At 45.5% G+C, this 63,564-nt stretch overlaps 2 protein-coding genes across 3 annotated transcripts in view; both read right to left on the bottom strand.

The window, feature by feature from the left end:
- Positions 1-9,047: 9,047 nt before the first annotated feature.
- LOC139410585 (atos homolog b) lies at positions 9,048-49,101 on the bottom strand. Of its 2 annotated transcripts, none has more exons than XM_071155880.1 (10): positions 48,705-49,101; positions 24,411-24,597; positions 24,121-24,171; positions 22,066-23,451; positions 17,399-17,439; positions 16,998-17,100; positions 15,058-15,216; positions 14,883-14,951; positions 14,345-14,559; positions 9,048-11,272 (listed from the first exon to the last, which is right to left on the bottom strand). In XM_071155880.1, the coding sequence occupies exons 4-10, from the start codon at positions 23,242-23,244 to the stop codon at positions 11,119-11,121; spliced, it is 1,920 nt and encodes a 639-aa protein (XP_071011981.1). In that variant the 5' UTR covers positions 23,245-23,451; positions 24,121-24,171; positions 24,411-24,597; positions 48,705-49,101; the 3' UTR covers positions 9,048-11,118. The 2 variants fall into 2 exon arrangements, with proteins under 2 accessions (XP_071011981.1, XP_071011982.1); XM_071155881.1 differs by having other exon boundaries at positions 24,111-24,171; positions 48,705-48,994.
- Positions 49,102-60,528: 11,427 nt separating this feature from the next.
- LOC139411892 (probable phospholipid-transporting ATPase IM) overlaps positions 60,529-63,564 on the bottom strand; it is a 67,726-nt gene continuing 64,690 nt past the window's right edge. Inside the window, exons 27-28 of the mRNA XM_071158640.1 lie at positions 61,530-61,660; positions 60,529-61,230 (exon numbers count right to left, since the gene is read on the bottom strand). Coding sequence (XP_071014741.1) covers positions 60,904-61,230; positions 61,530-61,660 — 458 coding nt within the window. The 3' untranslated portion in view covers positions 60,529-60,903. The remainder of the gene's footprint in view (positions 61,231-61,529; positions 61,661-63,564) is intronic.

The following is a 63,564-nucleotide window of genomic DNA, read 5'->3' as shown; positions in this document are numbered from 1 at the left end:
CTGCAATGCCGACAGTTTTTACCCCCGTAAAAACTAAGGCAGGGGAAAACGAAATTGTGCCCCAATTACATGACATTATTTTGTCTGTCACCCCTGAGAAGGTGATTGAATGTCAAAAAGAAGACACCAGTCTTCGCAAGTGTTTTGCTTCGGTAATTTCCATTGAGGAAGCTAAAACTAGAGAAACCGCCTACTTTATGGAAGCAGGAGTTTTGATGCGTAAATGGGCATCTCATGACACCATTAATGACTGGAGTGAAGTGTGTCAAGTGGTTGTTCCTACACCGTTCCGACAGCAGGTGCTGTCACTCGCCCATGACCAGGCATGGTCTGGACACTTGGGGATCACAAAGACTTATAACCGGGTCCTTCGTCATTTCTTCTGGCCAGGTTTGAAGTCTGACGTGGTCCAATTTTGTAAAACATGTCACATATGTCAACTCACTGGGAAAGTGAATCAAACAGTTCCACGAGCGCCACTCTGCCCGATTCCTGTGGTGGGGGAACTACTAACAATAATGTGCAGTGCTACTCGATACCCAGAGGCTATTCCTCTCCGTACTATAACGGCTAAGACTGTGGTGAAGGCACTAGTGAAGTTCTTCTCTACGTTTGGACTCCCTAAAGTAATCCAAACTGATCAGGGATCCAACTTCATGTCTAAACTGTTTTCAAATGTGTTAAAGACATTGTGTATTTCCCATCAGGTCTCTAGTCCGTATCATCCAGAGAGTCAAGGGGCTCTAGAACGCTGGCATCAGACGCTGAAGGCAATGCTACGCAAGTATTGTATGGATACCAGTACTGATTGGGATGAGGGGGTGCCCTTGGTCCTATTTGCTATAAGGGAAACAAATGTACAACCAGAACCGCCGCCTTATGCGGTGGGCTCTGATTGTACAAGGATATAAAGTACAGATAGCTTATGTGAAGGGCTCGGCGAATGTGGTTGCTGACGCTCTATCACGGGTTTACTAACTGGGGAAGCGATGGCTTTTGTTATTGCAAAACTAGGTTTGCAATTTTTGTGGTGGGCGTGTTACGTTCCCCAGTTTGTGTTGTAGGTTGTGTATTTGCATGTGTTTTATTTCAGGAAATGGCTTCCTGAAATCCCTCAAGCAGCTGATTGGTCGACTCCAGGGCTAATTGGAGAGCTGACCCCGCCCCCTCGTCAAGACACAGCTGTCTCCAATTATACATTCATTCAGAAGCTATATAAAAGCCAGTGTTCTGTTCAGGAGAGAGAGATTTTTGGAGGTAGGGATTACTGAGAGAGATTTTTGGAGGTAGGGATTACTGAGAGAGATTTTTGGAGGTAGGGATTACTGAGAAAGAGATTTTGGAGGTCATTGCATAGAGATTTGCTAGAGATATTTTGCTGGGAGGTCATTGCAGAGCGATTGTTTGTGATAGAGAGTTTTTGCTAGAGGTTGATTTTGCTGGGAGTTCATTGCTGGGAGTGGGTATGTTCTGTGAGTTTGTTGCTCAGAGCTCACAGCTCATGATGAGGGGCGAACTTCATCAACATTAGATATGATGGTTATTTGATGTCCTCTGTTTCCACCACTACACCACCAGCCCCTGATCACCGCTACACCACCAGCCCCTGATCACCACCGCTACACCACCATCCCCTGATCACCACTACACCACCAGCCCCGGATCACCACCACACCACCAGCCCCTGATCACCACCACACCACCAGCCCACCACACCACCAGCCCCTGATCACCACCACACCACCAGCCCACCACACCACCAGCCCCTGATCACCACCACACCACCAGCCCACCACACCACCAGCCCCTGATCACCACCACACCACCAGCCCTGGACTCCCACTACACCACCAGCCCTGGACTCCCACTACACCACCAGCCCCGGATCACCACCACACCACCAGCCCACCACACCACCAGCCCCTGATCACCACCACACCACCAGCCCTGGACCCCCACTACACCACCAGCCCCTGATCACCACCACACCACCAGCCCGCCCACCACACCACCAGCCCCTGATCACCACTACACCACCAGCCCCTGATCACCACTACACCACCAGCCCACCACACCACCAGCCCCTGATCACCACCACACCACCAGCCCACCACCTTAACACTACATCTGAACCTAAACAGGCAAAAACAGACTAGCAACCCATCTATAGGGTTAAACACTAACGAGAGAGAGAATAGGAAAGACTGTCAGTGTTTTTAGGGTGGGAGGAACCTGGTTTGCTGTTTTAAAAAATAAATAAAGGACCATTTTAGAATGTTAACTTCCTCTTCCTCTCCATGTCATCATCAGTGTTGGACTGATGTACACAAATAGAAAACGCAACATGTAAAGTGTTCCCATGTTTCATGAGCTGAAATAAAAAGAGCTCTATAATTTTCCATATTCACAAAAGCTTATTTCTCTCAAATTTCTGGCACCAATTTGTTTACATCCCTGTTAAGTGAGCATTTCTCCTTTACAAAGATAATCCTTCCACCTGACAGGAGTGGCATATCAAGAAGCTGACTAAACCGGATGATCATTACACCTTGTGATGGGGACAATCAAAGCCACTCTAAAATGTGCAGTTTTGTCACAAAATACAATGCCACAGAGGTCTCAAGTAGAGGGACTGTCAATTGGCATGCTGACTGCAGGAATGTCCACCAGAGCTGTTGCCAGAGAATTTCATGTTAATTTATTTATTTATTTTTATTCACAAAAGCTCTGAGGAAGGACATTATTAAAGATCAGTGATACTATCAAGAGCAGCGTGCAGTTTCCTTTTTCCTCCATCTTGTTAACGTCAATACCGTAAGCCACCTTCAACGTTGATGAAACTGTGAGTCTGCACGACCAAAGAATTTCTGCACCATCTGTCAGAAACCGTCTCAGGGAAACTCATCTGCTCGTCGTCCGTCAGCAGGGTCTTCAGCTGACTGCCGTTCGGCATCGTGTCCGACTTCGGTGGGATAATGCTCACCTTCAATGACCTCTGTCACGCTGGCGTGTGCTCTGCACGAATGAATCCCGGTTTCATCAGTAAAGGGAAGATGGTGTCGTGTGGGCGAGCAGTTTGCTGACGTCAACGTTGTGAACAGAGAGCCCCATGGTGGTGGTGGGGTTATGGTACGGTGTTTGCTGATGTCCACGTTGTGAACAGAGAGCCCCACGTTGTGAACAGAGAGCCCCATGGTGGCGGTGGGGTCACGGTATGGGCAGGCATAAGCTACGAACAACGAACACATCTGCATTTTAACGCTGGCAATGTGAATGCACAGAGATACCGTGATGAGATCCTGAGGCCCATTTGTCAGGCCATTCATCCGCCGCCATCACCTCATGTCGCACCCTGATCAACTCTGTGCGAAGGAGATGTCGCTGCGTGAGGTGGTCACACCAGATACTGACTGGTTTTGTGATCAACGCCCCTCCCTTTTTAAAAAAAAGGTATCAGTGACCAACAGATGCATATCTGTATTCCCAGTCATGTGAAACCCATAGATTAGGGCCTAATTAATTCATTTAAATTGACTGATTTCCTCATATGAACTGTAACTCAGTAAGATCGTAGACATTGTTGCATGTTGTGTTTATATTGTTGTTCAGTGTAGGTGCCGGTGCTCATTTTGGGTGATGTTACGGCTCATCACACATGTACACATTGCTTGACATTTTAATTATTCTGGTCACTGCGTGTCTGTTTTGGAGTGAACTAATAAAGTAGGATCTCTCTGCGTTTCCCTGTGTCATGAGGAAGGATCTCTCTGCGTTTCCCTGTGTCATGAGGCAGGATCTCTCTGCGTTTCCCTGTGTCATGAGGCAGGATCTCTCTGCGTTTCCCTGTGTCATGAGGAAGGATCTCTCTGCATTTCCCTGTGTCATGAGGCAGGATCTCTCTGCGTTTCCCTGTGTCATGAGGCAGGATCTCTCTGCGTTTCCCTGTGTCATGAGGCAGGGTGTCATGAGGCAGGATCTCTCTGCGTTTCCCTGTGTCATGAGGCAGGATCTTTCTGCGTTTCCCTGTGTCATGAGGAAGGATCTCTCTGCGTTTCCCTGTGTCATGAGGCAGGATCTCTCTGTTTCCCTGTGTCATGAGGCAGGATCTCTTTGCGTTTCCCTGTGTCATGAGGAAGGATCTCTCTGCGTTTCCCTGTGTCATGAGGAAGGATCTCTCTGTGTTTCCCTGTGTCATGAGGAAGGATCTCTCTGTGTTTCCCTGTGTCATGAGGCAGGATCTCTCTGCGTTTTCCTGTGTCATGAGGAAGGATCTCTCTGCGTTTCCCTGTGTCATGAGGCAGGATCTCTCTGCGTTTCCCTGTGTCATGAGGCAGGATCTCTCTGCGTTTCCCTGTGTCATGAGGAAGGATCTCTCTGCATTTCCCTGTGTCATGAGGCAGGATCTCTCTGCGTTTCCCTGTGTCATGAGGCAGGATCTCTCTGCGTTTCCCTGTGTCATGAGGCAGGGTGTCATGAGGCAGGATCTCTCTGCGTTTCCCTGTGTCATGAGGCAGGATCTTTCTGCGTTTCCCTGTGTCATGAGGAAGGATCTCTCTGCGTTTCCCTGTGTCATGAGGCAGGATCTCTCTGTTTCCCTGTGTCATGAGGCAGGATCTCTTTGCGTTTCCCTGTGTCATGAGGAAGGATCTCTGCGTTTCCCTGTGTCATGAGGAAGGATCTCTCTGTGTTTCCCTGTGTCATGAGGAAGGATCTCTCTGTGTTTCCCTGTGTCATGAGGCAGGATCTCTCTGCGTTTCCCTGTGTCACGAGGAAGGATCTCTCTGCGTTTCCCTGTGTCATGAGGAAGGATCTCTCTGTGTTTCCCTGTGTCATGAGGCAGGATCTCTCTGCGTTTCCCTGTGTCATGAGGAAGGATCTCTCTGTGTTTCCCTGTGTCATGAGGCAGGATCTCTCTGCGTTTCCCTGTGTCATGAGGCAGGATCTCTCTGCGTTTCCCTGTGTCATGAGGCAGGATCTCACTGTGTTTCCCTGTGTCATGAGGCAGGATCTCTCTGCGTTTCCCTGTGTCATTAGGCAGAATCTCTGTGTTTCCCTGTGTCATTAGACTGGATCTATGTGTTTCCCTGTGTCATTAGACTGGATCTATGTGTTTCCCTGTGTCATTAGACTGGATCTATGTGTTTCCCTGTGTCATTAGACAGGATCTCTGTGTTTCCCTGTGTCATTAGACTGGATCTATGTGTTTCCTTGTGTCATTAGACAAGTAAAACTGCCCATTTTTTTTTTTTACAGCATATTATTCAAACCACTGGGCCATTCTAGTCAAGAACACATTTACTTGAACTTAGCAGACTCACATTATCCTGTCTTTAGAAGACCAAAGTCTCTTATTGACCAGATGAAGTGTCCTCTCTTTTCAAGTCGGCTAAATATTGAGATATTTGAAGCAGTGATCTGATTGGTGTACAGAATGATGTGTCTATTCGAATGGAGAAGGCGGCTGCTCTGGCTGTTTCTCAATACAGCCGGACAGTCCTGTAGGAATACAGCTGGACAGTCCTGTAGGAACACAGGCGGACAGTCCTGTAGGAATACAGGCGGACAGTCCTGTAGGAATACAGCCGGACAGTCCTGAAGGAACACAGCCGGACAGTCCTGTAGGAACACAGCCGGACAGTCCTGTAGGAACACAGCCGGACAGTCCTGAAGGAACACAGCCGGACAGTCCTGAAGGAACACAGCCGGACAGTCCTGTAGGAACACAGCCGGACAGTCCTGTAGGAACACAGCCGTACAGTCCTGAAGGAACACAGCCGGACAGTCCTGAAGGAACACAGCCGGACAGTCCTGAAGGAACACAGCCGGACAGTCCTTTAGGAATACAGCCGGACACGCCTGAAGGAACACAGCCGGACAGTCCTGAAGGAACACAGGCGGACAGTCCTGTAGGAACACAGGCGGACAGTCCTGTAGGAACACAGGCGGACAGTCCTGTAGGAATACAGGCGGACAGTCCTGTAGGAACACAGCCGGACAGTCCTGTATGAACACAGCCGGACAGTCCTGTATGAACACAGCCGGACAGTCCTGAAGGAACACAGCCGGACAGTCCTGTAGAAACACAGCCGGACAGTCCTGTAGGAACACAGCCGGACAGTCCTGTAGGAACACAGCCGGACAGTCCTGTAGGAACACAGCCGGACAGTCCTGTAGGAACACAGCCGGACAGTCCTGTAGGAACACAGCCGGACAGTCCTGTAGGAACACAGCCGGACAGTCCTGTAGGAACACAGCCGGACAGTCCTGTAGGAACACAGCCGGACAGTCCTGTAGGAACACAGCCGGACAGTCCTGTAGGAACACAGCCGGACAGTCCTGTAGGAACACAGCCGGACAGTCCTGTAGGAATACAGCCGGACACGCCTGTAGGAAGAACTACCATATCTGGCAGTGCTCTGGTCACTTCCAATAGACAGTAAACGTAATACCTTAACCGATGTCCTGTAGTCCACCACTCCAACGGTACACACACACAATCCATCTCAATTAACCCCGTCTCCTCCCCTTCATCTACACGGATTGAAGTGGATTTAACAAGTGACATCAATAAGGGATCATATCTTTCAACTGGATTCACCTGGTCAGTCTGTGTCATGGAAAGAGCAGGTGTTCTTAATGTTTTGTATACTCAGTGTGTGTGTGTGTGACTCTGGATGGACACTACATTTACTGAACCCACGAGTCTCAGATTTATTTGACAATTCTACATGTGAAACTGTTGTCAGGGTGAGAAGTTGGTTGGACAGCGATAAAAAGCTATTAACACATTCAATACAAACACATGTTAATAACAACAAAATCAAGACCCAGGTTTTACTCGCCAGTCGCTGAGTTTAATTTAAATACACATACTTTACCCCTCCCTCCCTCCCATCCCACCTCTATTTTTACCCTCCCCCCTCCCCTCCCACCTCTATTTTTACCCTCCCTCCCTCACAGAGAAAGATGGTGTCTCAAATGGCACCCTATTCCCCATATAGTGCACTACATTAGACCAGAGCACTACATTAGACCAGGGCCTATAGGGATCTTTAGAGCACTACATTAGACCAGGGCTTATAGAGCACTACATTAGACCAGGGCCTATAGGGCTCTATAGTGCACTACATTAGACCAGGGCCTATAGGGCTCTATAGAGCACTACATTAGACCAGGGCCTATAGGGCTCTATAGAGCACTACATTAGACCAGGGCCTATAGGGCACTATAGAGCACTACATTAGACCAGGGCTTATAGGGCTCTATAGAGCACTACATTAGACCAGGGCCTATAGGGCTCTATAGAGCACTACATTATACCAGGGCCTATAGGGCTCTATAGAGCACTACATTAGACCAGGGCCTATAGGGCTCTATAGAGCACTACATTAGACCAGGGCCTATAGGGCACTACATTAGACCAGGGCCTATAGGGCTCTATAGAGCACTACATTAGACCAGGGCCTATTGGGCTCTATAGAGCACTACATTAGACCAGGGCCTATAGGGCTCTATAGAGCACTACATTAGACCAGGGCCTATAGGGCTCTATAGAGCACTACATTAGACCAGGGCCTATAGGGCTCTATAGAGCACTACATTAGACCAGGGCTTATAGGGCTCTATAGAGCACTACATTAGACCAGGGCTTATAGGGCTCTATAGAGCACTACATTAGACCAGGGCCTATAGGGCTCTATAGAGCACTACATTAGACCAGGGCTTATAGGGCTCTATAGAGCACTACATTAGACCAGGGCCTATAGGGCTCTATAGAGCACTACATTAGACCAGGGCTTATAGGGCTCTATAGAGCACTACATTAGACCAGGGCCTATAGGGCTCTATAGAGCACTACATTAGACCAGGGCCTATAGGGCTCTATAGAGCACTACATTAGACCAGGGCCTATAGGGCTCTATAGAGCACTACATTAGACCAGGGCCTATAGGGCTCTATAGAGCACTACATTAGACCAGGGCTTATAGGGCTCTATAGAGCACTACATTAGACCAGGGCTTATAGGGCTCTATAGAGCACTACATTAGACCAGGGCCTATAGGGCTCTATAGAGCACTACATTAGACCAGGGCCTATAGGGCTCTATAGAGCACTACATTAGACCAGGGCCTATAGGGCTCTATAGAGCACTACATTAGACCAGGGCTTATAGGGCTCTATAGAGCACTACATTAGACCAGGGCTTATAGGGCTCTATAGAGCACTACATTAGACCAGGGCCTATAGGGCTCTATAGAGCACTACATTAGACCAGGGCTTATAGGGCTCTATAGAGCACTACATTAGACCAGGGCCTATAGGGCTCTATAGAGCACTACATTAGACCAGGGCTTATAGGGCTCTATAGAGCACTACATTAGACCAGGGCCTATAGGGCTCTATAGAGCACTACATTAGACCAGGACCTATAGGGCTCTATAGAGCACTACATTAGACCAGGGCCTATAGGGCTCTATAGAGCACTACATTAGACCAGGGCCTATAGGGCTCTATAGAGCACTACATTAGACCAGGGCTTATAGGGCTCTATAGAGCACTACATTAGACCAGGGCCTATAGGGCTCTATAGAGCACTACATTAGACCAGGGCCTATAGGGCTCTATAGAGCACTACATTAGACCAGGGCCTATAGGGCTCTATAGAGCACTACATTAGACCAGGGCCTATAGGGCTCTATAGAGCACTACATTAGACCAGGGCTTATAGGGCTCTATAGAGCACTACATTAGACCAGGGCCTATAGGGCTCTATAGAGCACTACATTAGACCAGGGCCTATTGGGCTCTATAGAGCACTACATTAGACCAGGGCCTATAGGGCTCTATAGAGCACTACATTAGACCAGGGCCTATAGGGCTCTATAGAGCACTACATTAGACCAGGGCCTATAGGGCTCTATGTAGGGAATACAGGGACATTTTTTATGCAGCAAAAGCATATCTGGCTTAAAAAAATAAAAATAAAAACACTGACTAATTGTGCAGCTTTTTAAGACATTTGCGAACATAAATTAAATCCTACAGCATTTTTTTTTTTTGTTGCTCATTTTCCTTCTGCTCTCATTTCAGACTGTTTTGAACAGAAAGGGAACTAAAAACACAGTGAACCCTCCATCTGTCTACATGAAAGGAGGCATCCACCCCTTCCACCCACTACATGGTATATTCCCCACTTACATCCTACACAGTGATCCGTACCATGTCGCTTGAAATGGGGGAGGTTCCCTGGAACGTCTATAGGCTTCAATCAAAATACAGTACAGTTAAGTCCTGAGTGTAGCCAATTGTGTCGGCGTTTGCAGGGTGTGTCACACATCTGATGTCTTAATCTTTATTCTTCAATTGATTGAGATAAATCAGTCTTTGTTTCACTACGGCTCCTATGTCTCTCATCTTCTCTCCAGTTAAATACAGTTTGTGTTTTGTCCCTCCCCCCTTTACTGGGATGTGCTTGTTTAATGCTCTTACAGTCCTCTTCTCCCAATGTGTGCTCCATTAGCGGCTTGCCGGCTTCCTATTGGCTGGCTGATTGAGGTGGCAGGGTTGTCCATTGGTCCACCGAGGGGGTGAGAGGGCAGGCGCAGGCAGAGTGAATGAAGGACAGTGTGTGTGAAACGAATGGCACTAGAGTACAACTGGTTTTTAGGTTAAGGTCACAAGGCATGTTAACACTCAACTCTAGACAGAGGAGTGGTCATGTGTACTGTGAGTTGTGTACACACACACACAAGTCTGCTTAGCTTGGGTGCAAGTATCGATCAATGCTTGTTGTCTGTGCATGTTTGTATGTATGCATGCATGTACACTACATGACCAAAAGTATGTGGACACCTGCTCATCAAACATCTCATTCCAAAATCATGGGCATTAATATGGAGTTGGTCCCTCCTTTGGTGCTATGAACAGCCTCCACTCTTCTGGGAAGGCTTTCCACTAGATGTTGGAACACTGCTGCTATGAACAGCTGCCACTCTTCTGGGAAGGCTGTCCACTAGATGTTGGAACATTGCTGCGAGGACTTGCTTCTATTCAGCCACAAGAGCATTAGTGAGGTTGGGCACTGATGTTGGGTGATTAGGTCTGACTCGCAGTCGGCCTTCCAATTCATCCCAAAGGTGTTGGATGGGGTTGAGGTCAGGGCTCTGTCCAGGTCAGTCAAGTTCTTCCACACTGATCTCGACAAACCATTTCTGTATGGACCTCGCTTTGTGCACGGAGGCATTGTCATGCTGAAACAGGAAAGGGCCTTCCCCAGACTGTTGCCACAAAGTTGGAAGCACAGAATCGTCTAGAATGTCATTGAATGCTGTGGAGTTAAGATTTACCTTCACTGAAAAACAGCCCCAGACCATTATTCCTCCTCCACCAAACTTTACAGTTGGCACTATGCATTGGGAAAGATAGCGTTCTCCTAGCATCCGCCATGCCCAGATTCGTCCGTCAGACTGCCAGATTGTGAAGCGTGATTCATCACGCCAGAGAACGCGTTTCCACTACTCCATAGTACAATAAAGGCGAGCTGTATACCACTCCAGCCGACGCTTGGCATTGCGCGTGGTGATCTTATGCTTGTGTGTGCGGCTGCTTGGCCATGGAAACCCATTTCATGAAACTCCCGACGAACAGTTATTGCGCGGACGTTGCTTCCAGAGGCAGTTTGGAACGGACCGTTGCAACCGAGGACAGAGGAGTTTTACCCGCTTAAGCACTCGGTGGTCCCGTCCTACCACTTGGCGGCTGAGCCGTTGTTGACCGGGGCTAGCTCTACCTGGGCATACATTTGACAAACTGACTTGTTGGAAATGGTGGCATCCTATGACGGTGCCACGTTGAAAGTCTCTGAGCTCTTCAGTAAAATATTGGCAGTAGAATGGCCTGTCTATGGAGATTGCATGGCTGGGTGCTCGATTTTATACACCTATCAGCAACGGGTGTGGCTGAAATTGCCAAATCCACTAATTTGAAGGGGTGTCCACATACATTTGTATATATAGTGTATGTATGTATGTAAAGTCTATTCAAGTTTTCTCGTCGATGTACTGAGCAGTCTGTCTATGCCCTATTCCGGGCTGCGTTAGGGGTCAGGGATTAGTAGGGTCACACACGGGGGGAGTATTTGGGGTTTCTTGGCACCTCGGTGAAAGATTTGAGCTCGTAAGGGATCCCTGTGTCTACCTCGATGGACTTGCGGGAGAAAAGCAGCCGGATATCGTTGTGCAGGTAAATCTTCCCAGATTTGGAGCTCTGGAATCTACAGAGTCAAGAGAAAACAAAGAAGAAGCCTCACCGTCAGTAGCCTGTGTAAAGCTACTCTACTGAAACAAGGCACTGACCAGCAAACAATGCTAAAGACACTAAGTAAATGATTACATTAGAAAACATTTTTAAAAATCCTGCATTTGAAATGCTATAAAATGAATCTTGGTTTCGTACAAACAAAAGCAAACAACAAACAGATGAATGGGTGGGCATAGATGGATGAATGGGAATAGATGGATGAGTGGGAATAGATGGATGAGTGGGAATAGATGGATGAGTGGGAATAGATGGATGAGTGGGAATAGATGGATGAGTGGGAATAGATGGATGAGTGGGAATAGATGGATGAGTGGGAATAGATGGATGAGTGGGAATAGATGGATGAGTGGGAATAGATGGATGAGTGGGAATAGATGGATGAGTGGGAATAGATGGATGAGTGGGAATAGATGGATGAGTGGGAATAGATGGATGAGTGGGAATAGATGGATGAATGGGAATAGATGGATGAGTGGGAATAGATGGATGAGTGGGAATAGATGGATGAGTGGGAATAGATGGATGAGTGGGAATAGATGGATGAGTAGGAATAGATGGATGAGTGGGAATAGATGGATGAGTGGGAATAGATGGATGAATGGGAATAGATGGATGAGTAGGAATAGATGGATGAGTAGGAATAGATGGATGAGTGGGAATAGACGGATGAGTGGGAATAGACGGATGAGTGGGAATAGACGGATGAGTGGGAATAGACGGATGAGTGGGAATAGACGGATGAGTGGGAATAGACGGATGAGTGGGAATAGATGGATGAGTGGGAATAGACGGATGAGTGGGAATAGATGGATGAGTGGGAATAGACGGATGAGTGGGAATAGACGGATGAGTGGGAATAGACGGATGAGTGGGAATAGACGGATGAGTGGGAATAGACGGATGAGTGGGAATAGATGGATGAGTGGGAATAGATGGACGGAGATGGAAGGATGGAGATGGATGAGGTTGGACTGGATGGACAGACATTCCTAACAAAAGATAATGCACATGCGATACAAACCGTACAGAAAAATACAATTCCACAACAATCTGAACCTTAAAGGGATAATCCACCCAAAACAACAAGTGCCTATGATTAACAGTGTTAAACATAGTTAAATAACACTAGTATGTGAAAACAATATTTTTTGAGAACAAACGTTTCAATGAGTCATTTATTACAAGATTGGTGTTTGAAATCTATTGCTGCTCACGTCGCCTACAAAACCCACAATGCAGTGCTCCCTCTCTGGGCTGGATGGCTAGTTAGCAAACGTGGCTACACACAATAATACCAAAGTCAATATTAGCATGTGAGAAGTAACTAGCTAGCTGTAAAAAAAAATAAAAAAATAAAAAAAATTGCCCAAACAAACTGCATTATTTATCTCGCAGAGCTCAACTTGCAGTTCCTCTCAGCCCAGAGCGAGCGCAGGGTATGTTGCTATGGCAACAACGATCCTTTACCATGTTCCCCCACAGACACACAGGGTACATTGGGAGACGGTATTCGATGGAGAAACTAAATTGAATAATTTGGTACACCGTTTAGATTGAGCACGTCTAAGGGAAATACTGTACACATTGTCATGGTGATATAAATGGATAGTTGTGTTGTAGACACAAAATGTGTACATGCCAAATATTGGCTGATTTGGCCATCTGGAGTCCAGGTAATTGTTTTAAAAGCGTTGTGACGAGAACCATGTACAGAGCCTTCAGAAACTATTCACAGCCCTCGACTTGTTACACATTTTGTTGTGTTACAAACTGAACTTCAAATGGATTAAATTGAGATGTATTTGTCACTGGCCTATACAAAATTGCCCATAATAATAAAATGGAACGATGTTTTTCTAAATTTTTACAAATTAATAAAAAATTAAAAGCTGAAATGGCCTAAACGAGTTCAGGAGTAAACATGTGCTTAACAAGTCACATGGACTCACTCTGTGTATAATAGTGTTTAACATGATTTTTGAATGACTACTCTGATCTCTGTACCCAACACATACAATTATCTGTAAGGTCCCTCAGTCGAGCAGTGAATTTCAAAACACAGATTCAACCACAAAGACCATCAACATTTTCCAATGCCTCGCAAAGAAGGGCACCTATTGGTAGATGGGTAAAAAAACAAAAAACAGACATTGATCATACCTTTGAGCATGGTGAAGTTATTAACTACACTTTGGATGGTGTATCAATACACCCAGTCACTACACAGATACAGGCGTCCTTCATAACTCAGAAACCACTCAGGGATTTCTACATGACAATGGTGACTTTAAAAATGTTATAGTTTAATGGCTGTTTGACGGGAGAAAACTGAGGATGGATCAACAGCATTGTAGTTACTCCACAATACTTAAGTCAGGAAAACCTTATTCAGTCTGGGAGATGAATTCACCTTTCAGCAGGAACGACCTAAAACACAAGGTCAAAATCTACACTGGAGTTGCTTACCAAGAAGACATGGATTGTTCCTGAGTGGCAGACTTACAGTTCTCCCTAAAAAGGAGAGACCTGAAAATGGCTGTCTAGCCACGATCAACAACCACTTTGACAGAGCTTGAAGAATTGTCTAAAGAACAAAATTGGCACATTTTGTACAATGCAGGTGTGGAAGGCCAGAAAGACTCACAGCTGTTATCGATGCCAAAAGGTGATTCTAACAGGTATTGATTTAGGGGTGTGAATACTTATGTAAATTAGGTATTTCTGTATTACATTTTCAATACATTTGCAAAATGGAATTTGGAATTCAGGCTGTAAAACAACAAAATGTGGAATCAGTCAAAGGGGTATGAATACTTTCTGAAGACACTGTAGCTATGACACATTCCTACACAATTTTCTGATTTCACAGACTGACCACTGAGAAGTTAAGCCATGGGGTAAATTTGTTCTATAACCACTGATAGAACATGGGCGTTCACCAAATTGACAGTAATTTCATGATTTGTTATTTCTGTGGGTGCATTATCTCTTTAAAAACAAACAGCAAATCAGCAGATAGACAGACCTGAGGTGTATCAAGTAGCAGAGAATCTTCTTCCTCTCTGCGGGTGTTGCCCTGGGCTCTGTAGGCCCCTCCCCCTTCCCACCTGGCCCGGCCTCCTCCACGGGAACCAGGAAGATGCGGTGACGCAGGAAGGTCATGTGATTGACGGGCATGTCCCCAAAGTTATAGGTCACGAGGAACATCTTCACCACAGTTTTATTGGGGTTGAATAAGGTCTGGAGGGAGAGAGAGAACAGTTTTATTGGGGTTGAATAAGGTCTGGAGGGAGAGAGAGAACAGTTTTATTGGGGTTAAATAAGGTCTGGAGGGAGAGAGAACAGTTTTATTGGGGTTAAATAAGGTCTGGAGGGAGAAATAACAGTTTTACTGGGGTTGAATAAGATCTGAGGGAGAAAGAGAACAGTTTTATTGGGGTTGAATAAGATCTGAGGGAGAAAGAGAACAGTTTTACTGGGGTTGAATAAGGTCTGGAGGGAGAGAGAACAGTTTTACTGGGGTTGAATAAGATCTCAGGGAGAAAGAGGACCATGAGACTCACCACTTGGATGGTCCCTGCTTTGGGTACGCTGTATCCCTTCTTTCCAAGAGGCTCCAAGGAGATCACTCCCTACAACAGAGAGATGAAATGATTTTACATCATGTCTCTCACACACACACACACACACACACACACACACACACACACACACACACACACAAACACACACACAAACCAAGAAGGGTGAGGGTGCGCTGTGCTCTGAGATGTCATAGTAGGTGACGTGTACAGGCAGAGTGGCGTGTTGAGGGCAGTAGGATCCGCTGGCACCGATCTCTGCTGTGAAGCCCTCGATACGACCCGACGGAGAGAAACGACCCTTCAGGATCGACTCCTGGAGAAGAAACCACGAGAGGGAAAAGTGAGGAGGATCAACACACAGATACTTCAACAAAAAACAACAAGAGGGAACAAAGTAAGATCCAAGATTCAACAACTGAGACATAAACTGAACAAGTTCCACAGACATGTGACTAACAGAAATGTAATAATGTGTCCCTGAACAAAGGGGGGGGGGGGGGGGTCAAAATCAAAAGTAACAGTCAGTATCTGGTGTGGCCACCAGCTGCATTACGTTCTGCAGTGCATCTCCTCCTCATGGACTGCACCAGATTTGCCAGTTCTTGCTGTGAGATGTTACCCCACTCTTCCACTACGGCACCTGCAAGTTCCCGGACATTTCTGGGGGGAATGGCCCTAGCCCTCACCCTCCGATCCAACAGGTCCCAGACGTGCTCAATAGGATTGAGATCCGGGCTCTTCGCTGTCCATGGCAGAACACTGACATTCCTGTCTTGCAGGAAATCACACACAGAACGAGCAGTATGGCTGATGGCATTGTCATGCTGGAGGGTCATGTCAGGATGAGCCTGCAGGAAGGGTACCGCATGAGGGAGGAGGATGTCTTCCCTGTAACGCACAGCGTTGAGATTGCCTTCAATGACAACAAGCTCAGTTCGATGATGCTGTGACACACCGCCACAGACCATGACGGACCCTCCACCTCCAAATTGATCCCGCTCCAGTGTACAGGCCTCGGTGTTACGCTCATTCCTTTGACGATAAACGCGAATCCGACCAAAACCCCTGGTGAGACAAACCGTGACTCATCAGTGAAGAGCACTTTTTGCCAGTCCTGTCTGGTCCAGCGACGGTGGGTTTGTGACCATAGGCGACGTTGTTGCCGGTGATGTCTGGTGAGGACCTGCCTTACAACAGGCCTACAGGCCCTCATTCCAGCCTCTCTCAGCCTATTACGGACAGTGATGGAGGGATTGTGGTTCCTGGTGAAACTCTGGCAGTTGTTGTTCCCATCCTGTACTGGTCCCGCAGGTGTGATGTTTGGATGTACCGATCCTGTGCAGGTGTTGTTACACGTGGTCTGTCATTGCGAGGACGATCAGCTGTCCATCCCGTCTCCCTGTAGCACTGTCTTCGGCGTCTCACAGTACGGACATTGCAATTTATTGTTCTGGCCACATCTGCAGTCCTCATGCCTCCTTGCAGCATGCCTAAGGCACATTCACGCAGATGAGCAGGGACCCTGGGCATCTTTCTTTAGGTGTTTTTCAGAGTCAGTAGAAATGCCTCTCTAGTGTCCTAAGTTTTCATAACTGACCTTAATTGCCTACAGTCTGTAAGCTCTTAGTGTCTTAACGACCGTTCCACAGGTGCATGTTCATTCATTGTTTATGGTTCATTGAACAAGCATGGGAAACAGTGTAAAAAACCCTTTACAATGAAGATCTGTGATCTGATTTTTATGAATTATCTTTGAAAGACAATGTCCTGAAAAGGGGACGTTTCTTTTTCTGCTGAGTTTATGTAGAAGCGAATTCAAAGTATGGATAAGAAACCACTAGAGGAAAGAGTGAAGAAGATCAATTACAAAGCACTGCTACTTCTATGACCATGAGGAATTTTGAAAATATCTCTAAATATTTGGTAGAAAGTTCTGACAAAATACTTTACGAAACATTTTCACATGGATGGTATATGTCACACTTAATTGCGAATCGTCTCTTCAGGTAAGAATGTACTGTTATATGTAGTCTGTTTTCTGGATATACATTTCAGGTGTCCACAAGCATAGTAAAACAAACAAGTATGTTATACCTCAAAGTTGCCCAGTAGTGACCGGCTGATTGAGGAAGAGGGCCAGCCTGACCGAGCAGAACGACACACGGTGTCTGTGCGCCGTCCACTACGCAGCTGTCGACTGCACACACACACGTAAACACACACACACACACGTAAACACACACACACACACACACACGTAAACACACACACGTAAACACACACACACACACACACACACACACACACACACACACACACACACACACACACACACACACACACACACACACACACACACACACACACACACACAGATAAAACAACAGTGGATGGTTTAGCCATGGTTACAGTCACATAAGTCACAATCAAATATGATGTTTTGAAATGATGACTAGTAAGTAAAGGAATCAACTAAAGGTAGAAAGTAAACATACCTTTTCAGCCTCCTGCTGGTTCTGCTGACTTCTGATACACTCTGAAGGAGGACAAGAACGAGAGTGAGAGAGAGAACCAGAGAGACGGACAGAACCAGAGAGACGGACAGAACCAGAGAGAGAGAGACGGACAGAACCAGAGAGAGACGGACAAAACACGGAGAGAGAGACGGACAGAACCAGAGAGAGACGGACAGAACACGGAGAGAGAGACGGACAGAACCAGAGAGAGACGGACAGAACCAGAGAGAGACGGACAGAACACGGAGAGAGACGGACAGAACCAGAGAGAGACGGACAGAACACGGAGAGAGACGGACAGAACCAGAGAGAGAGACGGACAGAACACGGAGAGAGACGGACAGAACCAGAGAGAGACGGACAGAACCAGAGAGAGCGACAGACAGAACCAGAGAGAGCGACGGACAGAACACGGAGAGAGACGGACAGAACCAGAGAGAGACGGACAGAACCAGAGAGAGACGGACAGAACCAGAGAGCGACGGACAGAACCAGAGAGAGACGGACAGAACCAGAGAGAGACGGACAGAACCAGACAGAGACGGACAGAACCAGACAGAGACGGACAGAACCAGAGAGAGACGGACAGAACCAGAGAGAGACGGACAGAACCAGAGAGAGAGACGGACAGAACCAGAGAGAGACGGACAGAACCAGAGAGAGATGGACAGAACACGGAGAGAGAGACGGACAGAACCAGAGAGAGACGGACAGAACCAGAGAGAGACGGACAGAACACGGAGAGAGAGACGGACAGAACCAGAGAGAGACGGACAGAACACGGAGAGAGACGGACAGAACCAGAGAGAGACGGACAGAACACGGAGAGAGACGGACAGAACCAGAGAGAGCGACGGACAGAACCAGAGAGCGAGACGGACAGAACCAGAGAGAGCGACGGACAGAACCAGAGAGAGACGGACATAACCAGAGAGAGACGGACAGAACCAGAGAGAGACGGACAGAACACGGAGAGAGACGGACAGAACCAGAGAGAGACGGACAGAACACGGAGAGAGACGGACAGAACCAGAGAGAGACGGACAGAACCAGAGAGAGACGGACAGAACACGGAGAGAGACGGACAGAACCAGAGAGAGAAGGACAGAACACGGAGAGAGACGGACAGAACCAGAGAGAGACGGACAGAACCAGAGAGAGCGACAGACAGAACCAGAGAGAGCGACGGACAGAACACGGGGAGAGACGGACAGAACCAGAGAGAGACGGACAGAACCAGAGAGCGACGGACAGAACCAGAGAGAGACGGACAGAACACGGAGAGAGACGGACAGAACCAGAGAGAGACGGACAGAACACGGAGAGAGACGGACAGAACCAGAGAGAGACGGACAGAACACGGAGAGAGACGGACAGAACCAGAGAGAGCGACGGACAGAACCAGAGAGCGAGACGGACAGAACCAGAGAGAGACGGACAGAACACGGAGAGAGAGACGGACAGAACCAGAGAGAGACGGACAGAACCAGAGAGAGACGGACAGAACACGGAGAGAGACGGACAGAACCAGAGAGAGACGGACAGAACACGGAGAGAGACGGACAGAACCAGAGAGAGACGGACAGAACCAGAGAGAGACGGACAGAACACGGAGAGAGACGGACAGAACCAGAGAGAGACGGACAGAACACGGAGAGAGACGGACAGAACCAGAGAGAGATGGACAGAACCAGAGAGAGCGACAGACAGAACCAGAGAGAGCGACGGACAGAACACGGAGAGAGACGGACAGAACCAGAGAGAGACGGACAGAACCAGAGAGCGACGGACAGAACCAGAGAGAGACGGACAGAACCAGAGAGAGACGGACAGAACCAGAGAGAGACGGACAGAACCAGACAGAGACGGACAGAAGCAGAGAGAGACGGACAGAACCAGAGAGAGACGGACAGAACCAGAGAGAGACGGACAGAACACGGAGAGAGAGACGGACAGAACCAGAGAGAGACGGACAGAACACGGAGAGAGAGACGGACAGAACCAGAGAGAGCGACGGACAGAACCAGAGAGAGACGGACAGAACACGGAGAGAGACGGACAGAACCAGAGAGAGACGGACAGAACACGGAGAGAGACGGACAGAACCAGAGAGAGACGGACAGAACACGGAGAGAGACGGACAGAACCAGAGAGAGCGACGGACAGAACCAGAGAGCGAGACGGACAGAACCAGAGAGAGCGACGGACAGAACCAGAGAGAGACGGACAGAACCAGAGAGAGACGGACAGAACCAGAGAGACGGACAGAACACGGAGAGAGAGACGGACAGAACCAGAGAGAGACGGACAGAACACGGAGAGAGAGACGGACAGAACCAGAGAGAGAGACGGACATAACCAGAGAGAGCGACGGACAGAACCAGAGAGAGAGACGGACAGAACCAGAGAGAGCGACGGACAGAACCAGAGAGAGACGGACAGAACACGGAGAGAGAGATGGACAGAACCAGAGAGAGCGACGGACAGAACCAGAGAGAGCGACAGAACGTGGAGAGATGGACAGAACCAGAGAGAGACGGACAAAATGCGGAGAGAGAGACGGACAGAACCAGAGAGAGCGACGGACAGAACCAGAGAGAGCGACAGAACGTGGAGAGAGACGAACAGAACCAGAGAGCGACAGACAAAACGCGGAGAGAGAGACGGACAGAACCATAGAGAGACGGACAAAACCAGAGAGAGCGACGGACAGAACCAGAGAGAGCGGCGGACAAAACCAGAGAAAGCGACGGACAGAACCAGAGAGAGAGACGGACAGAACCAGAGAGAGACGGACAGAACCAGAGAGAGAGACGGACAGAACCAGAGAGAGAGACGGACAGAACCAGAGAGAGCGACGGACAGAACCAGAGAGAGCGACGGACAGAACCAGAGAGAGCGACGGACAGAACCAGAGAGAGCGACGGACAGAACCAGAGAGAGACGGACAGAACCAGAGAGAGACGGACAGAACCAGAGAGAGACGGACAGAACCAGAGAGAGCGACGGACAGAACCAGAGAGAGCGACGGACAGAACCAGAGAGAGCGACGGACAGAACCAGAGAGAGCGACGGACAGAACCAGAGAGAGACGGACAGAACCAGAGAGAGAGACGGACAGAACCAGAGAGAGCGACGGACAGAACCAGAGAGTGCGACGGACAGAACCAGAGAGAGCGACGGACAGAACCAGAGAGAGACGGACAGAACCAGAGAGAGCGACGGACAGAACCAGAAAGAGACGGACAGAACCAGAGAGAGCGACGGACAGAACCAGAAAGAGACGGACAGAACCAGAGGGAGCGACGGACAGAACGTAGAGCATCACTCACCAAAACAACATAAAGGAATGTAATGAAGGTACAGTGTGTGTCTGTGTACCCGTGTGTGTGTGTACCCGGGTGTGTCTGTCTACCCGTGTGTGTGTGTACCAGTGTGTGTCTGTGTACCAGTGTGTGCCTGTGTACCCGTGTGTCTGTGTACCCGTGTGTGTCTGTGTACCCGTGTGTGTGTGTGTACCCGTGTGTGTCTGTGTACCCGTGTGTGTGTACCAGTGTGTGTGTGTGTGTGTACCAGTGTGTGCCTGTGTACCCGTGTGTGCCTGTGTACCCGTGTGTGTCTGTGTACCCGTGTGTGTCTGTGTACCCGTGTGTGTGTGTACCAGTGTGTGTGTGTGTGTGTGTGTGTGTGTACCCGTGTGTATCTGTGTACCCGTGTGTGTGTGTGTGTACCAGTGTGTGTGTGTGTGTGTACACCAGTGTGTGCCTGTGTACCCATGTGTGTGTCTCTGTGTATCCGTGTGTGTCTGTGTACCCGTGTGTGTCTCTTTGTACCCGTGTGTGTCTGTGTACCAGTGTGTGTGTGTGTGTACCAGTGTGTGTGTGTGTGTGTGTGTAACATTGTGTGTGTGTACCAGTGTGTGTCTGTGTACCAGTGTGTGTGTGTACCAGTGTGTGTGTCTGTGTACCCGTGTGTGCCTGTGTACCCATGTGTGTGTCTCTGTGTATCCGTGTGTGTCTGTGTACCCGTGTGTGTCTCTTTGTACCCGTGTGTGTCTGTGTACCAGTGTGTGTGTGTGTGTACCAGTGTGTGTGTGTGTGTGTGTGTACCAGTGTGTGTCTGTGTACCAGTGTGTGTCTGTGTACCAGTGTGTGTGTGTACCAGTGTGTGTGTCTGTGTACCCGTGTGTGTCTGTGTACCCGTGTGTGTGTGTGTACCCGTGTGTGTGTGTGTGTACCCGTGTGTGTGTGTACCAGTGTGTCTGTGTACCAGTATGTGTGTGTGTGTGTGTGCATGCGTGTATGCATATGTGTGTGTATGCATATGTGTGTGTGTGTGTGTGTGTGTGTACCAGTGTGTGTCTGTGTACCAGTGTGTGTGTGTGTGTGTGTGTGTGAACCAGTGTGTGTTTGACCTGTGTGGTTTGGTAGGGGGGGGGGTTCTATTGGGGCGACAGCAGCACAGGCAGGCAGACCACGTAGCATAGGGAGAACAATACAGGCTCTCTCAATAGACATTCTGGAGCCACTCGGCTGTCAAATGACTGTTACATTAAAAAGGGAAGCTGGCTGCCACAATGACACGCCTGACAGTACAAACTACGAACAGTGTATAGTCTTCTGTGTGTGCTAGTCTGTACTCCTCACCTTGGCATGGTCCCGGCCCTGTGCGTTAGGCAGCAGGTGGCTCCAGAAGGGGGCAGCCTTGGCATCGGTGCCCCTGCAGGAGGCCAGCCCTAAGCCAGGGGCCAGCAGGGCCAGACGGCTCCTCTTAGAGGTAGAGGGGCCCTCATCCTCCGAACACGACTCTGCCGTGTCGCTAGAGGATAGAAGTTTCTTCTTAGCAGGGCAGGGGACCGAGGGGACCCCACGGAACCCGCTGGTTCTGGGGGACTTCTCCAGGGAGGCCAGCTCGTTGGTGGATGCTGTGGTACTGGGACGGGGCGGGGTGGATTCTAGTTCGGCCCCACACTCACTGCCCTCCCCGGGACCCTTGGGGTCTGTGGTGAGAAGGTAGTGGGGGGAGAGGGAGCCTGTAGGTCCGAGGGGAGGTCCAGGGGGGTTGGGGGTTTCGAAGGCTCCGGGGGCCCAATAGGAACCCTCGTCACTGCAGGAGTTGGGCTGACGCTGTCCCGATGAGGAGCCACTACTGCAGCCCGTCCCGGACCCTCCAGGATCAGAAGGAGGCTCTGTGCTGGGTAAGGGGCTGCGGGAGCCAGGGGGGCTGTGGGGAGACAGCGGAGCCCACGGATCCGGGACGGGCCTGTCGTGGTTGTGCTGGGCGGGGCGTCGGGCGGGGGTGTGGCCGGGGGAGAGGGGTTCAGGTGGGGGGGATCTAGGTGACAGGTCCCCATCTGAGTCTCTGTGATCGACCATGACGCAGGAGAATACCTGCCCTACCCCTACCCCCATCCCAACCCCTACCCTAGGTCCTGGCCCACACAGAACCCCTTCTTCCAGGGTGTCACCATCTCTGTACGTGTCCCCAGCCAGGTGGGGCCATTTGTGGCTAAGCTTGGGCTCCTCCAGGCCCCTCTTGACCCCCTGCCTGCCAATCCGAGGGGCCTGTCCCGGCTGGGCCTCACTTGTCCTGGGGGGGTCGGAGGTTGAGAACCCCCCCAGCTGGGAGAAGATAGAGAGCTGGTAGACCTTCTGGAGACGCAGCTGCTCCTGACCAAAGTGTCTGGAAACCCCAACCATCACCCCAGGATCAGGGCCCTGTGAGGGGGCTGCAGGAGAAGACAGGTCCCCCTCATGGGATGGAAGCTCCACAGGAGCCAGCTCCTCCTTGCTGCCGTGCGTCAGATCTACGTGAATGTGCCTCATGGCTGCTTGGGGTTCAGAGGTTAGAGGTCAGAGCCTTAAGAGTGTCTGAGAGATGTTGTGCAATTTAACAGGTCGTCAAGCAGCAGCAGGAAACAGGAAGTTCTAGAAAGTGCAAGGAGGTTGATGTTCTACAGGCAGAGAGGTCTTATACTTCCTTCTGTGACATCATCAGCACACGGTAAACCAGGAAGTAGAGACGCATAGCACCTGAGAAGAGAAAAAGGTGTGACACACTCAGCAACAAGTTATCAATGACAAAACAGGACACGCCATCATAACTATCCCACTAATACAATGTGAATGTAAACACGCTTCCTGTCTCACCTCTGTGCCCGATGATACCCTCCTGACCCGTCAACACCTGGCACAACATCAGAAAGCTGTGCCCACAGACTCCTACCACGGTTACCTATCTATCACCATGGTTATGACATGTGGCAGCTAGCGCCAGTATCCCCACACAGCCACACGGGAAGGGGCGGGGCTTCAGGAGGAAGAGGAAGTGATGGAAGGTGTTGGATACAGGAACTACCTACCGCCTGGAGCACTGAGTTTTAATAAAGAACTGGAAACTGTGTCCAATATCTCCGCCCGTTGTCTGAGAGGTAATCTACTCAAGTGCGCATACGCCGATTCATGGACTGTCTATATCCGGGTTGCATCTGGTTTACACAGACTAACATCACGTGCGCTCTAGCACTCAGTGTGCGCAGGGAGCCGTGCGAGCAGCGACCACGTCGTCACGTCATCCGAGAACATGACAATTATTTTAATAATTCAATATTGCTTTGTGCACAAAAGGGATGACGGAAGTATCTAACTGGAAATGGGTGTTTCTGGGCCTGGTGTCAGTTAAACTGCAGTACCTAAACAAACCTGTAGGAGCAGTCGAAACCTTCTTCCAGACCGGAATCCTGGCACTTTGGCCTGGAGAGAGAAAATAGAGAGAGAGAGACAGACAGGCAGAGCGAAAGAGAGAGAGAGACAGACAGAGCGAAAGAGAGAGAGGCAGACAGAGCGAAAGAGAGAGAGAGAGAGACAGATAGACAGAGCGAAAGAGAGAGAGAGAGAGAGACAGAGAGAAAATAAAATATAGAATGGTGTTAGATTCTCTACTAAGAAGTGTCTGCTGAAAGTAGCCTACTTTGATTGAGTGGCAAACTCACCAAGGGGGCGGGACGTCAGTGAGGCTGGAGGGTTCCGAGAGGAAGTATTGATAAACACAAACAGGAAGTGACTATCCTAAAGCACCTTCTGTGATCGGCCGACGGCCGGAGACACCCTCCCTCGTCACCTGGGTGCGGGGTGAGACTCAGCGACTGCATCATGACACGGTCATTCCACAGAGAATCCCTAGAGACACAAGAGAGAGAGAATTAGCTTAATCAATTAACTGATTTATCAGAGTCAACCTATGGACAATTCTATCAGGACCTTGCAGTGAGGGAACCCCTCAGTAGATAATTCAGGCCATCAGGGAATTCCTGAGAATTAGATTTTTTATTGCAGAGATTAATCAGTCAAATAAGCTGAACCTTTGGACCAGAACATGCTCCCATGAACAAGCTGCTTCCATGGCAACCTGCAGCCTTGACAACAGGCCCTTTGTGCTCCTCCACAGAGAGAGAAAGATACTGTTCCAAGAAAACATCCTATAACGAAACAAGATGGCCGCTGCAGAAGGTCAACGTGACATGGGCACCATAAATGTGAACAGAATATAAATGAAAAATCTTGCTGGGATTCCAACAAATGCAGATAAATGATATTTATATTACAGTGATTCAAAATACTACCGCCAACATCTCCTTTTGGCAGAGATGAAATTAACAGCAGATCAGTTTCAACTTCAGTAATGTTGCAACGAGCAACCGATGAACCCTCCAAGTACTGTCTTAAATGGAATATGGAACACGAGCAAGTTATCATGTGACTTGATGGGAGAAGAGCTGACGATGACAAGATATTTATGAACGGCTGACATATCATATATAAATAGAGAGAGAGAGAGAGAGGTAAAGAGAGAGAGAGAGAGGTAAAGAGAGAGAGAGAGAGGTAAAGAGAGAGAGAGAGAGAGAGAGAGAGAGAGAGAGAGAGAGAGAGAGAGAGAGAGAGGGAGAGGTAAAGAGAGAGAGAGATATCTACCTCACCTGCTTTGGCAATGTTAACACATGTTTCCCATGCCAATAAAGCTCCTTGAATTGAGAGAGAGATAAAGAGAGAATGTCTATAGTGTTCATGTAGTGTGCATGACATCAGAGAGAATCAGCCGGACTGAAAATATTTGACCCTCAGATCCTCAGTGTGTTCTACAGCTGCACCATTGAGGACATCTTGACTGGCTGCATCACCACTTGGTATGTCAACTGCTTGGCATCTGAGTACAGTACATCACTGGGGCCAAGATCCCTGCCTTCCAGGACCTCGACACCAGCATGGGTCAGAGGAAGGCCCTAAAAATTGTCACACACACACACAAACATAATTATCTATCCTATTGCCTAGTCACTTTATCTGTGCCTATATGTACTGTATATAGCCTCGTTATTACCTCATACCCCTGCACATCGACTCAGTACTAATACTGTATATAGCCATGTTATTACCTCGTACCCCTGCACATCGACTCAGTACTAATACTGTATATAGCCATGTTATTACCTCGTACCCCTGCACATCGACTCAGTACTAATACTGTATATAGCCATGTTATTACCTCGTACCCCTGCACATCGACTCAGTACTAATACTGTATATAGCGTCATTATTACCTCATACCCCTGCACATCGACTCAGTACTAATACTGTATATAGCCTCGTTATTACCTCATACCCCTGCACATCGACTCAGTACTAATACTGTATATAGCCATGTTATTACCTCGTACCCCTGCACATCGACTCAGTACTGGTACTGTATATAGCCATGTTATTACCTCATACCCCTCCACCTCCACTCTGTACTGGTACTCTTTATAGCCATGTCATTACCTCATACCCCTGCACATCCACTCTGTACTGGTACTCTATATAGCCATGTCATTACCTCATACCACTCCACATCCACTCTGTACTGGTACTCTATATAGCCATGTTATTACCTCATACCCCTCCACATCCACTCTGTACTGGTACTCTATATAGCCATGTTATTACCTCATACCCCTCCACATCCACTCTGTACTGGTACTCTATATAGCCATGTTATTACCTCATACCCCTCCACATCCACTCTGTACTGGTACTCTATATAGCCATGTTATTACCTCATACCCCTCCACATCCACTCTGTACTGGTACTCTATATAGCCATGTCATTACCTCATACCCCTCCACATCCACTCTGTACTGGTACTCTATATAGCCATGTTATTACCTCATACCCCTCCACATCCACTCTGTACTGGTACTCTATATAGCCATGTTATTACCTCATACCCCTCCACATCCACTCTGTACTAGTACTCTATATAGCCATGTCATTACCTCATACCCCTCCACATCCACTCTGTACTGGTACTCTATATAGCCATGTTATTACCTCATACCCCTCCACATCCACTCTGTACTGGTACTCTATATAGCCATGTTATTACCTCATACCCCTCCACATCCACTCTGTACTGGTACTCTATATAGCCATGTTATTACCTCATACCCCTGCACATCCACTCTGTACTGGTACTCTATATAGCCATGTTATTACCTCATACCCCTCCACATCCACTCTGTACTGGTACTCTATATAGCCATGTTATTACCTCATACCCCTGCACATCGACTCAGTACAGGTACTGCATAAATCAATCTACACAGAATACCCCATAATGACAAAGCAAAAACAGGTTTTTAGATATTTTTTTGCAAATGTATATAAAAAATAAAAAAAACTGAACATTTACATAATTATTCAGACCCTTTACTCAGTACTTTGTTGAAAAATCTTTAGCAGCGATTACAGCCTCCAGTCTTCTTGGGTATGACGCTACAAGCTTGGCACACCTGTATTTGGGAGTTTCTCCCATTCTTCTCTGCAGATCCTCTCAAGCTCTGTCAGGTTGGATGGGGAGCGTCGCTGGACAGATATTTTCAGGTCTCTTCAGAGATGTTTGATTGGGTTCAAGTCCGGGCTCTGGCTGGGCCACTCAAGGACATTCAGAGACTTGTCCCGAAGCCACTCCTGCGTTGTCTTGGCTGTGTGCTTAGGGTCGTTGTCCAGTTGGAAGGTGAACCTTCTCCCCAGTCTGAGGTCCTGAGTGCTCTAGAGCAGGTTTTCATCAAGGATCTCTCTGTCATGTGCTTTTTACTGAGGAGTGGATTCCATCTGGTCACTCTACCGTAAAGACCTGATTGGTGGAGTTATGCAGAGTTGGGAGAACCTTCCAGCAGGACCACCATCTCCACAGAGGAACTCTGCAGCTCTGTCAGAGTGACCATAGGGTTCTTGGTCACCTTCCTGACCAAGGCCCTTTTCCCCCCGATTGCTCAGTTTGGCCGGTCGGCTCTAGTAAGAGTCTTGGTGGTTCCAAACGTATTCCATTTATGAATGATGGAGGCCACTGTGTTCTTGGGGACCTTCAATGCTGCAGAAATGTTTTGGTACCCTTCCCCAGTTATGTGCCTCGACACAATCCTGTCTCTGAGCTCTACGGACAACTCCTTCGACCTCATGGCTTGGTTTTTGCTCTGACATACACTGTCAACTGTGGGACCTTATATAGATAGGTGTGTGCCTTTCCAAATCATGTCCAATCAATTGAATTTACCACAGATGGACTCCAATCAAGTTGTAGAAACATCTCAAAGATGATCAATGGAAAAAGGATACACCTGAGCTCAATTTCGAGTCTCATAGCAAAATATATGTAAATAAGGTGTTTCTGTTTATACATTTGCAATTATGGGGTAGTGTGTGTAGATTGCTGATCCATTTTTTTTTTTAGAGTAAGGCTCTAATGTAACAAAATACGAAAAGGGGGTCAAGGGATCGAATACTTTCCGAATGCACTGTAGGTTAGCGTGAGCCACAGTGTCAGAATGGGACGTCATCGTGAACAGGGGGAGGGAGGGATGTAATGACAGACTACAAACAGAGAGAGAGAACCGACAGAACCGAGAGAAAACAGAGAGAGCCGAGAGAGAACAGAACAAGAGAGGAAAGATACATATTTTTTTTGTGTGTGTGTAATGTTTGTTGGCAATTTCTGCTTATTTCACTTTTGTGTTTATTGTTTATTTTCACTTGCTTCGACTATGTAAACATACGTTTCCCATGCCAATAAATCCCGTTTGAATTGAGAAATGGAGAGAGAGAGAGCGAGAGAGAGAGATATGGGGGTCTTAGCAAAGCCAACAGCTCAGTTGGATAGTTGCTGAGAATGCTGCTTGACAGGGGTCTCTCTCGCTCTCTCTTCTATGAGGCCATTTTAGGAGCTGCTGAGTGCCAGGCCTCCTGACACTGACAACACAGAAAGACAACAGGAACATAGCTAGCAGCTAAGGCTTCTCTGTCCATTATCATTCTCTCCCTCACAGAGACACAGCTAAGGATTCTCTCTCCATTATCATTCTCTCCCTCACAGAGACACAGCTAAGGCTTCTCGCTCCATGATCATTCCCTCCCTCACAGAGACACAGCTAAGGCTTCTCTCTCCATTATCATTCTCTCCCTCACAGAGACACAGCTAAGGCTTCTCTCTCCATTATCATTCTCTCCCTCACAGAGACACAGCTAAGGCTTCACCCACCCCATTATCATTCTCACAGAGACACAGCTAAGTACCTCTGGTGAATGGTGCCTCTCTCTCTCTTTCAGCTAAGAGTTATGTATAGCAGGTCAGCTTGCCTTCACTCCCATCTCTTTCTCTTCCCTATTTATTCCTTGCTTGGCCTCCTCTGCCTGAATAGGGTGTTTAAGAGAGAAACAGTCCTGTGTGAAAAAAGTTTGTTCCCACTGATCAGGTTGCTCTAGTGCTGTGGTGTAGAGGTTGTTTCTTCTCCCCTCCCCTCCTGTGATGTACTGGTATGCCCAACAACGTTAACTCTTTTTACACGTACACGCACACAAACCCCCTCCCACCTCTCTTGCTTGCTCACTCTACTTCCCCCTCCCCCTTCCTCCGCTCTATCGCACTCTTTCAGTCCTCCCAAATAACTTGACAACAATGGAGGCTGTTCACTGGCTCCTTCTCTTCCACTGTAGCCTCTCTCTAACTTTCTCTTCCCCTGTAGCCTCTCTCTAACTTTCTCTTCCCTTGTAGCCTCTCTAACGTTCTCTTCCCCTGTAGCCTCTCTCTAACTTTCTCTTCCCAGATAGCCCCTCTTTCTCTCCCCTTTCTCTGAAATAAACAATACAAATTAATATTACACTCACAGAAGTTCCAAAAGAAAAAATGTCTATTTACAGTGTTGTGATGTGCAGAAGATAAGTGATGGATAACTTATTTTTTTTAAAAACTTATTTTGTACATAATGTTGCTGCAACCGAAAATAATAACTTCTGGACCTCAGGACTGCGATTTACTCACCACGGACTGACAGAATGCGTTTTATCCCATTAACCCTCCTGCTGTGTTTCCTGGTTCTCTCTCTCTCTCTCTCTCTCTGAAAAATGTCGTTCATTTAATCTGATTGTCATAAGGTTCCATGACTTCGTCCACACAGGGCATCTGAACACACAAAATACGTTTGGATGATTTTCATTACATTTTGGGTGTTTTCTTTAACTTTTGTTCACTTGTGGTGTCAAAAATGACCGGTCATTAGAAATAAAAGGGTGAGACTACAATCAATGTATAAAATTGATGTTCAGGCACATGCCCATTCCTCAGATGGACACCCTTCCTCTCCCAGACCCCCATATGCAAGTGTGTGAGCACACACACACACACACACACACACACACACACACACACCTCACTCCCCTTCTTGGCTACCATGGCAACCCCCACGGGAACCACACCTGTTGGCATTCTAACAATCACAACATTGTTTCAAAAATATATAGAACTTTTCTCGCAGCTCTGGTATATAAAGTATTTTTTGAGGCATTGCTCACAATTCATTCTGTGGCAGCACAATGACCAAACAATATACTGTATGTGAGGCTCTTGTTCATATCTTTGATCATGACACTGGTGAGGAGGAAAGAGTCCTTGTTAAACTTTGACACAAAGTAGTCTGTGATAAATAGCACAATATGTTTCATCTGAGTATTTGTTATAGTCAAAATAATCCATACATTATGCTTTTTTTTTTTACTCAAAAACGAGTTGCATGAGCTCAGGTCAATAAGGCCTACAGGCCATAAATAGCAAATAGAAGTTCGAAACTTGTAAAAACTTGATAAAAAAAGATCTAGCACAACATTAGGTGATAACATATGTATTATTATGGATTTATAATCCGCTATAATGGGGGCGTCCATTTTGGACCGGGAACACAGAATTAATTAACATGAAATGAACACAACAGGAGGGTTAACGAGTCTGACGAGAACAATACACTGCTTTCTCGGGAACAGGCCCAGATCCCCGTGATTTGGTGAAGAGGAGGCGGAGAAAAAGGGGCCGGAGGGCGGGACTATCAAATAAACCGACCACTTCCTTCCATTCTGCTAGCAAACGTGCAATCTATGGACAATACAATAGATGACCTACGCGGAGGATTAAACCACCAACAAGACACTCAAAATAGTAATATCTTGTGTGCTTTAAAAAAAAATATATATATTTTTTTATTTCCCCTTTATTTAACCAGGTAGGCCAGATCACCTTTATTTAACCAGGTAGGCCAGATCACCTTTATTTAACCAGGTAGGCCAGATCACCTTTATTTAACCAGGTAGGCCAGTTGAGAACACCTTTATTTAACCAGGTAGGCCAGATCACCTTTATTTAACCAGGTAGGCCAGATCACCTTTATTTAACCAGGTAGGCCAGATCACCTTTATTTAACCAGGTAGGCCAGTTGAGAACACCTTTATTTAACCAGGTAGGCCAGATCACCTTTATTTAACCAGGTAGGTCAGTTGAGAACCAGTTCTCATTTACAACTGCGACCTGGCCAAGATAAAGCAAAGCAGTGCGACAAAAACAACAGAGTTACACATCAACAAACGTACAGTTACACTGAAAAATCTATGTACAGTGTGTGCAAATGTAGAAGAGTAGGGAGGTAGACTATAAATAGGCCATAGAGGCTAAATAATTACAATTTAGCATTAACACTGGAGTGATAGATGTGCAGATGATGATGTGCAAGTAGAGATACTGGGGAGCAAAAGAGCAAGAGGGTAAGTAATAATATGGGGATGAAGTAGTTGGATGGGCTATTTACAGATTGGCTGTGTACAGGTACAGTGATCGGTAAGCTACTCAGACAGCTGATGCTTGAAGTTAGTGAGGGAGATAAGTCTCCAGCTTCAGAGATTTTTGCAATTCGTTCCAGTCATTGGCAGCAGAAAATTGGAAGGAAAGGCAGCCAAAGGAAGTGTTGGCTTTGGGGATGACCACCTGCTGGAGCGCGTGCTACAGGATGGTGTTGCTATGGTGACCAGTGAGCTGAGAGGCGGGGCTTTATCGAGCAAAGACATAGATGACCTGGAGCTAGTGGGTTTTGCAATGTATATGTAGTGAGGGCCAGCCAATGAGAGCATACAGATCGCAGTGGTGGGTAGTATATGGGGATTTGGTGATAAAACGGATGGCACTGTGATAGCAAACTGGATGTAGTCTAAGTAGAGTGTTGGGGGCTATTTTGTAAATGACATTGCCAAAGATCGGTAGAATAGACCGTTTTACGAGGGTATGTTTGGCGGCATGAGTGAAGGAGGTTTTGTTTGCGAAATAGGAAGCCAATTCTAGATTTAATTTTGGATTGGAGATGTTTGATGCGAGTCTGGAAGGAGAGTTTACAGTCTAACCAGACACCTAGGTATTTGTCCACATATTCTAGGTCAGAACCGTCCAGAGTAGTGATGCTAGTCGGGCGGGAGGGTGCAGGCAGCAAATCGGTTGAAGAGCATGCACTTAGTTTTCTAAAAGCAGTTGGAGGCCACGGAAGGAGAGTTGTATGGCGTTGAAGCTCGTTTGGAGGTTAGTTAACACAGTGTCCAAAGAATGGCCCGATGCATACAGAATGCAGGGAAGGTAACAACACATTCGCCACGCTGAACCTCAAGCAGGGGCCCTTTAGGGGTGCGTGCTCAGTCCCCTCCTGTACTCCCTGTTCACCCATGACTGCACGGCCAGGCACGACTCCAAAACCATCATTAAGTTTGACGATGACACAACAGCGGTAGGCCTGATCACCGACAACGACGAGACAGCCTATATGGAGGAGGTCAGAGACCTGGCCGTGTGGTGCCAGGACAACAACCTCTCCCTCATTGTGATCAAGACAAAGGAGATGATTGTGTGCTACAGGAAAAAGAGGACAGAGCACGCCCCCATTCACATTTATGGGGCTGTAGTGGAGCAGGTTGAGAGCTTCAAGTTCCTTGGCGTCCACATCACCAACAAACTAACATGGTCCAAACACACCAAGACCGTCATAAAGAGGGCACGACAAAACCTATTCCACCTCAGGAGACTGAAAGTATTTGGTATGGGTCCTCAAATCCTCAAAAGGTTCTACAGCTGCACCATCGAGAGCACTGGTTGTGTCACTGCCTGGTATGGCAACTGCTCGATCTCTGACCGCAAGGCACTACAGAGTGTGAATGGCCCAGTAGGTCACTGGGGCCAAGCTTCCTGCCATCCAGGACCTCGAAACCAGGCGGTGTCAGAGGAAGGCCCTAAAAATTGTCAAATACTCCAGCCACCCTAGTCATAAACTGTTCTCTCTGCTAACGCACGGCAAGTGGTACCAGAGCACCAAGTCTAGGTCCAAGAGGATTCTAAACAGCTTCTACCCCCAAGCCATAAGACTCCTGAACATCTAGTTGAATGGCCACCCAGACTGTTCGCATTGTGTGTCTCCCCTTTTACACCGCTGCTACTCTCTTATCTATGCATAGTCACATTAATAACTCTACCTACATCTACATATTACCTCAACTAACTGGTGCCCCCCACATTGACTCTGTACCTGTACCCCCCTGTATATAGTCTCGCTATTGTTATTTTACTGCTGCTCTTTAATTACTTGTTACTTTTATTTCTTAACCATATTTTTTAGAACTGCATAGTTGGTTAGGGGCTCGTAAGTAAGCATTTCACCTGTTGTATTTGGCGCATGTGACTAATAAAATTTGATTTGATCTAAGTGCTGCTGTTGGCCCTCCTTGGTTGGTGACAGAAGCACCAGATAATCAGCAAACATTTTGACTTCAGATTCTAGTAGGGTGTCTCTCTCGCTCTCCTTCTCTTCCCCCGTAGCCTCTCTCCTTCTCTTCCCCCGTAGCCTCTCTCCTTCTCTTCCCCCGTAGCCTCTCTCCCTTTCTTCCCCCGTAGCCTCTCTCCCTCTCTTCCCCCGTAGCCTCTCTCTTTCTCTGTCGTCAGGCCTCCTCCATCTCAGCCCGTCTGTCCTTTTCTCTGTCTCTGTCTCTGCTTCTCCTCACTCTTCCTCCCAGCTGGTAGTTCCAGTCAGCACTGAACACATATAGAGAAGAAGGGGGGAGAGGAGCTGGCTTCTGATTGGCTGGGAGAAGGGGGGGGGGTCAGCTGGAGTAGCCGAGGCTCTGATTGGCTAGGGGAAGCCGATGTTCCGCCCACCTGCTCGGCCTGTTTTGCAGAAACAGAGAGCGAGCAGAGAACGCTCCTAAAACAGCATTTCTCTGTGTGTGTGTGTGGAAGGGGTAAGTATATTTGAATCTTCATTCTCTTAGGCACCAGACAGCATCTATTTAGGAATGGTTACTTTTAAAAACACAAACGGTTAGCTTTCCCACAACGGTGTCAATCATCTGTTACACTAAACCAGCTCTAACCTGCCTCCTAGCTCATGTTTAGGGAGGTTTGCAGAAGGGGTGAGAGTGTGTGAGAGAGAGTGAGTGTGTGAGAGAGAGTGAGTGTGTGAGAGAGAGTGAGTGTGTGAGAGAGAGTGAATGAGAGAGAGTGAATGAGAGAGTGAGAGAGAGAGTGTGTGAGAGTGTGAGAGAGAGAGAGTGAGAGTGTGTGAGAGTGGGTGTGTGAGAGTGAGAGAGAGTGAGTGTGTGAGAGTGAGTGAGAGTGTGTGTGTGAGAGTGAGTGAGAGAGAGTGTGTGAGTGTGTGAGAGTGAGAGAGTGAGTGAGTGAGAGTGTGTGTGAGAGTGAGTGAGAGAGTGTGTGAGAGTGAGTGAGAGAGAGTGTGTGAGAGTGAGTGAGAGTGAGAGAGTGAGAGACTGTGTGTGAGAGTGAGTGAGAGAGAGTGTGTGAGAGTGAGAGAGTGAGTGAGTGAGAGTGTGTGAGAGTGAGAGAGAGTGAGTGTGTGAGAGTGAGTGAGAGTGTGTGAGAGAGAGTGAGTGAGGGACTGTGTGTGAGAGTGAGTGAGAGACTGTGTGTGAGAGTGAGTGAGAGACTGTGTGTGAGAGTGAGTGAGAGACTGTGTGTGAGAGTGAGTGAGAGACTGTGTGTGAGAGTGAGTGAGAGAGTGTGTGAGAGTGAGAGAGTGAGTGAGAGAGTGAGTGAGAGAGTAGGAGCAGAATTAATAGAAGCTTGCGAAACAGAAGCTGTTATTTCCTGAAACAGTGTGTTAGGCCTGGGTTGTTATTTGTACATGGAAAGGATGTGACAGCGTGTGTGAGAGAGAAGGTGTGTGAGAGAGAGTGTGTGAGAGTGAGTGAGAGAGAAGGTGTGTGAGAGAGAGTGTGTGTGTCTTGCAAAACAAGAGAAGCTTCTTCAGCTATGCACCTCCAAATATAGAGAGAAGGGAGGAGAGTTGAGAGGGGGAAGAAAGAAAGACAGACAGACAGACAGACAGACAGACAGACAGGTCTTCTGTTTCCAGTAGAGGTTCAAGTGTGTCAAAAACTCATGGTTGTTGTCTGCTCTTGTCTTCTGCTTGTGTTTTTGTACTCAGGTCTCACTATATTCCATGAAACATATTTCACCTCAGCTGAGAAAACAATTAAATAGGAACTGTTGTATTTCACTAGACAATGCTGTTATTTAGGATCCAACACACACACACACACACACACACACACACACCTGCCCCTTTAAGAACCCTTGTTAACTTCCATATAATGAAAACGGGGTGTGGCCTCTTCTCTCAAGCCTCTCCCCTGTTCAAGGGTGTCTGAGTACAGCTGAAAAAAAAGCTAAGAATAGAAGTCTGTTCTCTCTCACACACACACACACACACACATTAGGGTTCCCCAACTGGCAATGGTTTAATTTGCCCCCCACCCCCCTCAGTTTTCTGAGCAAAAAGGTATTCCCAAGCATAATAGAGACTTACAAATGTAAGAAAGGTTCGAAATTATTATGTTTAAGTCAAATATATCCGTTTGGGATTCTTGCGGTTAATTTACAGTCTACAAATGATTTGTAATTGTGTTCTGGCCCACCCAACCATCCGCTCCAGAAAAAAAATTGGCCCGCGGCTGAATATAGTTGATGATCCCTGCATTAGGGCGTCCGCCCACGATGTTTAGAATGACACTGTCTCGATGGCAACAACTAGGGCCTGTCTAGCTGTGTGTGTGTGTGTATATGACAGAGAAAAAGAGAAGTGTGTGTGTGTGTGTGTGTGTGTGGTTAGGATTAACCATACTGTTCCTTTGCTAGAGCTTCCACAGACCCTCACCTCTCCTGACTGTCCCCCAAGCTAACATGGATAAGCCCCAACGATGTGTCTGTGCGTGTGTGTGTGTGTGTGTGTGTGTGTCTGTGCATGCCTGTGTGTGTGTGTGTGTGTCTTTGCCTGTGTGTCTGTGCCTGTGTGTGTGTCTGTGCATGCCTGTGTGTGTGTGTGTGTCTGTGCATGCCTGTGTGTCTGTGCCTGTGTGTGTGTCTGTGCATGCCTGTGTGTGTGTGTGTGTCTGTGCATGCCTGTGTGTGTGTGTGTGTGTGTCTGTGCCTGTGTGTCTGTGCCTGTGTGTGTGCGTGTGTGCCTGTGCGTGTGTGCCTGTGTGTGTGTCTGTGCGTGTGTGCGTGTGTCTGTGCGTGTGTGCGTGTGTCTGTGCGTGTGCGTGTGTCTGTGCCTGTGCGTGTGTCTGTGCGTGTGTGCGTGTGTCTGTGCGTGTGTGCGTGTGTCTGTGTGCGTGTGTCTGTGTGTGTGTGTCTGTGTGTGTGTGTGTGTCTGTGCGTGTGTCTGTGCGTGTGTGCGTGTGTCTGTGCGTGTGTGTGTGTGTGTGTGCGTCTGTGCGTGTGGCTGTGCGTGTGTGTGTGTGTCTGTGCGTGTGTGTGTGTCTGTGCGTGTGTGTGTGTGTGTGTGTGTGTGCGTGTGTGCCTGTGCGTGTGTGTTTATGTTCACCTTAGTTCCTCTCTACCAGTTAAAGGCTGAGTACAGTATGTATTCCAGGGTATCTGGTTCCTGTGATTCAAGACCTTTTACTGCCAAGTCCTTTAACCCCCAGAGAAAAGGGATGTCGTTTTTATCAACGTAGAAAACGGATTTCATTTTCAAAAATCTTTTCTTTATCCAACTTTAAAACCGAAATCCAATGAGATGGTAACGTAAACCAGACGTTGAACTGACGCCCAGCGAGGAACAAATCAACAAGGTTTGAGATTACACTGACAACCATACACACTGATGATACCATGTGTCTCACACACACACACACACACACACACACACACACACACACACACACACACACACAACGTTACCAGTGTCACAACATTTTTCCAATGACAAAAATAAAAAAACACGAAGCAGACTAAACACTTTGGTTATTTAAAACCTGTTGTACGTAACTTATTGTGTGCATTATCTTGGAGATATACAGTGCATTGCGAAAGTATTCGGCCCCCTTGAACTTTGCGACCTTTTGCCACATTTCAGGCTTCAAACATAAAGATATAAAACTGCATTTTTTTGTGAAGAATCAACAACAAGTGGGACACAATCATGAAGTGGAACGACATTTATTGGATATTTCAAACTTTTTTAACAAATCAAAAACTGAAAAATTGGGCGTGCAAAATTATTCAGCCCCCTTAAGTTAATACTTTGTAGCGCCACCTTTTGCTGCGATTACAGCTTTAAGTCGCTTGGGGTATGTCTCTATCAGTTTTGCACATCGAGAGACTGAAATTTTTTCCCATTCCTCCTTGCAAAACAGCTCGAGCTCAGTGAGGTTGGATGGAGAGCATTTGTGAACAGCAGTTTTCAGTTCTTTCCACAGATTCTCGATTGGATTCAGGTCTGGACTTTGACTTGGCCATTCTAACACCTGGATATGTTTATTTTTGAACCATTCCATTGTAGATTTTGCTTTATGTTTTGGATCATTGTCTTGTTGGAAGACCAATCTCCGTCCCAGTCTCAGGTCTTTTGCAGACTCCATCAGGTTTTCTTCCAGAATGGTCCTGTATTTGGCTCCATCCATCTTCCCATCAATTTTAACCATCTTCCCTATCCCTGCTGAAGAAAAGCAGGCCCAAACCATGATGCTGCCACCACCATGTTTGACAGTGGGGATGGTGTGTTCAGGGTGATGAGCTGTGTTGCTTTCACGCCAAACATAACGTCTTGCATTGTTGCCAAAAAGTTACATTTTGGTTTCATCTGACCATAGCACCTTCTTCCACATGTTTGGTGTGTCTCCCAGGTGGCTTGTGGCAAACTTTAAACAACACTTTTTATGGATATCTTTAAGAAATGGCTTTCTTCTTGCCACTCTTCCATAAAGGCCAGATTTGTGCAATATACGACTGATTGTTGTCCTATGGACAGAGTCTCCCACCTCAGCTGTAGATCTCTGCAGTTCATCCAGAGTGCCTCTTGGCTGCATCTCTGATCAGTCATCTCCTTGTATGAGCTGAAAGTTTAGAGGGACGGCCAGGTCTTGGTAGATTTGCAGTGGTCTGATACTCCTTACATTTCAATATTATCGCTTGCACAGTGCTCCTTGGGATGTTTAAAGCTTGGGGAAATCTTTTTGTATCCAAATCCAGCTTTAAACTTCTTCACAACAGTATCTCGACCTGCCTGGTGTGTTCCTTGTTCTTCATGATGCTCTCTGCGCTTTTAACGGACCTCTGAGACTATCACAGTGCAGGTGCATTTATACGGAGACTTGATTACACACAGGTGGATTGTATTTATCATCATTAGTCATTTAGGTCAACATTGGATCATTCAGAGATCCTCACTGAACTTCTGGAGAGAGTTTGCTGCACTGAAAGTAAAGGGTCTGAATAATTTTGCACGCCCAATTTTTCAGTTTTTGATTTGTTAAAAAAGTTTGAAATATCCAATAAATGTCGTTCCACTTCATGATTGTGTCCCACTTGTTGTTGATTCTTCACAAAAAAATGCAGTTTTATATCTTTATGTTTGAAGCCTGAAATGTGGCAAAAGGTCGCAAAGTTCAAGGGGGCCGAATACTTTCGCAATGCACTGTATGTATGTATGTATGTATGTATGTACGTATGTATGTACAGTGGTGCAAAAAAGTATTTGCAAATAAATTCATTAAAAATCCTACAATGTGATTTTCTGGATTTTTTTTTTCCTCATTTTGTCTGTCATAGTTGAAGTGTGGCCTCTCTAATCTTTTTAAGTGGGAGAACTTGCACAATTGGTGGCTGACTAAATACTTTTTTGCCCCACTGTATGTATAATATATCTCCACAGTGAACCATCACATCCTCCTCTCCATGTATAATATATCTCCACTGCCTTCAACACGGTGAACCATCACATCCTCCTCTCCATGTATAATATATCTCCACAGTGAACCATCACATCCTCCTCTCCATGTATAATATATCTCCACAGTGAACCATCGCATCCTCCTCTCCACCCTCTTTGTTAGGATCCCCATTAGACGTTTTACGAGAGCTGCTGGTAATTCTCCTGGGGTCCACACAAAACCTGACATAATACAGAACATTAATAGACAAGAATAAAAAATATAAAAAAAACAGGAAACGAAGTCGACATATCAACACACACACACACACACACACACACACACACACACACACACACACACACACACACACACAATAGGAGGGGCTTTATGATTCCTTTGGAAAATACTGCAACACTTTGTAGAAAGCACCTTCAGAACACAATGCCCCTCGTTGACGATCCCTTACCTGCAAAAAGGTTTCAAAACAGATAGACATTTCAAGTGTTGTAGTATGAATAGTGTGCGTGTGTGTGTGTGTGTGTGTGTGTGTGTGTGTGTGCGTGCGTGTCTCTCCACACTTGTTTTCTTCTCTGCGTTCTCTCTCAGTATGTCTGACAGTAGAAGGGGTTTGGTACTGTATGTTATTGAACAAGAACCACAGACAAAGAGGACTGTGTGTGTGTGTGTGCGCGCGCGTGTGTCCTAACATAAGTTTTGTTGAGTCAAAGCAAACGGGGCATGTCAGAACCAGCCAGTGGAGAGTTTTTAACTTTGGAAGTGTGTGATTTTTGTTTGTATACTAGTCACGAGCCTGGTTCCATAATGTGTGTGTGTGTGTGTGGCGTTTAAGAGCTATTTAAAGAGCGAAGGAGGAAGTGGTTATTCAAACAGGATCTCCAACCTCTTTTACGCTGCTGCTACTCTGTTTATCATATATGCATAGTCACTTTAAACATACCTACATGTACATACTATCTCAAATCAGCCCGACTAACCGGTGCCTGTATATAGCATCTCTACTGTACATAGCCTCTCTACTGTACATAGGCTATGTACAGTAGAGGCTATGTACTGTAGAGGCTATGTACTGTAGAGGCTATGTACTGTAGAGGCTATGTACTGTACATAGCCCCGTACAGTACATAGCCCCTACTGTACATAGCCTCCCTACTGTATATAGCCCCTACTGTACATAGCCTCCCTACTGTATATAGCCTCTCTACTGTATATAACCTCTACTGTTATTTTTCACTGTCTTTTAACTGGTGTTTTTATTTCTTTACTTATCTATTGTTCACCTAATAACTATTTTTGAAATTAAAAATGGCACTATTAGTGAGCCTGTAAGTGAGCCTGTAAGTAAGCATTTCACTGTAAGGTCTACTACACCTGTTGTATTCAGCATTTCACTGTAAGGTCTACTACACCTGTTGTATTCAGCATTTCACTGTACGGTCTACTACACCTGTTGTATTCAGCATTTCACTGTAAGGTCTACCTACACCTGTTGTATTCGGCATTTCACTGTAAGGTCTACTACACCTGTTGTATTCAGCATTTCACTATAAGGTCTACTACACCTGTTGTATTCAGCATTTCACTGTAAGGTCTACTACTCCTGTTGTATTCAGCATTTCACTGTAAGGTCTACTACACTACACTTGTTGTATTCAGCATTTCACGGTAAGGTCTACCTACACCTGTTGTATTCAGCATTTTACTGTAAGGTCTACTACACCTGTTGTATTCGGCATTTCACTGTAAGGTCTACTACACCTGTTGTATTCAGCATTTCACTGTAAGGTCTACTACACCTGTTGTATTCAGCATTTCACTGTACGGTCTACTACACCTGTTGTATTCAGCATTTCACTGTAAGGTCTACTACACTACACTTGTTGTATTCAGCATTTCACGGTAAGGTCTACCTACACCTGTTGTATTCAGCATTTCACAGTAAGGTCTACTACACCTGTTGTATTCAGCATTTCACTGTGAGGTCTACCTACACCTGTTGTATTCAGCATTTCACTGTAAGGTCTACTACACCTGTTGTATTCATAATTTCACTGTAAGGTCTACCTACACCTGTTGTATTCAGCATTTCACTGTGAGGTCTACTACACCTGTTGTATTCAGCATTTCACTGTGAGGTCTACTACACCTGTTGTATTCAGCATTTCACTGTGAGGTCTACCTACACCTGTTGTATTCAGCATTTCACTGTACGGTCTACCTACACCTGTTGTATTCAGCATTTCACTGTAAGGTCTACCTACACCTGTTGTATTCAGCATTTCACTGTGAGGTCTACTACTCCTGTTGTATTCAGCATTTCACTGTGAGGTCTACTACACCTGTTGTATTCAGCATTTCACTGTAAGGTCTACTACACCTGTTGTATTCAGCATTTCACTGTACGGTCTACTACACCTGTTGTATTCAGCATTTCACTGTAAGGTCTACCTACACCTGTTGTATTCGGCATTTCACTGTAAGGTCTACTACACCTGTTGTATTCAGCATTTCACTATAAGGTCTACTACACCTGTTGTATTCAGCATTTCACTGTAAGGTCTACTACACCTGTTGTATTCAGCATTTCACTGTAAGGTCTACTACACTACACTTGTTGTATTCAGCATTTCACGGTAAGGTCTACCTACACCTGTTGTATTCAGCATTTTACTGTAAGGTCTACTACACCTGTTGTATTCTGCATTTCACTGTAAGGTCTACTACACCTGTTGTATTCAGCATTTCACTGTGAGGTCTACTACACTTGTTGTATTTAGCATTTCACTGTGAGGTCTACTACACCTGTTGTATTCAGCATTTCACTGTGAGGTCTACTACACCTGCTGTATTCAGCATTCCACTGTAAGGTCTACTACACCTGCTGTATTCAGCATTTCACTGTGAGGTCTACTACACCTGTTGTATTCAGCATTTCACTGTGAGGTCTACTACACCTGTTGTATTCAGCATTTCACTGTGAGGTCTACTACACCTGCTGTATTCAGCATTCCACTGTAAGGTCTACTACACCTGCTGTATTCAGCATTTCACTGTGAGGTCTACTACACCTGTTGTATTCAGCATTTCACTGTGAGGTCTATTACACCTGTTGTATTCAGCATTTCACTGTGAGGTCTACTACACCTGTTGTATTCAGCATTCCACTGTAAGGTCTACTACACCTGCTGTATTCAGCATTTCACTGTGAGGTCTACTACACCTGTTGTATTCAGCATTTCACTGTGAGGTCTACTTAGCCCTTATTTAGGGCTACGGTTTTGGATTTGATTTTCATTAGGATCCCCGTTAGCCGATGCCAACGGAGACCGTTAGTCTTACTGGGGTCCGACACATAACGGAATAGACATTACAGACAAAATACTTTACAATTAACATACAGTACCAGTCAAAAGTTTGGACACACCTACTCATTTTTATTTTTTATTTTTTCTACATTGTAGAATAATATTGAAGACATCAAAACTCTAAAATAAACACATGGAATCATGTAGTAACCATAAAAAGTGTTCAATCTAAATATATTTTATATTTGAGATTCTCAAATAGCCAGCCTTTGCCTTGACAGCTTTGCACACTCTTGGCATTCTCTCAACCAGCTTCATGAGGTAGTCACCTGGAATGCCTTTCCAACAGTCTTGAAGGAGTTCACACATATGCTGAGCACTTGAATTGGGTTGAGGTGGGATGATTGTGGAGGCCAGGTCATCTAATGCAGCACTCCATTACTCTCTGTCTTGGTCAAATAGCCCTTACACAGCCTGGAATGTGTTTTGGGTCATTGTCCTGTTGAAAAACAGATGATAGTCCCACTAGGCGCAAACCAGATGAGATGGTGAATCGCTGCAGAATGCTGTGGTAGCCAAGCTGGTTAAGTGTGCCTTGAATTCTAACTAAATCACTGAGATTGTCACCAGCAAAGCACCCCCACATCATCACACCGCCTCCTCCTCCATGCTTCACGGCGGGAACCACATATGTAGAGATCCGTTCACCTACTCTGCGTCTCACAAAAACACGGCAGCTGGAACCAAAAATCTCAAATTTGGACTCATCAGACCAAAGGACAGATTTCCACCGGTCTAATGTCCATTTCTCGTGTTTCTTGACCCAAGCAAGTCTCTTCTTATTTTGGTGTCCTTTAGTAGTGGTTTCTTTGCAGCATTTCAACCATGAAGGCCTGATTCACACAGTCTCTGAACAGTTGATGTTGAGTTGTGTCTGTTACTTGAACTCTGTGAAGCATTTATTTGGGCTGCAATCTGAGGTGCAGTAAATTGCCGATTTCTGAGTCTGGTAACTAATGAACTTATCCTCTGCAGCAGAGGTAACACTGGGTCTTCCTTTCCTGTGGCGATCCTCTTGAGAGACAATTTCATCATAGCGCTTGATGGTTTTTGCAACTGCACTTGAAGAAACTTTCAAAGTTCTTAACATTTTCTGGATTGACTGACCTTCATGTCTTAAAGTAATGATCAATTGTTTGTTACTTTTTTTTTCTTCTAAAAACTGCATTGTTGATTAAGGGCTTGTAAGTAAGTATTTCACTGTAAAGGTGACAGTGACAGGTGACCTGTTGTATTCGGCTCATGTGACAAATTACATTTGACATGACTGTCATTTCTCTTTACTTATTTGAGCTGTTCTTGCCATAATATGGACATGGTCTTTTACTAAATAGGGCTATCTTCTGTATACCGACCCTACCTTGTCACAACACAACTGATTGGCTCAAATGAATTAAGAAGGAAAGAAATTCCACATATTAACTTTTAACAAGGCACACCTGTTAATTGCAATGTATTCCAGGTGACTACCTCATGAAGCTGGTTGAGAGAATGCCAAGAGTGTGCAAAGCTGTCAAGGCAAAAGGGTGGCTACTTTGAAGAATCTCAAATAAAAATATTTTGATTTGTTGAACACATTTTTGGTTACTACATGATTCCATGTGTTATTTCAGCGTTGTAGAATTGTAGAATAATAGTGAAAACAATTGAATGTGTAGGTGTGTCCAAACTTTTGACTGGTACTGTACATTTAAAAACATTAACGTGTGTGTGTGTGTATCAGTTACACATGCACACAGAAATGAGGTCATCTGGGGGAGAGGAGTTGTGGTGAGGTGTTGCTGTTGTTTAAACCAGGTTTGCTGTTCACTTGAGCAATATGAGATGGAATGGAGTTCCATGCAGTAATGGTGTAGGCTTTCTTGAATTTGTTCTGGATTTGGGGACTGTGAAAAGACCCCTGGTGCCATGTCTGGTGGGATAAGTGTGTGTGGCAGTGCTGTGTGTGTGTGTGTGTGAGTTGACTATGCAAGCAATTTGGAATTTCCAACACGACTGTTTCTTGCAAAACAAGAAGTGAAGTAGTCAGTCTTTCCTCAACCTCTTAGCCAAGAGAGACTGTCATGCAAAGTATTGATATCAGCCAAATGATTACAATGTGTGGCTCTGTTCTGGGCATTGTAGATAACACCAGAGCCTGCAGGACTTGATTTGTGGAGTGTGATGTCAAGAAAAGCTGAGAATCTCTATCACGGACAGATCGGCAGGTATCCTAGTGGTTAGAGTGTTGGGACTACTAACCGAAAGGTTGCTAGATAGAATCCCCCGAGCTGACAAGGTAAAAAAAAATCTGTCATTCCTCCCCTGAACAGGCAGTTAACCTACTGTTCCTAGGCGGTCATTGAAAATACAAATTTGTTCTTAAATGACTTGCCTAGTTCAATAAAAAGGTCAAATAAAAACAGACAGACCTTTGAGAAAAGGCTTAAAAAGGAAAGGTTGCACAATTAATATTCCACAAGTCCAATAGAACCAATCTAAAATCATCTTTACGGAAAAATAATTACTCAATTCTATTTTCGCAATTTCAATCACATTAATAACAAACTCATTCACCAACAATACATTGCAGCTTTGGGCGTCAAGAAAGGAACGGCCTGCTGGTGGCCAATCGGGTAAGTAAGTAGGTACTAAAGTGACCTAAAGAATGTCATGTTATGTCGCTAGTAAATTTTTTTTTTTTTTTTGAAACGAAGAGAGCCAGCTATCTAAGTGCATTGGGCCATGCAAAACGAACTGGCCCACTCTGATCTAGCATGGTGTTTTTGGGATGGAATAACCTAGCTACCTACCTACCTAGCAAGCTACAACAACTCTATCAACACACGTTTTGCAGAATTGAATGGTCAAATACCAATCGGATGAATTATTGTGTATTTCAAGGCAGATCTTTATTTGTGCAGAACTGCCTGATATTTACTAGCTGACATAACAGGATATCATGGTAGCCAAAGTTTGTGTTAGCCATTATACCTGGATGTACTGTTACTGTTGCTAGTAATGTTAGTACTCAGGTTAGCATGTGCCTAGCTGTAGTTACCATTGGCCAAACAGAATTTTAGCCAGTTTGGTTATAGACATTCAACTATTGTGATAAAATAAACATTTCTCACAAAATACAAAATCTAAAGTGACATGTCGTATTGGGACTTTTATTTTGAAGGATGAAACCAAGCAGAACATTTAAGAGCAACCTAATTCTGCAATCTTCCCTTTAAAACAAAATAATTAAAAACAATGTGCCGTTTGCATCAACTATCATCAAGTATTTTCACGGCTCACTAGAGCGTTGCGAACTGCGGTGATGCAGCAGTCTAAGGTCAGGTTGAGGTCAGGGCTGTGTGAAGGCCAGTTAAGTTCTTCCACACCAATCTCAACAAACCAGAACTGCGGTGATGCAGCAGTCTAAGGTCAGGTTGAGGTCAGGGCTGTGTGAAGGCCAGTTAAGTTCTTCCACACCAATCTCAACAAACCAGAACTGCGGTGATGCAGCAGTCTAAGGTCAGGTTGAGGTCAGGGCTCTGTGAAGGCCAGTTAAGTTCTTCCACACCAATCTCAACAAACCAGAACTGCGGTGATGCAGCAGTCTATGCTCCGAGCATCATGAGTTTGCGCCCAGTGTTTTGTGTCAGATGTTTTCCTTTTATTGTGAGCACCGAGGAAGGTATACACGACATGACCAAAAGTATGTATGTGAACTTCTGACCCACTGGGAATGTGATAAAATAAATAAAAACTGAAATAAATTATTCTCTGTCCTATTATTCTGACATTTCACATTCTTAAAATAAAGTGGTGATCCTAACTGACCTAATACAGGGAATTTTTACTAGGATTAAATGTCAGGAATTGTGAAAAACTGAGTTTAAATGTATTTGCCTAAGGTGTATGTAAACTTCCGACTTCAACTGTAGATATAGCTCCTATGTGTGTATATCGAAGTTCTTAGGACCTTTTCAAATGCTGAGGACAATGTCCACTGGTTTTAACATGATAAAAGAAAGAGAAGGAGAGACGGAAATTGAGAGTGGGAGAGAGAACAAGAGAGGGAGAGAGAGTGAGAAAGCATGGGAGAGAGGAGACAATGCAGGAAGGGCCTTCTATGCCATCAAAAGGAACATAGAATTCAACATACCAATTAGGATCTGGCTAAAAATACTTGAATCAGTTAAAGAACCCATTTCCCTTTATGGTTGTGAGGTCTGGGGTCCGCTCAGCAACCAAGAATTCACAAAAAAAGGACAAACACCAAATTAAGACTCTGCCTGCAGAATTCTGTAAAAATATCCTCGGTATACAACGTAAATCACCAAATAATATATTCAGAGCAGAATTAGGCTAACACGCACTAATTATCAAAATCCAGAAAGGATTTTGTGGGGTGTTCACAAACACACCCCACAGAGCACCAGGACAGCAACACAATTAGACCCAACCAAATCATGAGAAAACAGAAAGATAATTACTTGACACATTGGAAAGCATAAACAAAAAACCCCAGAGTAAACTAGATTGCTACAGAATACCTGACCACTGTGACTGACCCAAAATGAAAGAAAGCTTTGACTATGTACAGACTCAGTGAGCATAGCCTTACTATTGAGAAAGCCTATCTTCTCTTGAGAGCCAGGTCTGCCTATGTGCTCACTGCCCACAAAATGAGGTGGAAACTGAGCAGCACTTCCTAACTTGCTGCCAAATGTATGACCATAGAGACACACACTTCCCTCAGATTACACAGAAACACAAAGAATTCAAAACAACCCAATTTTGATAAACTCCCACATCTATTGGGTAAGATACCACAGTGTGCCATCACAGAAGCAAGATTTGTGAGAAAATGGAAACCAGTGAAGATCAAAAAACATTTTAATACAATCCATATTTAATGTTTATTTATTTTCCCTTTTGTACTTGAACTATTTGCATATAATATGACATTTGAAATGTCTTTATTCTTTTGGAACTTTTGTAAGCGTACTGTTTACTGTAAACACATGTTTGATGATCTATTTAACTTGCTTTGACAATGTAAACATCTGTTTCCCATGGCAATAAAGCCCCTTCAATTGAAGTTGAATTGAAAAGAGAGGGAGGAGGAGCTTGTCCCAGTGCTGCATGTGCAGGTCAGATAAGGAAGTGCACGGAGGTGTGTGTGTGTGTGTCAAGGGTGTAGACCCTGCCAGGCCCACCCAATCAGATTGAGAGAGAAAAAAGTACATTATTTTTGCATAGTTGAGTGTGCATTGTATATGAGTATAGTTTTTACTGTGTGTATGCCTGCATGCTGTGTCTTTGTATGTTGGTACTGTAAAGACTGTGCGTGTTTATAATGTGTGTGTGTGTGTATACGTGTAATGTGTTTGCCAATGCTATCTTGCCCTGTTGGTGAATACAAAGAGAAGGGCCCTGCAGCTGTGCTCAATCACACACCTCTACGCCACCACACTTCTTATCACAGTAGCAAAGGCTACTAGCCTACTGTAACAATGCAGTCATACAACATAGCAGCAGTAATAACTGTGGCATTGTAGCTCGGGTCAGTGCATTGGACCACAGGTACGGTGTCCCAGTGGACAGCCTCCCTCCAATGCATTTCCATCTATCTAGCTGCATCTCCTCTTATGGAACAATGAAACCAGGGGGGGGGGGGGGGGGGGGGGGGGAATACCCTTCCCTCGCCTATGCTGTTAGTTATAGCAATATTATTAAGGTTATTCCACCGCCATCAACTCAAAAATATGTATGGCATGTGTGTGTGGTGGGTGAGTTTCACGCCCCTCCCTCGCGCACATAGGCTACGACTTACAGACAGTACTAGGCAAAATCCATTGCATCTGTATGTAGTTAAGGCAAGGCATGCAGACTGTGTCCTTTACACACACACACACACACACACACACACACAATGGTACTTCATCTCCTTGTTCTTATTCTGCACACGCACAAGTTTTTTTGTTTGTTAAGGAAGATTGATGGCAAACAAAGCAGAGGAACGCCCCTTTGGCAGACGTACAGTGTGTGTGTCATGACATTGTATTCTGGGCTTGTCTGGTATTTCAAATGGCAAAGAAAATAATGCAATAGGAAAAAGTTATAAACTACCATGTAGCCAGCTGCCTTGATGTATTGCATCATTTGTCTGTTTTTCCACAAAGACCACTGTTCACATTTATAACCATGAAATACAAAGGTGGTTATTATAAAGTCATTACAACAGTACAATATCGACAGTGTTTTTACACGATAAATCCTAAATGTACGCCGTTAAACAAGCGTTAGCCACCTAGTTTCCAGCATAGGAAAGGAATAAGATTCACTGAACATGAAAACGGTTTGTTACTCACCAGCGCAGTAACTAGCACCTACACGAAGGGAATGACAGGCTTGACACGTACAGAGATGTTAATTAGACATTCCCTTCGTCTCAGAAACGCAGTTTTGGCCTTTTATTTTCGCTCCAGGACAACCCTGGCCGACTTCACATCAAACGTCTCTGTTTAAATTCAAAGATCGGATTGCTATATAAACGTTAGCTAGCTTTGAAGAAAGGTTCATTGCAGCGTCTGTCATCGAAAATACATTTTTTTTTTTTAAAGCAGTCTCGTCGTCACTCCTCTTCTCTCTGAACACAACTAGCTAGCTCTTTTGCTTGCTGTCTGGCTACGTCGCTCGTATTTTCTTTTCTGCGCTTCAGCTGTGCTCATCGAAGACCTCCGCCATGAAATAGATCAGTGTCCCTTTAAAGAACGATGTTTCCGGGGTTTGCTGAAAAATCCATAGGAGGCGGGGTTTACAGCCAGCTGGGCACCTGTCATTTAAGCGATTGGTCAGTTGGACTTCCACGAACCAACCAGAGCTCAGTATTCAGACACATTTTGATTAAACAAATATGTTAAAATATCTCATAATATCATTGGCTTAGGGGTTGGCGACGTTTGGCTAAGACACGCCCAGTACACGTGCTATTTGTCCCTTGCCCCTCCTGGTTGCAGAAAGCAAACTAGAGAGAAATAGAGTTTGTCTTCTAGGTTCCAAAAAGTTGGACCTGGACTGACCCAGGGCAAATCCGACCCGGACCCGAATAGACCCAATATATATTTTTAAAAGGGTACCTGGACCCGAACGACCTCTAGCTTGAGGCCTCAACACACAGAGGCCTATGTCAATCCTTTCACAAAAGCCACTTAACCTCTTTGATCTCTAGGGGCGCTATTTCATTTTTGGATAAAAAACGTTCCCGTTTTAAGCGCAATATTTTGTCACGAAAAGATGCTCGACTATGCATATTCTTGACAGTTTTTGAAAGAAAACACTCTGAAGTTTCAGAATCTGCAAAGATATTGTCTGTAAGTGCCCCAGAACTCATTCTACAGGCGAAACCAAGATGATGCATCAACCAGGAAATGATCAGAATTTCTGAAGCTCTGTTTTCCATTGTCTCCTTATATGGCTGTGATTGCGCAAGGAATGAGCCTACACTTTCTGTCGTTCCCCCAAAGTGTTAGCAGCATTGTGACGTATTTGTAGGCATATCATTGGAAGATTGACCATAAGAGACTACATTTTCCAAGTGTCCGCCTGGTGTCCCTGCGTCGAAATTGGAGCGTAAAGCCAGGTGCAATTATTTTTCCATTTGAGAGCAAGGAGAAACCAGGCTTCCACGAAGGATATATCATTGAAGAGATATGTGGAAAAACACCTTGAGGATTGATTCTAAACCACGTTTGCCATGTTTCAGTCGATATTATGGAGTTAATTTGGAAAAAAGTTCGCGTTTTGAGGGCTGAATTTTCGTTTTTTTTTTTTTTTTTTTTTTTTTTTTTTGGTAGCCAAATGTGATGTACAAAACGGAGCTATTTCTAATACACAAAGAATCTTTTTGGAAAAACGGAGCATCTGCTATCTAACTGAGAGTCTCCTCATTGAAAACATCAGAAGTTCTTCAAAGGTAAGTTATTTTATTTGAAGGCTTTACTTGTTTTTGTGATAGTTGCCTGCTAAATGCTAACGCTAATGCTAACGCTAAATGCTACGCTAGCTAGCTACTGTTACACAAATGATTGTTTTCCTATGGTTGAAAAGCATATTTTGAAAATCTGAGATGACAGTGTTGTTAACAAAAGGCTAAGCTTGAGAGCTAGCATATTTATTTCATTTCATTTGCGATTTTCATGAATAGTTAACGTTGCGTTATGGTAATGAGCTTAGGTCTATAAATAGAATCCCGGATCCGGGTTTGGTCGTCGCAACAGGTTAAAGTCTTTAAATCCTTGAAAGTACTAACCATTATACAATGAACGTTTCTGATAGCCTTCGGACGTTTGCTGTCTCAAAGCGCCCAATGACTTGACAGTTAACTGATGATGACAGAGTCCTACTGTCACTGCACAATTGAATCCTGGCTGTTTTCAACATCGATTTTTAAAGGAGCTACTGTAGGAGGGTTCACAGGAACCATTGCCATGTTCTCATACAGCTAAGAATAGATAATCAGGAGCAGCCAGTAAGCAGCCCAATACGGACTGGGCTCAGTCGGCTTAGTCATTTCCACCACACCCTTGACTGGGCCCTGGCATGAGGGTTAGTGATATCTGGGATTCTTAGGACGTCCTTACTCTGAACCCTAACCTTATCCCTTACCTAACCCTAACCATTTTAAATTACAACTTCAATGGGGTATAGGGACGTCCCAGGGATTCCGAATAGCAAGGACCATGGCATAAGGCCCTGGTTACCAGGCCCAAGGCGAGCAAGCCCAGCTGGCCTATCTGCCTCAGGCCCCATCACTACAGGCCTGCCTGGCCTGGAGCATAGGCCTAGCCTTCAACATATTTGACATATTCTGGAATTGTATAGCCTGGTCCCAGATCTGCCAAGTCCATTGATGTCATTCTCATGACAACCACGTTTGGCATGAAAATTATTGACAAGGAGTTGGAATGATTTCACAACAGACCTTCACCCAGGCTGGGAATGGGATCTAATCTACTTGTCTAATAGCACAACAATAAAAAATGCTGCTGACCTTGCCTGGCCTGCCTACTTGAAGAATTGGCCTACTTGACATACTTTGTTGTGCTGTACTTGAATTTGTGTTGTACTTTTGGGACTATTCCATTTGTTCCATTGCACATAGCATACCCTTGTTGTGATATGGGATAGATTGGGCCTGTGTCTTTTAAAAAAACATCAGAAAATATTTAAAAAATGTATTTATGGTGAAGGAATGGCTTTGGATTATTTTAAAATGCAATGAACAACAACAAAAAACCCTGTCCCACATTCAGCTTGGTAACTTGCCAGCAGTGTTTTTGAGTTTGGGAAGGATGTGTTTGTAGCACCCTCTCCTGGATAATAAATGTACTGTTGAGATCTCCGTTAATACTGCTACGACACATACAATATGTGTCTGTCATGCAGCTGGGTTGGAGTTCTAAGCTGTCTGAGCTAACGATGTGTCTGTCTATCGTTGCTTTCATGTGAATGCGTCAGACATGGTTTCGAGCACTAAATCCCTGTCTAATACGTTCACATGGGAGCACAATCAGTGTTCAGTTCCTTTTTTCACCTTTTTATTCAACACTTGACTGACATCTAGCCCTTGCTCTAAATCAATGGATATACATGTACTTTTCTATTATAGCTCTCGGATCAGATTCCGTTTCCCCTTAGTTTAGAGAAGCTATTTCAATCTGATATTTCTCCTCTGGTCTAAAATAGACGTGTATAGAGGACTCCTCTCTAATATAACATGTCACTAAAGACCAGCAAAACTGGTGCAATGTTAAGTGACTCATTGTAAAAGTCTAACATCTTTCTCTATTACCAACCATGTTTCAAATACATAGAAATGATAAAACAGTTGACATAATATTACAACGGGTGTTTATTTTAATTTTAATGAATAATAAAATATTGAAATAAGTGTAAAAAAATACTGGCCAGCTCTGTCCGGGGGTTGAAACAGCAACCTTGTGTCTACTGCCTAAATGTCTCTTCATCCGAGGGCCGCTGCTCCATGGCTGTCCCTGTGCCTCTCAACTGATGTTGTTATGTTGTATTGGGACCTACAGGTAACTACCAAACTAAAAGAAACACCAACATATAGTGTCTGAATAGGGGCGTTGGGCCACCACGAGCCAGAACAGCTTCAATGCACCTTGGCATAGATTCTACAAAGTTTCTAGAACTCTATTGGAGGGATACAACATCATTCTTCCACAAGAAATTCCATAATTTGGTGTTTTGTTGATGGTTGTGGAAAACGCTGTTTCAGGCACCTCCCCAGAATCTCCCGTAAGTGTTAAATTGGGTTGAGAACTGGTGACTGAAACGGCCTATGGTTTACTTGGTTTTCATGCTCATCAAACCATTCAGTGACCACTCGTGCCCTGTGCATCCTATGGGGACATAGCCATGGTAGCCAGAATAATGGCCTGCGCAGCATTTTTATGCATGATGGGATGTTAATCGATTCATTTACTCAGGATCCACACCTGTGTGGAAGCATCAGCTTTCAATATACTTTGTATCCTTCATTTACTCATGTGTTTACCATTATTTTGGAAGTTACCTGTCGCTGGTCCAGAGGCTAATGGCTAGCATGCTAACGTTGTCACAATCCCATTCAGGATCAACACTGTTGGATGAGGGCTAAATTAGTGAACAGAAGATCTATTCTCTTCGATTATAATCACAGCCGTATATATCCCCCCCCAAGCAGACACATCGATGGCTCTGAACGAACTTTATTTAACTCTCTGCAAACTGGAAACAATTTATCCGGAGGCTGCATTCATTGTAGCTGGGGATTTTAACAAGGCTAATCTGAAAACAAGACTCCCCAAATTTTATCAGCATATCGATTGCGCAACCAGGGGAGGAAAGACCTTGGACCATTGTTACTCTAACTTCCGCGACGCATATAAGGCCCTGCCCCGCCCCCCTTTCGGAAAAGCTGACCACGACTCCATTTTGTTGATCCCTGCCTACAGACAGAAACTAAAACAAGAGGCTCCCACGCTGAGGTCTGTCCAACGCTGGTCCGACCAAGCTGACTCCACACTCCAAGACTGCTTCCATCACGTGGACTGGGAGATGTTTCGTATTGCGTCAGATAACAACATTGACGAATACGCTGATTCGGTGTGCGAGTTCATTAGAACGTGCGTTGAAGATGTCGTTCCCATAGCAACGATTAAAACATTCCCTAACCAGAAACCGTGGATTGATGGCAGCATTCGTGTGAAACTGAAAGCGCGAACCACTGCTTTTAATCAGGGCAAGGTGTCTGGTAACATGACCGAATACAAACAGTGCAGCTATTCCCTCCGCAAGGCTATCAAACAAGCTAAGCGCCAGTACAGAGACAAAGTAGAATCTCAATTCAACGGCTCAGACACAAGAGGCATGTGGCAGGGTCTACAGTCAATCACGGACTACAGGAAGAAACCCAGCCCAGTCACGGACCAGGATGTCTTGCTCCCAGGCAGACTAAATAACTTTTTTGCCCGCTTTGAGGACAATACAGTGCCACTGACACGGCCTGCAACGAAAACATGCGGTCTCTCCTTCACTGCAGCCGAGGTGAGTAAGACATTTAAACGTGTTAACCCTCGCAAGGCTGCAGGCCCAGATGGCATCCCCAGCCGCGCCCTCAGAGCATGCGCAGACCAGCTGGCCGGTGTGTTTACGGACATATTCAATCAATCCCTATACCAGTCTGCTGTTCCCACATGCTTCAAGAGGGCCACCATTGTTCCTGTTCCCAAGAAAGCTAAGGTAACTGAGCTAAATGACTACCGCCCCGTAGCACTCACATCCGTCATCATGAAGTGCTTTGAGAGACTAGTCAAGGACCATATCACCTCCACCCTACCTGACACCCTAGACCCACTCCAATTTGCTTACCGCCCAAATAGGTCCACAGACGATGCAATCTCAACCACACTGCACACTGCCCTAACCCATCTGGACAAGAGGAATACCTATGTGAGAATGCTGTTCATCGACTACAGCTCGGCATTCAACACCATAGTACCCTCCAAGCTCGTCATCAAGCTCGAGACCCTGGGTCTCGACCCCGCCCTGTGCAACTGGGTACTGGACTTCCTGACGGGCCGCCCCCAGGTGGTGAGGGTAGGCAACAACATCTCCTCCCCGCTGATCCTCAACACTGGGGCCCCACAAGGTTGCGTTCTGAGCCCTCTCCTGTACTCCCTGTTCACCCACGACTGCGTGGCCACGCACGCCTCCAACTCAATCATCAAGTTTGCGGACGACACAACAGTGGTAGGCTTGATTACCAACAACGATGAGACGGCCTACAGGGAGGAGGTGAGGGCCCTCGGAGTGTGGTGTCAGGAAAACAACCTCACACTCAACGTCAACAAAACTAAGGAGATGATTGTGGACTTCAGGAAACAGCAGAGGGAACACCCCCCTATCCACATCGATGGAACAGTAGTGGAGAGGGTAGCAAGTTTTAAGTTCCTCGGCATACACATCACAGACAAACTGAATTGGTCCACTCACACAGACAGCATCGTGAAGAAGGCGCAGCAGCGCCTCTTCAACCTCAGGAGGCTGAAGAAATTTGGCTTGTCACCAAAAGCACTCACAAACTTCTACAGATGCACAATCGAGAGCATCCTGGCGGGCTGTATCACCGCCTGGTATGGCAACTGCACCGCCCTCAACCGTAAGGCTCTCCAGAGGGTAGTGAGGTCTGCACAACGCATCACCGGGGGCAAACTACCTGCCCTCCAGGACACCTACACCACCCGATGTCACAGGAAGGCCATAAAGATCATCAAGGACATCAACCACCCGAGCCACTGCCTGTTCACCCCGCTATCATCCAGAAGGCGAGGTCAGTACAGGTGCATCAAAGCTGGGACCGAGAGACTGAAAAACAGCTTCTATCTCAAGGCCATCAGACTGTTAAACAGCCACCACTAACACTGAGTGGCTGCTGCCAACACACTGACACTGACTCAACTCCAGCCACTTTAATAATGGGAATTGATGGGAAATGATGTAAATATATCACTAGCCACTTTAAACAATGCTACCTTATATAAATGTTACTTACCCTACATTATTCATCTCATATGCATACGTATATACTGTACTCTATATCATCGACGGTATCCTTATGTAATACATGTATCACTAGCCACTTTATACTATACTATGCCACTTTGTTTACATACTCATCTCATTTGTACATACTGTACCCGATACCATCTACTGTATCTTGCCTATGCTGCTCTGTACCATCACTCATTCATATATCCTTATGTACATATTCTTTATCCCCTTACACTGTGTACAAGACAGTAGTTTTGGAATTGTTAGTTAGATTACTTGTTATTACTGCATTGTCGGAACTAGAAGCACAAGCATTTCGCTACACTCGCATTAACATCTGCTAACCATGTGTATGTGACAAATAAAATTTGATTTGATTTGATTTGATTTCTATCTCCTCCATAAAAACAAATGTCTTGTATTATCTAATCAGGCCCACGGGTAGTTTTTAATTGAAATGAGAATAAAAGGAATGAAAAACAGGTTTAAAGGACAAGAACACTCCATCATACAATCGGGATTCTGCTGGAGATGCCCTCCATCTCCCACAATCCATCTTGGCCAGACAGGATATAGACCCATAAACATGATGATGTGACTCCCTCTCCCTCCATGGGTAGTGTTGAAGTGTACAGTACGTACATCCATTCACCTGTGTGATTGAATAAGGGTATCATCACAGTGGAGGAGTAGAGGGCTGGTTGAGCATGGAAGAAACTAGCCTTGTACTAGCATCCTGATTTCGCAAGTTTACATTCCGTTTCACTACACAAATTGAATCCATGATCAGGATGGTCTTACGAGGCTTGGAATTAGGCAAGAAACCTACAACTCTGAGATGTTTGGTGTGGCCTTTGGTTTTCTCCTTCCCTACGGTATCACAGCACTGAGTGAGTATAGTCTATTCTCGTTAGACAGCCTGAGAGAATCTCACAGTCAATCTGTCCTCACACAGGGCTTTAATAGTATACAGTTGATATGTAGAGGCACATTTCCCCACGAGAAGAGACTTGATGGGACACAAGGCCAAGGAGTGGAACAGGAGACAGAGTGAGGCAGGAAAAAGGAGAAACAGAGGTTTTCATATTTCTGATGGTGTTACCGTATTTGATGTGATTTATTAGGACCCCCATTAGCCGACGCCATTAGCGACAGTCTTACTGGGGTCCAACACATAACAAAAAAACACATTAGAGACAAAAGACATTAGAATTGACATGCATTTAGAAACATTAACATGTAGTGTGTGTGTGCATCTATCAGGAACACATACATGTCAGTACATACACACAACCAGTAGGTCACATGTCAGTACATACACACAACCAGTAGGTCACATGTCAGTACATACACACAACCAGTAGGTCACATGTCAGTACATACACACAACCAGTAGGTCACATGTCAGTACATACACACAACCAGTAGGTCACATGTCAGTACATACACACAACCAGTAGGTCACATGTCAGTACATACACACAACCAGTAGGTCACATGGGGGAGAGGCGTTGTGCCGTGAGGTGTTGCTTTATTTGTTCGTTTTTTTAAACCAAGTTTGCTGTTCACTTGCGCTATATAAGATGGGAGTTCCGTGCACTCACGACTCTGTATAACACTGTATGTTTCCTTGAATTTGTTCCGGACCTGAGGACTGTGAAAATACCCCTGGTGGGATGTCTGGTGAGGTAAGCCTGTGTGTCAGTGCTGTGTGTAAGTTGACGATGCAAACTATTTGGAATTTCCAAAACATTAATAATTTGTACCAAATACAATTCTCTTAGTTTTAGAGATGTTCAGGGCCAGTTTATTTCTGGCCACCGATTCCAAAACAGACTGCAACTCTTTGTTAAGGGTTTCAGTGACTGATGCGTATATGGTTTAAGAATCAGCATACAGTGGCAAGAAACAGTATGTGAACCCTTTGTAATTACTTGGATTTCTGCATAAACTGGTCATCAAATTTGATCTGATCTCCATCTAAGTCACAGCAATAGACAAACAGTCTGCTTAAACTAATAACACACAAATTATTGTATTTTTCTTGTCTATATCGATACATAATTTAAACATTCACAGTGTAGGTTGGAAAAAGTATGTGAACCCCCTAGGCTAATGACTTCTCCAAAAGCTAATTGGAGTCAGGAGTCAGCTAACCCGGAGTCCAATCAATGAGATGAGATTGGAGATGTTGGTTAGAGCTGCCTTGCCCTATAAAAAACACTCACAAAATTTAAGTTTGCTATTCACAAGAAGCATTACCTGATGTGAACGATGCCTCGAACAAAAGAGATCTCAGAAGACCTAAGATTAAGAATTGTTGACGTGCATAAAGCTGGAAAGGGTTACAAAAGTATCTCTAAAAGCCTTGATGTTCATCAGTCCACAGTAAGACAAATTGTCTATAAATGGAGAAAGTTCAGCACTGTTGCTACTCTCCCTAGGAGTGCAAAGATGACTGCAAGAGCACAGCGCAGAATGTTCAATGAGGTTAAGAAGAATCCTAGTGTCAGCTAAAGATTTACAGAAATATCTGGAACATGATAACGTCTCTGCTGACGAGTCTATGATAGGTAAAACACTAAAACACTAAACAAGAATGGTGTTCATGGGAGGACACTACAGAAGAAGCCACTGCTGTGCAAAAAAACCATTGCTACACGTCTGAAGTCTGCAAAAGTGCACCTGGATGTTCCACAGCGCTACTGGCAAAATATTCTGTGGACAGATTAAACTACAGTTGAGTTGTTTGGAAGGAACATACAACGGAATGGTGGAGGGAGCGTCATGGTTTGGGGCTACCTCAGGGCCTGGACAGCTTGCTATCATCGATGGAAAAACGAATTCCCAAGTTTATCAAGACATTTTGCAGGAGAATGTTAGGCTATCTGTCCTCCAATTGAAGCTCAACGGAAGTTGGGTGATGCAACAGGACAACGACCAAAATGCAGAAGTAAATCAGCAACAGAATGGCTTCAACATAAGAAAATAGGCCTTCTAGAGTGGCCCAGTCAGAGTCCTGACCTCAACCCCATTGAGATGCTGCGGCATGACCTCAAGCGAGCAGTTCACACCAGACATCCCAAGAATATCGCTGAACCGAAACAGTTTTGTAAAGAGGAACGGTCCAAAATTCCTCCTGATCGTTGTGCAGGTCTGATCCGCAACTACAGAAAACATTTGGTTGAGGTTATTGCTGCCAAAGGAGGGTCAACCAGTTATTCAATCCCAGGGTTCACATACTTTTCCCACCATGCAGTTCGCTAAGAGCTGGAGGCAAACTGATCGGTATGCGTTTCCTCTTTGCCTTTGGCTTCCCTCCAGGCCCGAGGACAAAGACTTTCCTGTAGGTTCAGATGACATATTTGACCGATAGGAGAGTCACCATCCTCAGTAGCTTTCCATATACAGTGCATTCGGAAAGTATTCAGACCCCTTGACTTATTCCACATTTTGTTACGTTACAGCTTTATTCTAAAATTGATAAAATTGTTTTTTTTTTCACCCTCAATCTATACACGATACCCCATAATGACAAAGCAAAAATCGTTTTTGATTATTTTTTGTGCAAATGTATAAAAACCAAATGAAATATCACATTTACATAAGTTTTCAGACACTTTACTCAGTACTTTGTTGAAGCACCTTCGGCAGTGATTACAGCCTCAAGTCTTCTTGGGTTTGACGCTGCAAGCTTGGCACACCTGCATTTGGGGAGTTTCTTCCATTCTTCTCTGCAGATCCTCTCAAGCTCTGTCAGGTGGGATGGGGAGCGTTGCTATACAGCTATTTTCAGGTCTCTCCAGAAATGTTTGGCTTCAAGTCAGGGCTCTGGCTGGGCCACTCAAGGACATTCAGAGACTTATCCTGAAGCGACTTTTTATTTTTATTGGCCAGTCTGAGATATGGCTTTTTCTTTGCAACTCTGACTAGAAGGACAGCATCCCGTAGTCGCCTCTTCAGGGTTGACGTTGAGACTGGTGTTTTGCGGGTACTATTTAATGAAGCTGCCAGTTGAGGACTTGCGAGGTGTCTGTTTCTCAAACTAGACACTCTAATGTACATGTCCTCTTGCTCAGTTGTGCACCGGGGCCTCCCACTCCTCTTTCTATTCTGGTTAGAGCCAGTTTGCGCTGTTCTGTGAAGGGAGTAGTACACAGCGTTGTACGAGATCTTCAGTTTCTTGGCAATTTCTCGCATGGTGTCACGCCCTGACCTGAGTATTCTTTGTTTTCTTTATATATTTTGGTTAGGTCAGGGTGTGACATGGGTGATGTATATGTTTTTGTACTGTCTAGGGGTTATTGTCTATGTGATGTTGCATGTTTGCACTCAGTTTTGATAGCGGTCACGTTCGTCTTGTTATTTTGTTTGTTTGTTTAGTGTACTTCGTGTTTTTTCGTCTTTCATTAAAAAGATGTATTCACATCACACTGCGCTTTGGTCTCCTCAATACGACGATCATGACACATGGAATAGCCTTCATTTCTCAGAACAAGAATAGGCTGACGAGTTTCAGAAGAAAGCTCTTTGTTTCTGGCCATTTTGAGCCTGTAATCGAACCCACAAATGCTGATGCCCCAGATACTCAACTAGTCTAAAGAAGGTCAGTTTTATTGCTTCTTTAAACAGCACAACAGTTTTCAGCTGCACTAACATAATTGCAAAAGGCTTTTCTAATATGATAAACATGGATTAGCTAACACAACGTGCCATTGGAACACAGGAGTGATGGTTGCTGATAATGGGCCTCTGTACGCCTATGTAGATATTCCATATAAAAATCTGCCATTTCCAGCTACAATTGTCATTTACAACATTAACAATGTCTACACTGTATTTCTGATCAATTTGATGTTATTTTAATGGACAAAAAATGTGGTTTTCTTTCAAAAACAAGGACATTTCTACGTGACCCCAAACTTTTGAACAGTAGTGTATGTGGATAATCTTGTTCCTGTAGTGTTTGTAAACACCCTGGTAGAACGATTAATAACCTGAACCAGATTACAGGCACTGGTTACAGTGAAAAGCTTCCTCTTGAAGGGACAGCTTCATGGAAAACAGTCAATATTCAGGTCCCCAAGAAAGTAGACCTCTTTGTTTACATCACATACACTATCAAGCATTTCACACATATTATTTATATACTTGGTTAGCACTTGGTGGCCTATAGCAACACCCCAAAAGAAAAGGCTTTATGTGTGCCAGGTGAACCTGCAACCACAACACTTCATTAACACTTGACATAAGATATTCTCTAAGCATTACAGGGAATATGGCTCTGAATATATATAGCAACACATCCCCCATAAACATTTCTGTCTCTTCTATCAATGTTATATCCTTGTATTGCTACTGCTGTATCATCAAATGAATTATCTAAGTGAGTCTCAGAAGTGGCTAATATATGAATGTTATCTGACTTTAAGGCTGGCAAAGTGCGGTACATCAGAAGGCGGGGTCTCGCATCATGTGGTACATTTGCAGTGATGTCACCTCCACATCCTGTGGTCTGGAGTTCAGAGCGTTCCCAGTGGGGCTGTATCCGGCTGAGCGGCCCGTGGGGCTGAACCCCGTGGTGCGTCCCAGAGGGGTGAAGGTGGTGGTGAGTGTGATGGCGTGACTGCGCAGGAAACGGTTGGACGTCACCAGGTCCCCGTAGCCCGCCGCATGCGAGAAGGCGTAGCCGGAACGGCGTGTGCTGGTGTGGCGAATCCGGGCACGGCGGGCTAGGGGAGGGGGCGCAGCCTTGGCCTGTCTCACCTTGAACATCACCTGGACGAAAGGGGAGGGATAGGCTTCATCTTAGATTCAGTAGGGATGTGCCACAAATGGCACCCTATACCCACAATGGTAGTGCACTATTTAGGAAATAGGGTGGTATTTTGGGACTAGGATTCCACTTGTTGTTTATCATTTTTAAATAAGACCTTTAGGTCAGTGTTTCTAGAAGCCTGTGTGTGATTGGTCAGTGTTCCAAGAAGACAGCGTGTGATTGGTCAGTGTTCCTAGAAGACAGCGTGTGATTGGTTAGTGTTCCTAGAAGACAACGTGTGATTGGTCAATGGTTCCACCTTGTCGTTGATAGTGGGGCGGAGCTGTATTAACAGGAAGCGGTAGGCAACCACAGGAAGTACACAGAGGATGGAGGTGAGCAGGATGGTCAGCCACACGTTGGGCTGGTTCAGGGAGTTCCTGGCTGTACCTGATGCGGGGAGACAGACACACACACACACACACACACACACACACACACACACACACACACACACACACACACACACACACACACACACACACACACCCTGTCTAGAGTTTGACCTGGCTCAAGATAGTGTTGAAGTGACGTGTAGTGGTGTGTTGTGTAGTGTAGTGGTGTGGTGGGTTGTGTATTGTAGTGTAGTGAAGTGTTGCGTAGTGTAGTGGTGTGTTGTGGTGTGTTGTGTAGTGTAGTGTTGTGGTGTGTTGTGGTGCGTTGTGTAGTGTAGTGTGGTGTGTAGTGGAGTGTAGTGTAGTGGTGTGTAGTGGTGTGTTGTGTAGTGTAGTGTGGTGTGTAGTGGAGTGTAGTGTAGTGGTGTGTAGTGGTGTGTTGTTTAGTGTAGTGTAGTTTTGTGTAGTGTTGTGTTGTGTTGTGTAGTGTAATGGTGTGGTGGGTTGTGTATTGTAGTGTAGTGAAGTGTTGCGTAGTGTAGTGGTGTGTTGTGGTGTGTTGTGTAGTGTAGTGTTGTGGTGTGTTGTGGTGTGTTGTGTAGTGTAGTGTGGTGTGTAGTGGAGTGTAGTGTAGTGGTGTGTAGTGTAGTGTGTAGTGTTGTGTAGTGTAGTGTTGTGTAGTGTAGTGTTGTGGTGTGTTGTGGTGTGTTGTGTAGTGTAGTGTGGTGTGTAGTGGAGTGTAGTGTAGTGGTGTGTAGTGTAGTGTGTAGTGTTGTGTAGTGTAGTGTTGTGTAGTGTAGTGTTGTGGTGTGTTGTGTAGTGTAGTGGTGTGTAGTGTGGTGTAATGTTGTGTAGTGTAGTGTTGTGGTGTGTAGTGTAGTGTTGTGTAGTGTAGTGGTGTGTTGTGTAGTGTAGTGGTGTGTAGTGTAGTGTAGTGTTGTGTAGTGTAGTGGTGTGTAGTGTAGTTTTGTGTAGTGTAGTGTAGTGTTGTGTAGTGTAGTTTTGTGTAGTGTAGTGTAGTGTTGTGTAGTGTAGTGTTGTGTAGTGTAGTGTAGTGGTGTGTAGTGTAGTGGTGTGTTGTGTAGTGTAGTGTAGTTTTGTGTAGTGTAGTGTAGTGGTGTGTAGTGTAGTTTTGTGTAGTGTAGTGTAGTGTAGTGTTGTGTAGTGTTGTGTAGTGTAGTGTGTTGTGTAGTGTAGTGGTGTGTTGTGTAGTGTAGTTTTGTGTAGTGTTGTGTAGTGTAGTGTTGTGTAGTGTAGTGTTGTGTAGTGTAGTGGTGTGGTGTGTAGTTTTGTGTAGTGGTGTGTAGTGTAGTTTTGTGTAGTGTAGTGTAGTGTTGTGTAGTGTAGTGTAGTGTTGTGTAGTGTAGTGGTGTGTAGTGTAGTGTAATGTTGTGTAGTGTAGTGTTGTGTAGTGTAGTGGTGTGGTGTGTAGTTTTGTGTAGTGTAGTGTAGTGTTGTGTAGTGTAGTTTTGTGTAGTGTAGTGTTGTGTAGTGTTGTGTAGTGTTGTGTAGTGTAGTGGTGTGTAGTGTAGTGTAGTGTTGTGTAGTGTAGTGTTGTGTAGTGGTGTGGTGTGTAGTTTTGTGTAGTGTAGTGTAGTGGTGTGTAGTGTAGTTTTGTGTAGTGTAGTGTAGTGTTGTGTAGTGTAGTGTTGTGTAGTGTAGTGGTGTGTAGTGTAGTGGTGTGTTGTGTAGTGTAGTGGTGTGTAGTGTTGTGTAGTGCAGTGTTGTGTAGTGGTGTGTAGTGTAGTTTTGTGTAGTGTAGTGTAGTGTTGTGTAGTGTAGTGTTGTGTAGTGTAGTGTTGTGTAGTGTAGTGTGTTGTGTAGTGTAGTGTTGTGTAGTGTAGTGTTGTGTAGTGTAGTGTTGTGTAGTGTAGTTTTGTGTAGTGTAGTGTAGTGTTGTGTAGTGTAGTGTTGTGTAGTGTAGTGTGTTGTGTAGTGTAGTGTTGTGTAGTGTAGTGG

The sequence above is a fragment of the Oncorhynchus clarkii genome, chromosome 6 (assembly GCF_045791955.1).
Source record: "Oncorhynchus clarkii lewisi isolate Uvic-CL-2024 chromosome 6, UVic_Ocla_1.0, whole genome shotgun sequence".
NCBI lineage: Eukaryota > Metazoa > Chordata > Actinopteri > Salmoniformes > Salmonidae > Oncorhynchus > Oncorhynchus clarkii.
This window is presented reverse-complemented; position numbering and strand designations above follow the sequence as displayed.

What these genes read in the sequence shown, in the direction of transcription:
- LOC139410585 (XM_071155880.1), bottom strand. Translation starts at nt 23,244, where the DNA reads ATGAGGCACATTCACGTAGATCTGACGCACGGCAGCAAGGAGGAGCTG. An exon ending in AGGGCCGGGACCATGCCAAG is followed by an intron (nt 17,440 to 22,065) that starts GTGAGGAGTACA and finishes GTCCTCCTTCAG; the next exon opens with AGTGTATCAGAAGTCAGCAG. An exon ending in CACTACTGGGCAACTTTGAG is followed by an intron (nt 15,217 to 16,997) that starts GTATAACATACT and finishes TTTCTTCTCCAG; the next exon opens with GAGTCGATCCTGAAGGGTCG.